Source organism: Saccostrea echinata, unplaced genomic scaffold (assembly GCF_033153115.1).
Source record: "Saccostrea echinata isolate AGI-Se365-2 ecotype Australia unplaced genomic scaffold, CSIRO_AGI_Sech_v1 ptg000030l, whole genome shotgun sequence".
Taxonomy (NCBI): domain Eukaryota; kingdom Metazoa; phylum Mollusca; class Bivalvia; order Ostreida; family Ostreidae; genus Saccostrea; species Saccostrea echinata.
Genome location: NW_026889779.1, coordinates 19,606,080 through 19,660,000, shown reverse-complemented (window position 1 = coordinate 19,660,000; position 53,921 = coordinate 19,606,080). Strand labels below are relative to the sequence as shown.

The following is a 53,921-nucleotide window of genomic DNA, read 5'->3' as shown; positions in this document are numbered from 1 at the left end:
CATGATCGGGAAATAACGGAAAAATCCGTCGACTATTCAGTGTGTTAATAATGGCCTAATAATTAGTATGAAAAACGTCAGTCAGTATTTGACTCAATGATAAACTGTATTTGCTGACAAGGTCATTGTATTGACCATAGAACTTACGAAATGATGACTTTAAACGAGACAGCTGACTAACTAAAATTAAAAAGATATTTCTATTTGTTTTATTACTGTATATGAAGATATGACTTTCCTGTTAGTTACACAATTTAATTAAATCAATCGCATTTCATAGATATTAGAAATTTAAAACAATAACCGATTTATATACCGACTCCGCATTTAAATATCAGACACTGTTTTAAGTCAATTTAGCTATAGAAACGTAATTGGGTTATTCAAGTTCAAAATCGGTGAAAATTTTAATTTGAACGTAAATAACAAATATCATGTTCATCTATTCTCAAATCTCGTATTTTTATTTTTTAGCTCAGATACGCCATATATAGCTTTAACATAACCCAGCATCTAACAGCGTCAAACAGCATAAATCAGCAATTTTTCTAAATCAGTCAAGTCGTTTTCTATATTATTAAGAAGTTGATAAAAACTTACTTCTTTCTTCCTTGATAATTATATTGTGATATCTAATGTGGTTTATTTTTCATCTTTAATGTTTTGTTAAAGGTGTGCTTTGTTTTCCTTATAACTAATGAATATAAAATCTCAAGTGGCCAGGAAGTACGACAGGGTGTCAGCCTGATGACTATATGTCATATTTACCATGAGCACTTAATTTTAGCTGACACAATTATATGATTTGTCATGCATCGTTGCTTAAACAGAGCGGTTCGAAAGAAAGAAAACATACTTACTGGTGCGACTCACTTTTATCATCGTGTAATGATAAACAAAAGCTAAATTAAAACATTTAAGCCCTTTTTACCTTTTCGTGTTCAATGTAATATTTTAGTGTCAAATAGTTATTATTTGCCGTTGAAGTTAAGTTCTGCTTAAAGTTCTAAATCTAAGAAAATTCAGAGTGTTTTATTTCAGTTAAGGTCTTTAAAGGGAATCTGAGCTTCACATTTCGTAAGGACGTTCTTAGAAGGTATTTCACAGGTATACTAAGGTCTTGCAATTTAGATTTGTTTCTGCAATGTACTTAAAACTGAAATGGAAAAAAATGTAACCTATCAATTTTTTTAAACCTGTTTGTTTTTAAAACAAACGAAATCTACAAAGAGAGACAACAAACATTAACCACTTCGAGAAATCTAAAAGCACTAGTAATCTTACTAGATTTGATTAGTCTAAGTTAGATATAATTTATTAGCTGGATTTCTTACCCGAAATAGTGGGTGAAAACAGAGAGAGAAAGAGAGAGAAATTCGTGTGATCTTCCCGGAGTCTTGTTTATACAAAGTGGATACATGTGAACATGATTAAAGCGTGCAAAAAATAGAAATTTTCCTATTTTACCTACATCTAAACATACACATTTTTATATGTTGGTGGCCCCGAAGATAATATTGCCAGGCCCGTAGGAAACTATTTCAGTTGGGAGGGGGGGGGGGGATCATACATTTTCAGTTGAGGGGCACTATCAAGTACCAAAAATTCCTTGGCAAGCAAAAAAAGGTCATCAGACGCTTATGTTGACGGGGCACAAGCATATGGTAGCTATGTTTTCTATAGTAATCTATGTATCGGCAAAATTACTGGGGGGGGGGGGGGGCACGGCCCCCTTCCCGTGCCCCCCTCCTTCCCCGGTTACTACGGCAATGATTGCATTATTTTTAAGCTATAAGGGTTCTATATATTTCATTTTAATTCAATCTTGGCCATGTCAGGATTTTAAGCCTAGCCTGGTCATGATTTTCAATCCAGGACATTCTTGGCATGGCCAGGATTGTAAATATGACCGGCTAGGATTGAAATACATTGAAATATTTAAAACATGAACTGGACCCACTGTGGATTTCTATAATATATATAGCCAAGATAAATCAGAATATCCCATTAATTTTTCAGTCTTCGTGTTTTACGCTTGAAAAATTACGCAGTTACTTTTCACGATAGAAACTATCATTGTTTGTAAAAGCAGCAGTTTATTTTAGCTAAGCTAAGGCCTGAATTGCACAACTAAATCTTAACTGCATATAGAAGTAAAACTTAACAGGAAAACATAGGAAGGTTCTACTGTACATGTTTTGTTACTTCTCTTTATTTTATGATAAAAGACGTGAATTCTCTCAGTCAATATGTGATTTTTCGCCTCTTACATGAAGCTTGCATGACAAAATAAGAGAACTGTGTCAGCTAAACTTGTGCCTTCTTTATAAGTATGCATTATGCAGGAATAAGTAAGCATTAGGAATGCCTATAGGCATTAGACAGACACCCTGTCATACTTCTGTGTCATATTCATTCGTTAAAGACAACATGCCTTTTAACGTAAGTGATCATATGTAAATATTAGATATCACATCGTAATTATTACGGGTTTCAGCAACTTCTTCGAAAACTTTCTGATTTTGATGCTGACTGACGACTGATAGAGATATGTTTGGTATGTTTGTTATCCTGATCCTCTGTGTAGTGAATTATAGTAAACCTACAAGAAGTAACATTGAAGCCGATTTTGTTAGGGGAAGTAGACGTGTTGAAAACATGTATTTTTGCGGTTTGTTATGGTTTTGTCAATTAAATTCTACTTTACATAAACTCTGGGATTGGCAGATTGCTACGAGGGTCATGCAATAAGTAATGCAACATACAGTTTATCATAATAAATGTAGAAGTATTTAATTTTATTTTTTAACAGTTGAAAAGTTCTATTTAAGAACTTCTAATCACAAAAAACCCCATGCATTTTCCTATTGTTGTCGCAAAGGAATTCACTTTTAAAGTAAGCATGGTCACTACACTCAGCCAAAAACTGTTAAAAAAAGATCTCTGCCAAGAAGATGAAAATGAGGGCGTATATGAAAACTGTGCTTCGTTACATAAATAGATGAATAACCTATTTTAAAGATATGACTTTGATATGTGGAAAGACTAGTCTTTCATGCTGTATAGTTTTCAGATGGATTTGGAAATTTAAAAGAAAAAATGTACAATTAAAAGATTGCAGTCAAACTGTTCGATCGAAATCTGTACGGGCACCAAAAATATCGATGCTGTGAGCAACATATCTGAAAATGCCAAATTTCCGTTGATAGACTTTGCTAAAACACGAAGCATTTCATTGTTATAACAGTTAATAGAGTTTTGACAAATAAAATAAATCTAACAATAATTCTATCAGGTGGGTGCCATATTTCTTTACAAATGCTTAAGACAAAACACACGTTAAATGTGCCAATGGTCTATCTAAAAATAAACATTTTTACAAAAAAGATTTGATCAACTTGAGTGATGGATGACGAAATATGGGTGTACTTTTTATAAGGAAGATTAAGAATAAAATGTGGAATAAAAGAGAAAGTTGTCGTCCTATTATTGCAAAGAGAAGCAAGGGTTCCAAATATGTTTTATCAATTTTCTTTTTATTCAAGAGGTCCGGTAAAACATGTAATACAGCCAAATGAAGGACTATCAATGGTAACTTTTACGTAAAAATTTCACTCAGGAAAGTTAAGCAGATTTCCTGCAAAGCAAGCCCAAATATTAGTCCCCGAATATTTTTTTCTGCACCTGAAAACGCTGCGGCAAATAAGCATAGAGAAATAAATAAAATTTTGAAGAAAGGAAAGTTTACAGAGCTTGGGCATCCCCCGTATTAGCTAGATCTCAGCCATTGTGAGATCTTTTTCTTCCAAAAACATATGAAAAAAATCAAAGGAAGATTTTACAATTTCAGGTATATCATAAAAAGTGTTATTCATCAGTGTCTTTAGGTCATCCCTGAAGGTTTTCTGGTCATGGGTACAAAGACTTTAGACATGTGTAAATGTTAACAGGGAATGCTTTTAGGGATTGAAAGTATTAAGAATCTGCTTTACATGCTTTTCCTACTTTTAGATGACCTTTTGCATTATTTATTAAACGACCCTCGTACACTGTAAAATCAATGTCATCCTAAACACAAAGCTGAACATATTTCTTTTTCTATAACTAACTCAAACTCGTCTGAACATACATGTATTTAGTATTTAATTGGTTTGACACCACAGAGTCTGCCACATCTGTTTCATATTTAGATGTTTTACTAACTATAGACGATAAAGGTCAATTAACAACTAAATTGTATGACAAACGAGATGACTTTAGCTTTTCCATCGTCAACGTTCCAAATTTATGTACTAATATTCCACTATCACTTGCTTATGGTGTTTATGTCTCCTAACTTATTCGCTACTCAAGAGCTTGCTCTGAGTACGATCAATTTTTAATGCGAGGCAGGCTACTCACTGATAAGTTGATATTACAGAGATTTCAACAGCCTCGTTTAAAGTCAGCATTTCGTAAATTTTATGGTCGTTATAATGACCTTGTTAGCAAATATAACATATCATTAGGTCGTATTTTGGCTGACTTGTTTCATACCATTTGTTAGGCCTTTGTTTTTGTACTGAATTGATTACGGATAGTTTCGTCTATCTGATAAATACATAGGGCTCAGCGGGTGTGACCGGTCAACAGGGGATGCTTACTTCTCCTACATGTAAGTACCTGATTCCACCTCTGGAATTCCCAGGGGTCCGTGTTTTATGCCCTCTTCACATATTTATATTGTTTTTGGATTTTTTGAGATCGATCACTGTTCGTTATCTTTACCTTTTACATTTGTTGCTGAACATGCTGAGTCCCTAAACATAAAAAAAATGTATTTAGTTCCAAACATTTTTTTTAAGAATCAAAGATAAAAAAAAAAAATTCAAAAGCATTACTATTTACCAATTTTTTAAACCTTGCTTTGTTGTTAAAAATTAAATTCTACAATAAATATGTATCCATACTTGAATACTTTCAGAAATATTCACAATTATTAATAATTGACATTTCCTTCATGTCATATGAGAGATACAAAAATGTCAGCAGTTCCATTAAAGTAAGTTCTCAGCAAGTCCTTTATTAGCACATAAGTAATAATACAATATCTCTTTGTTTATAGCTATACATGTAAAGACCATTAAATTACAGAAGTCATTTTCCATCTCATAACACTGTGAGATAAACTCAGTATTGAAACTTTAATTATCAAAATCAACTTGATTTGGAGTAGTTCTTCACATGATTTGACAACTTTTTTCTTGTGTGCCGGGTTGAGCAGGATTTTGTTGATGCTGTGTCTTCGGTTTTTTGTGTGAATGTCCTCCCATCTTCTCTTTTATAAACGGTTCCCCATTTTTCATTCGACAGATAAACTGATATTTTCTAGTTCCACTTGCTATCTTGTACATGTTGTCGTCCTCGTCATAGATTGTGAAGGAGGCATTTTTCCACACACCGTCTCCCTCTCTCTGTAAGAAGTCGATACAGGCCTGAAGCAATCTTCGAAGTCCTGGTTTTCCCTCAGAACCTTCATGACCGACATATCTTATAATCATCTTTCCTAAACTCCTTTTGTTGATTTCATCAACTTCGAAAATTTCATTTCGATACTTGAAAACAACAAAAAAAATTATTTTAAACAAATGTGCTATTACTTTGCATTCTAAATAGCCTTTGAATGAGATGATTTATTTTTGCCATTAAAGTTGTTGAATTACATTTCTTTAGCATTAGCCCTGTTTTGTATCATTTATCATTTAATTTTCAAATAAGTGAGTAAGAGGGCTGTGATCATAATATAGAATGCAATAGGTAATATTCTGATTTACTATTTAGTATGATTAACTGTTTAGTTGAATTATTAAAAATAATATTAATTTCCTTCCGTAGATATGTCAAGATCTGCTCACATCAAATGTCATCCGATGGGTTCCGAGCTTTTTAAGGATGTCCATTAGAGTTTGATCTCCAGGTCTAGCCTAAATTCAAAAAAGTTGTTGAGTGATAAGAATGCATAAAATTATTAAAGGCTTTCATTTTAACAGCCCAAATTTGAATAACAGCTCCGTAAAATATATGAAAAGTGTTTCAATTATAACTGCTTTATCTTTGAATTCGTAAACTGAATTTTTACACATTTTATGTTCATGATTACTTACCGAAATGACACCTTGAAGTATATTGGTAGCCATGGCAAGAAACTCGGTTTTATCTTCTTTTTCTTTTTCCTATTATATATGAAATAACAGAAGAGATACCGCTTTTGATAACGACTTCATATCAAACTCAAATCTAAACTCTACTTCTAATTTATAAAATTATAAAACTGTAAAAATATTAATTAACACTCTTTCACAAAACATATAGCTCCCACTTTGAAGTACTTGCACTTAATAGTTCAACAAAACGTTATATTGCTTATTTTATTTTTCCTCCATGTTTTTATCTAATGATCTGTTCTTCTCACAATAACTTTTTTTTCTTAATGCATAGGATATCCCTCCTATCAAAAATTGAAAATACGATTTAACCATGCATGGTATTAAAATTTATTTCAAGAATACTTACTGTCATTTTAACATTTATGATTTGTTCTGGGGTAATCTGAAAAAAAAAGACGAATATATTATTATCGTAAGCTCGAAAGAGCCAAAACATAACTCTTTTCATGTAGAATTTTGTACTGTATATATGTAATGCAAATTCTTATGAACTCAGCTGGCTGAATTCGTTGTCTTTCCAAGGTCTTGACTTCTTGTCTAAGTTCAGCAACAAGATATCTTTTGATCAATTTATTTATAGATTTTATGTCCTTACGCTTAATATTGATAGATAAAACTGTACATGACAAAATATCTTTCTGTGCATTGTTCTGTACTATTTATATAATAGTGTTATTATTTGGATGTACTATGCCGAAATAGTAGTCAGGGTTTGACACATGGTGCACGAGCCGGAGGCGAGTGCACTATGTGTCAAACCCTGACTACTATTTCGGCATAGTACATCCAAATAATAAAACTATTATAATTATTATGCTGACTGTTGTTTGTATACGACAATTTAATTAAATTCTCAATCCCAAACCTGTTTGCAGACGTTAAATCTAAATGAAAATTTTCTTGAACATTCTTTGATCAAGCGTTATATCAAAAAGCGTTTTATTGACTCCGAAGAACCAGTTCATGTTACGTTGCAATTTTGGTTACTGAAAAATTCGATTATTTGTTAGAGAATTTTTCTTTAAGATCCTTATCAATAATATCAGTCATAGAAATTATATTCATTTATTTCTTGTTTTGTGACAAATGTATAAAAACTACGTTTATATACTTGAAAATACATTCCCTAAAGTAGCGGTGTTTGTGGCGTAATCGTTAACGCGTTGGACTGACGTTCTCGAGATCGTGAGTTCGATCCCCAGCGTGGGTGCTAAATACATTTTCTCTAGAAAAGACAGCCGTGCACTATTTCGGCATAGCTGCTTACGCTATATAAATCCTTAGAACACTATGCGAAAATAGTTGGGTATTGATTATATAGAGACAAACTGACAGGAAGCATAATAATTGATTATATGTATACCCAATTGGCTGTCTAAGAATACCAATGTGATACAAGTAAAAACGTTACAATACATTGTTTTGGTTTGGACTCACAGTTATTATTGGAATATGTGAGACAATTCAGGAAACACTTAGCCAGTACTAACAAATATTGATAAGTTCGAGTTGTGAAAAAAATACTCTAGTAAGTGTTTGACAGTAATGTAAAAAGTACCTGAGTATTGGACCGAAACATGGCCATCTTTTTGTGAATACCCCCAAGGCGATTTTCTTTCATAGTCTAGGATAAAACAGTACATTTTTATCAAGGTTATGTAAACTAACTGTACTTTTTTATATGGGTGCATTCTAAATATTCGTGAGTGAAATGAATATGTGTAGTTTTATGACGTACCTTTAATTTATCGAAGTATTTTCTTTCGTGTTCTTCCGGGCCCATCTGAATTATGTATACATGAACAATTCGTTAAACATGTTCAGGACACAAAATTTGATGCAGAGTTTCTAACTTTATTCAGGAAATTTTCATTCAATTTTCTAATATACTATGTGAATCAAAATTTATTAGCAAAACCCACTGTAACTGATATCAAAATGCAAACAATGTTTATGCATAGCGGGGGGGGGGGGGGGGGGTTAAAAACATATTCTATTGGAATGCATTCAGTGACGTCATTTGTCATTGATTCGTAAGTGATAAAATATTATTTGGCCATAAAGAGGTACTAAAGTACCAGTATTATATTCTACAAAGTAAACATGAAATAGTACATTGGAAAAAAATCTTTATAATGAAAGAAAAATATCTAAGAAATAAGGTTTCATTTTGAAACTTTTATGGGGATGAAAATACGGGTTGGTCATGTGATCAAATCCTATAAAGCCCGAAGGGCTTTATGGTAGATTTCATGCCAACCCGCATTTACATCCCGAGAAAAGTTTTAAAATGATACCTTATAACTCATATTTACATTTGAGTTTGATTTACAATGTTTATTATGAACTTAAGTTTTTAACCCATAAAATAATTTAATTTTTTTCAAACCTCAACGGTATATATTGAAAACTCGTCAACCCTTTATGACGTCACTGTGAAATTACATCAATCGTTTATGAATGAACAATGAATTTAAGGACACGTGACGAACCTGTTTTTACACAGAATTAAAAACGCCTTGCTTAAACGGTGTTATATAAGAGAAAACATTTGCACATGTAAATATAAATGTATTAAATGTTTGAATGTATTGTTTTGTAATATATATATATATATATATATATATATATATATATATATATATATATATATATATATATATATATATATATATATATATATATATATATATATATATATATATATACTATCCATCTTGTATTGTAATTGCAAAATCTCTTAGAAGTTAATTCTAGATTAGAATCAATGATGACATTCTTTAGAATATAGAATGTTTGTATCTGATACCTTTAGGTGACGAAATAATTCAAGAAAATCACGGTAAAGAAGTTCTTGAACATTTACTGTGTCCGTAGCTCCCACTGATAAGTGCCTCGCTAAAAGTATTTCCTATAAAATATTTGTTTGGTTGAAACACAGTTTGTAAGCTTGTTTGCAGAACTAAACAGAACGAATTCAATTATTTCTATGTCTATTAAATATGTAAATTATAGTACAAGAGAAACAAGGGGAAATATGAATTATCACATACCTCAATAAAAGTGTTCAAACTCTCCATAATCTCAAAGAAAATTTGTTGTTGTTGTCTGTCACACGCCTTTAATGAGTAATGAGACAAGTAATAATAAATGATATTTGCAAGGGTATTGCAGCAATAAAAGAAACACAATTAAAGGATAATAGTTGAAAGAAAGAAAGAAAGAAAGAAAGTAATACCTGTAACGTCTGAACGAAGTTCATCGCATATATTTTGAAATTCTCCATCTGTAGCAAAAGAATTAAATGGAGTACCTAATTCTAAGTATTGATTGTTCATTTTTCGGGGGTGGGGGCGGGGGGAGATTCTTCCTTTCCACTTATACCTCTGATAATGATAATTATCAATATCATGCAAGTTCTATGTCATTAATGTTGTTTAAGATTATTGACTTCACAAATTTTGCACAGTATCACATGTTTTAGCATAATTATCACTGCCTAGTGGCTTTGCCCTTTAAGATGTTACATTGATTCAATATTATGACTAAATTCCGTTATTTTCCTAACAAAGTTTCGGGAGTTAGCATTTAACTTGTTTTCGAATATTTCGAACAAAAGATATCAATATTGGTTTCTTTTTCATAAAAATTTTAATTGATGCTAAAAATTTACTCACCCCTACTTCTTTAAAACCATCTAGCTACAGATCAATGCATCGATTCTTAAAGACAGATTTAATGCTGGAAAAAGGTAAAAAAAAAAAATCATTAAGTAAATTGTTATTCAGCAGGAGAGAGAAAAAAACCGACGCATTTTCCGCAAAATTTAGCAATACATTCAAGAAACCCTTATATACTTTGATTTGGTCAAATCCTTTTTGTTCATTATTCAGTGTCTAGATAGAGTTGTGTGTTTTCTTCCAGAAAATTTCAGGAATGTGGTTTCTGAATATTTTTCTACGAAACTGCCAAACATCGAGGAAGTGTATGCCAGGTATGGCTATCCATAGTCTTTAAATAGCCAAATATGTTAAATAACCACGTGACAACGACAAATCTTTCCACGCCCATCGTAGCTTCTAAAGCTCTATGTCGCAAGTGATCAAGCATTGTACGTATACCAGGTTATGCCACGTAAACAGTAAAGCAACCAAGGGCCGACAGAGAAAAAAAATGGTAATCCTTTTAAAATAATTATCAATGTTACGTTGCAAACATTATTTATTTCTTACAATATTTTTTTAGATATGAATAATTTTTTAATTTTATTTTCAGTATTGCGAAGAAATCGACGATGAGGTCTTTCAACGAGCAATCAGAAGAATCCCTGCAAGTGCAAGACGAAACAGGTGGATAACTTCTGCCTTATATGACATCAGAGATGACTTAAACAGCACTCTAAGAGGGTGTGCTGACAATGTCACCGTGGAGGTTCACATGAATGACTACCTCTTTGAACCCATCACCATTCAAAGTGGTTCTGGAGGAAACAAACTAGCCATTCACATTAGCGAATGGGGAAATGTGCAGTATCGCTGGGTCAGACAAACCTGGGCCAAACACTTCAGGAATGCTTATGAAACTGTAAGGTCGATTGCCAGGAAAATTGTGTCCAGTGTTGGATCGTTTTTTGGCAGGTTGTTCGGGTCAAAGAATAGCATTGAAGGGTCTTCTCGCGGCTATTTGACCTATTACTAAATCTCCTCTATTGTTAAAATTCAATATTTGTATCAATAACGAGGACCTTGTCCGTTTTCTGTATACTTGAAATATTTTGTTTACATGTTTAGTTAGAAAATAAAATAAATCAGTATTCCCTTGTCTTATTTTCTTATATTTCTTGCAAAAAAGAAATAAAACTCATTTTACTTTAACCAAATGAGTCCTTTCTCTGTACCAGGACTATACTAAAAAAGTATCACTTTTTCAGGAGCTGTTGATGATTGGAATGAAATTTATATGGTTTCTTTTTTGTTTCTAGTAATGTTAATTTTAAGTCAAAACAAATTATAAAATTAATTTCATCTACTTATTTTAAAAAATGATAATTGAAAATAAATACAAATCTGTTGAAAAAAGCCAATCTTATTAAACGAAGTATAAAGATTGAAATGCTGAAAATCTTTAACCATATTCGTTTATTTCAATCAAGAGGAAATGATTATCAGCTATATATATGAGAAAAATGTAGCTTCAAAGGTAAAAATAAATAAAGTTGCCCCCGAAGTATGGATTCACTTTCTCTAAATTAAAAAAAAGCGGACACTTTACCTTATAGAAACTAAAAACATACCTATTCGGAGGCACCTTTAAAATGTGATGTAGAAATGAGTTTTTATTGCACTTTTATAGGCACACTTTCTTTTTTTTTAATACCTTGTAACCTCGTGCATTATAAATATCTTAAATTCCCAATATTAACTGCTTCTAATTTTTCATTCTTTTTAGTCATTTTCTTCCAATCGTCACGGTAGCCTAGTGTTAGGGCGTTTGCCTCGTGATCAGACGGACCGAGTTCGATTCTAGTTCGCAGGGCCGAGTCAGACTTAAGACGTAAACATATGTAGTGACATTCCTGAAATCACGGGTCTTTTGCATGAGACTTTAAAATCCGAGGTCCAGTATTACGGTATGCGTTGGCATGATAAAGAACCATCACTGCTCAATAGCCCTGAGTGCCGAGTAAAGGTCTAAATTTGAAGTACATCACGGGTATAGGGTGACCTCTCTATATGAGTGAAAATTCTCGAATGGGACGGAAAACTACATACAATCCATCAATCAATCTAAAGACTTCTAATTTTTGTTCTCTAATCATTGTATATTTTCTATACTTTAATACTCTCTCTTTCCAATATATTATATCCCTTCCTTCACACAATCTCGAGAGAGAAAAAGTCAGGAAAAAATTATATGTGAGGCCAGAAATTATTTTAACGATTTGTTATTTAATGTCTGATTATTCATTACCAAAATCAAATCAAGCTCTACTAGAATAATTTGGAGGCTTTTTTTTCAGAATCTTATTAATACAATGTAGCAAACGGAACGAGTCTTATGTAAAACGGTCTTACCTTGTGTTGTGTTTCCGCCTCCTTTAGTTTATCTGCGCACAAGATTTAATTGTTGAGCATTTTGGAATACTTGTTTGCACATGACGTTATTTTTAAACCAATCGCTTTATTACAATCTGAATATGTGTATTGAGACATTAGTTGTATCTTGAAACATGGGGGTAGGTATTACAATTTTATTTAGAAAGTATACGGTCTTCCTACTGAAAGAGTTATTATGAAATCAATAATAACCTTATATTTCATGTAACAGGAAACTTTTGGCGAGATCACAGATGAAGAACTGAACGAGGCTTTTAATCGGGTAAAAGAAAAGTTTAATGGATATGATATTATGAGAGAAAGTTTCTACGAAATTCGGGATGGTATAGGTGACATAGTCAAAACGTGCTCAAAAAATGTCAAAGTTGTCATCTATGTGAATGATGTTTTGGATAGTCCCATAACAGTGCAATCAGGAAATGCCGAAAACAGACTTAGAATTACAATCAAATCGAGAGGACGAGTGTCCTACAGCTGGACGAAGGAAACATGGGGGAAGGTATTTAGAGATGCTTGGATTGGAATAAAGTCTCTCCTCCAAAGAATACTTACGTTTATTGCATCCAACGCAAGAAGTCTTCTTGGACTTGGGCAAGCGGCCTTGGCGGCAATCGGCTTTTAAAAAAAGTTTCTATGGCAGAAAATGACTTTTTGCATTTCAATCAAAAATATTACAAATAAAAAATATGAATGCAATATTTATGATTCTATATATGATTATACATAGAATTTTTATATATATTTAACTTAGTAATCACTTTTGTTTATCACATTACACTTCAATATTGTTAGTTTAGTAATTAAAAGAATTAAGGGCATCCGCATTGTGTTAGTTATTTTTGGAGAACATTTTTTTAAATCAAAATTTCTGGGATTACTCTGTCAACCTGATCGATGCAGAGGGCTCACAGTGGGTGCAACCGGTCAACAAGGCTGCTTACTCCTCCTAGGCACCTGATCCTACTTCTGGTGTTACTAGGGGTCCCTTTTTTCTCCTGTTTACATTTTGTATTGTTAAAGGCTTTAAAAGATTGACCATTGTTTGTTATCTTTGCCTTTTTCATCGGTATTTATTCTTCTGTTATTATTAAATGAGATAGCACTTCCAGATTACCTTTTTCTAAAATTATTTTCATGACAAATAACTAAAAAATAGTATTGTGATTGTTTTACGATTACAAGAATAAAAAAAATTGAATGTATGTTTGGGACATGTTTTCTTTCACTCTTGAGCACATCTAGCACATCATAAAGAATATACATAAATAATAAAGAAAATATTTTTTTTTAAGTTTCAACAACTTTAAAATGCGACAGTATGACCAGAACTGATAAACTGAAAAAAATTACGTGAGGTAAAAAAAAAATAATTAAAAATGTTTATCAATGGACTTTTGAGCTGGATTACTCTTCGTTTTTTCCATATTTCATTAGATACCGGTAGGTCATTTAAAACTTAGACTACGTTCTAAAATCAATAAAAGGTTAATTTTGATTTTCGTGGAATCAACTCTCTTCCTTGTCAATGACCTGGAACTACCCATTACCTGTAACCATTTTAGCGGCATAAATCATCACTTAAATTGTCTTTTTAGGGTGTGACCATTTAGATAACTTTAAAATGTTTGCTTTGAAAACCATATAGGAGTCCATAGATATGTAAGTAGGTGGAAGGTACATGAAAATTATCATTAGTTCAATCAAACAGGTCAAACTTCGACAGACAATCCTCTCATACTTTTGTTTTTCTTATTCATTGCAGACAAAAATAAGGCATTATGTAAAATAAACAATCATATATATTCTTACTAGTGATGGGACATCAGTTTTTCGGTTGAAATCGGTTGCTGCTTCCAATGTAGTTTTTAACGATTATAATCAGACGTTAGATTTTTACTTTTTATATCTAATTCTTGCAAACTTTGAAATGTTTTCTGCATTTATATATATATATATATATATATATATATATATATATATATATATATATATATATATATATATATATATATATATATATATATATATATATATATATATATGCTTTTGCACTTCTTCCAGTGCACGTAAAGTGAAAACAAAAACAATCTTTTTTTCCCTAAAATCATATTGTGAGACATGCCAATCCGATGATCGTTTATGAAAAAATATCGATAATCAGAATCGGAAGGTTTTTTTTCGTCCTTAATCGATCGTTTCCGATTATCGGTACAACACTCATTTTAACTGTATAATGAAGGCCAAAATTGCCGCTTTATTGAATGTTTGATTCGACTTTTTCATGTTGTTTTATCCTTTCCTGAATATTTTGGTACCGTTTATTTTTTCTTGTTAGAAGATTATGTTCATATGCTGTTTATGCTGTTTTCTAAAACAAAAAAAAATATTTAGAATTAAAGTAATTTTCAAAAAATATGTGTTCTGCTTTCAAATCCAAGTATCATAAACACACATAAAATATGAATCAGACGATAACACTTTGACGTCATATCCAATGAAATGTGAAGAAAACAGTTAATACAATACATGTTGTGAGCAGAGCAAATACGAACCTCTGAAAACAGAGGTGGTATCAGGTGCCATGGAGGAGTGAGCATACCCTATCTACCAGTCACACCTATTAAACAAAATTTCATCAAACTGAAAAAACCCAAGCACTACTACATCAGCTTATAACAAAGTTCCCGTGAAACCGAGAGAAATATAATCAATAAATTATCTTTTGAGGACAAAATGGAATCAAATTATTGATCAGCAAAGACATTTAAAGCGGTAAAAAGTTCTTGGGTCAGTGAGACTTTCGTAGAAAAAATCTGATTTTTCTTCCTGGTTCATGTGTTGCGTTCATTGTCTTTAAAAGCTATTTTATTAAGCTCGTGGAATTGATCCATTTGTATTCTCTAGCGACGTTAAAGAGTTAACAAATGAAACAACGTATGTAAAAATAAATCCAATGTAATATCACCCATTTTATTTTATTTTTAGAAATCAAACATTCTGTAATCTTTTAGTATATTTCAAAATTGATGCATTTATTGAAAATTTAATTTTAGGTGAGTGTGTGCACTTAGACTCTCTCTTTATATACACTCCTATCACATCATAATATTTTACATTTTGAAATCCCATTATACAGTTCACGAACCCTGTGCTTCAATTACCGATCAGGCATGCAATTATCATGAGGCAATTCATTAGACCTTTACAGTATTTAAAAATAGATTTTGTCAAATAAAATAAAGATACATAGAATAAAAAATAAACAAATACCGGTAGTTGAAGTTACTCATCCCAACATAGAAAAAGTTACATAAAATTTCTAAGTTCATCGACATTTTTCTGGAACATACAATTTCTATTGATTGATTAAAACATTTCAGATTCAGATACGTCCAAAATCTGGCAAACATTTCGTTAAACAAGCAATTCGAGTACTTGAAATATAAATGTATTTTGTAATTTTACTTCTAATGCCAAAGTTATGGTGATTTTGATTGCCGAAATTTTAAAATCTTGGCTCTTGTAAGAAAAGTGAATTTTGATTAAGAGAAATTGCTGTCAATTTCGTTATACGAGGGGTGATCAAAAAGTTCGCGAACTATCTCTATATTTTCAAAACCACAACTCAGATCAAAATGAAATTTGGCACACTTATAGTCATACATGTGTTCTATATATAGCAGTTTTATGTAATGATTTGCTCCATGTTTGTGAAGTCACAATGTGACAATGACGTCATTAGGTAGGTTACTTGTGACAAAAAATGATTGACTCAGTCGTACTCGAGCAACGAACAGCTGTAAAGTTTAATGTGTATCTTGGAAATTCCTTTGCAGAAGCATATAATACTTTGTACAAAGTTTATGAAGGCAAAAGACTTGCCAGGAGTTCAATCATTAATTGGATTGATTGTTTTAGGGAAAGAAGGTAGATGGTTAAAAATGATGTTTGTTCTCTTACCCAGTGAAATCAAGCTGGGGAAGATATGTGTCTTCAGTTGAGCAATTTGATATGAAAGACCGCCAAGTTACAGTCAGAAAAATAGTTGAATACAGTTATTAAATCCCCAAAATATTGTTTACTTTAGACTTTAATCATATCAGTTATGATATAAAGAAGGCGCCATGCCTTATAACCACATTGGATAAACGACGTTCCCAAGACAGAGGACTAGGGTTGTGATGGTCACCATGCTCATTCCGGGAAAGGATATCCTTATCCACCCATCCTATTACCGAGATTTGGCCATTTTTGACAAGTTGACCGTTCTTGTTATAAAAAATAATTTGCATGGTAAGAAATATAAGACTCGGAAAAATCTTTTACATCCTGTGAACGGAACGCTTCGGAGCATGTCACGTGACCGCCTGTATCACGTGATTCGCGCATGGGCAGAACGGTGGCAGATGTGCATTTAAATCGAGAGGATTACTTTAAAAAATAATGAACACTAAAACCTAATTTCATTTCTTTTATGGAAGTTATTCAATTAGTTCGCGAACTTTTTGATCACCCCTCGTATGTCAATCTCGGCAGTTTCTGTCGACAAAAAATTATTGCAAACACATCGCCTATCTATTTTCATCTGAAACCACCTTGTGCAAGCGCTCGCTCTGTGATGGAAAAGTCGTGTGTTCGCCGCGACTGACCTAAGTCGATAAAAAATAGGGAGCGACTGTTCCTTCGCCAAGCGCTCGGCACTTTGAAGTGAAAGTTGCAGGTCCTTTGGATGAGACCTTACAAAACGAGGCTCCGTGTCACGGTAGGCGTTGGCACGATAAAGAACCCTCAAGAACTGCTCAATGGCCCTGAGTGCCGAGTAAAGGTCTAAATCTGAAGCCCTTCACCGGTATATGGTGACGTCTCTATATGAGAGAAAAATTTTCGAAAACAACATACAATCATCCTTCAATCAATCAATCATCTTGTGCAATTTCTAATAACAATATTTAAGCTATGCTAGATATGAAAGTATTTTGAGTTAAAAAGAGCTGTTAAATATTTTTACAGTGGTAAAAAAGTACTTCATTTCTACAAGAATCACGTCGTTAAATAATTACGAATACGGATCTTCAGATTAGAACAAAAAGGGTTTTACTGGTAGCTATACATGGTACCGATCAGGAAGTATCTGTCCAAATTTTCCTCTTTCGGTTGTCAATGTCTTCTTAAAATGGGTAGTTTTATAGAAAAACATTCTAGTTTGTAATATCCATCTTAGACTTTCCTGTCTTTATTGAAGAAGATCGGTATTAATTTTTCTGTTATATAGCACTTCCAGACTACAACTTGAAGGTTCATATATACCAAATATTTCAGGAAAGGGTTATTTTCATGAACAATTGTAACTTCAAAATAAAATGATAATTCTTTTACAATTACAGAAATTATTAAAAAAAAATGAGTGTATGCTTAGGACAGTATTTCTTGCACTTTTGAGCACATCTAGCACGATTAATAAAACAAATAGTATATTGATTTTTTTTTTATTTTAAGTATTCAACGGCTTGAAAAAAGTGACAGCATCAACTCCGAGACCAGAACCGATCAACTGAAAAAAAATCTTCATTGAGGTAAAAACTAAATAATTTCCAATGTGTGAATAGGTTATTTAAAACTAAAGCTACGTTCTAAAACCGATAAAAGATTAAATAAAAAAAATTTTGTGGAACCAATTCTCTTCCTTGTCAATAACCTGGAAGTACCCATTACCTGTAACTAATCTTAGGCAATAATCATTATATTGTCTAGGGTGTGACTATTTAGATAGCTAAATGTTTGCTTTGGAAACCATATAAAGGGTCCACAGATATGTAGGTATAGGTGGAAAGTACTTGAAAATTATCATTAGTTCAATGGAAGAGGCAAAACCTTAACAGGCAATCCTCTCATTCGATATTGTTTTTTTATTTATTGCAGACAAAATAAACATCAAGAATATGTTCCTACTGTCTGATGAAGGTCAAAATTCCTCTTTTCTTTGTTTAAGACCTAGAAAATGTTTGGGGGGGGGGGGGTTCCATGTAGATTCACCTTCCCCTGAATATTTTGGTACCGTTTATTTCTTCTATCTTAGTAAGTTATGTTCTTATGATGTTTTCAAAAAAATATTTAGAAAGAAACTAATTTTCCAAAAAAAAAAAAAATGTGTTCTTTCAAATCCAAGTCTCATATACACACCTAAAAAATTAATCAGACGATTACACTTTTGACATCATATCCAATGAAATGTTAAGATAACGAACAGTTCATTGGATGCTCAAAAGTCGAAATAAACAATGCAAGTTGTAAGCAGAGAAAACACGAACCTCTGAAAATAGAGGTGGGATCGGGTGCAATGGAGGAGTGAGCATCTCCTGTAATGTCGACCGGTCACACCTATTGAACAAGATTTCTTCAAGCTAAAAAAAAAATAAAATAAACCAAGCACTACTACATGAGCTTACTAGTATAACAGAGTTCCCATGAAATTAAATGAATATAATCTATAAATTATCTTTTGAGGATAAAATGGGATCAAATTATTGATCAGCAAAGATAATTATATTGTATTTAACATTTAAAGCGTTAAAAGGTTCTTGGGTCAATAAAATTTACGACTTTGTATTTCGTAGAAACAATTTGATTTTTCTTCCTTCTTTAATGCGTTGCATTAAATGTCTTTGAAAGCTATTTCATTTAAGCTCATGGAATTGATCCATTTTTATTCTCTAGCGACGTTAAAGAGTTAACGAATGAAATTTTAGACCACGCATGTATAAATAAATCCAAAGTAATACTACCCATTTTATTTTTAGAAATCAAACATTCTGTAATCTTTTAGTGTCACTTGTGAAAATATTTCAAAATTAATACTTTGTATTGAGATTTAATCCTTTAAATAGTGTTAATCCTTGAGAGTATGGGAAATTCCAAGTTATATTAGAAACAACTAACAATAAAAGACTATTGAAGACTAGAAAATTATAAGGTTTGGAACTCATGACAGTTTTGTTTTAAGTATTTTGATTTATCATGTTCCATCCAAAACGCAGGGGTACGTTTGGCATATTTTAGGTGAGTGTGTGCACTTCAGACTCTACACACCATCATAGCATTCTACATTTTGAAATCCCATTATGCAGTTTACGAACCCTGTGCTTCAATTACCTATCAGGGATGCAGTTATCGTTAGACAATTCATTAGAACTTTACAGTGTATAAAAATAGATTTTGTCAATTTAATATAATTTAATTTTGTTTGTATTCTAGCCCCTGATTGGTTAATATCCAAAAAGGAACACAAATTATTTCTGTATAACCTGGTTTGGTATGGGGACACACCCCCCTGACAACCAGCTGAATCATCTGTATCCATACAATCCTCTCATTTCCAGTCCTCGGGATTCATGGAAAATTCCAGATTTAATAAATGTACCTTAAACTTCAAACAATAATTCGATCTTACCACATGTAAACAAGCTGCTAGGCCTATGTATCAGTTTTTACCTCCCTTCGCTTCCCATCACTTCCGTTACTACGGTTGTATTATTGAGCGGCAAATTTGAACTAATAAAAAGCAACGAAATTTTACACCCATAGTTATTTAATGATTTTAAAATTAAATTATAAGGAATGACTCTAATTCTTGGCCAAATTATTCGAGTATAACCTGGTTTGGGTCAGTTTACGCTGTTTTATAATCCGCTTCGCGGATTATAAAGCGTAAACTGACCCAAACCAGGTTATACTCGATTGATTGATTGATTGTATATTGTTTTACGTCCCATTCGAGAATTTTTCACTCATTTAGAGACGTCACCATATACCGGTGAAGGGCTACAAATTTTGACCTTTACTCGGCACTCAGGGCCATTGAGCAGTGAGGGATCTTTATCGTGCCAACGCCTGCCGTGACACGGGGCCTCGGTTTTTAAGGTCTCATCCGAAAGACCCGCAACTTTCACTCCAAAGTGCCGAGCGCATGGCGAAGGAACAGTTGCTACCTATTTTTTATCGACTTAGGTCTGTCGCGGCCGAGATTCGAACTCACGACCTCCCGATCACGGAGCGAGCGCTCTACCGACTGAGAGGTTATACTCGAATAATTTGGCCAAGAATTAGAGTCATTCCTAAAATACATGTATTAAGATTTATAGAATAAAAATAAACAACATAGTTGAAATACCTATCCCAATATAGAAAAAGTTGCATAAAATTTCTGTAAGTTCAACGATATTTTTTTTTTGGGGGGGGGGGGGGCATACAATACCTACTGATTGCTTAAGGGGATGAAGGACACATGGTCACATGACTCTGTTTAACTACGTCATAGTCTCCGTTTATATAAGCGCAAAACGTGTAAAGCATCAGTTTTTGTATAATTTTTTGACAATTTTTTAACTTTAATTACCATCTTAAATAAAAAAAAAAAATAAAAAAGTTCTAACATTCTTGTAAACATTAACAAATTATGAAAAAGATTGATCCACTCCTCTGTTTCCTTAAACTGCGCGTCCAACAAGTCGGTGACGTCATACATGATTTGTTAGTACAGCAAGATCATACTCGGTGAACAGAGGGGCGGTATTATTATGTAAAAACAGGTCATAATCAGTATATGATGAAACATTTTGAGAAACGGGGAACACAAAAATTATTTTTGCATGGCTTATGACGGAAATCTTATGTAGGTATATCTTATTTCGCTTATTTAGCTTACGTGTGACGTCATGGTTGGTTTTTCCCGTACTCCAGAAATGTAACATAACACGTTTTTGTCCACAGGTACTTGTGGACAGGAACCCCCCCCCCCCTCCAATATGCCCCACAAGTCAAAAAATATTTTTATATTTTTTTTTTTCATAAATTATTCTTCTAGTACACATTTACAATGTATTCCATAAGAAAAATCCAAAAAATAACGCAGAATTAACGTTTTACTAAAAAATCATACCCGCTGTATTATACCGCGGGTATGATTTTTTAGTAAAACGTTAATTCTGCGTTATTTTTTGGATTTTTCTTATGGAATACATTGTAAATGTGTACTAGAAGAATAATTTATGAAAAAAATACATAAAAATATTTTTTGACTTGTGGGGCATATTGGAGGGAGGGGGGGGGGGGGGGTGTCCTGTCCACAAGTACCTGTGGTTTTTGTCATGCTTATATCCTCTTTAACGATGTCCTGTGAAATAATGAGGTCAGCTTCATCATTCGAAACTTTTACAGTTAATCAATAATTTGAAGGATTTGCATTTCAACGTAAATTAAAAAATATTGAATGATAGAATTTTTTGTAAATTACGTTTTTTATCGTTTAAGTCGTCTTAAAAAGTGCGTTATTTTCCCTATCCAGATGCAGTGTGATAGACAAAACTTGCTTTTTCGAATTTTAAATCCTAGTTATACTCTGAGATATTTTAAAAGATACATCTCCACTTTGATATTTTTTATGTATGCTTAAAAAATCCCATTATGGACAGAGTAATGCGCCCGGAAACATGGAGAATTGAAACTCCACTTAGATACTGTAGGGCATAGTATTTGTCAATCAATATCTCCAAAATAAGGTAAGAAACCTAATGATTTAACTGCTTTAAGATATGTGGGACATACTTAATTAGAAATATACAAAATATGAAAAAAAATTGAATGACAAGTATTTTTTCAGCTCAAGGTCCATTTCCTCCTTAAAATGATTCTGAGTTTGAGATACGGTCCATAATCTTGCAAACATTTCGATAAACAAGCAATACGAGTACATGAAATATAAATGTATTTTTATTTCTAATGCCAAAGTTATGGTGATTTTGATTGCCAAAGTTTTCAAACCTTAGCTCTCGTAAGAAAAGTGAATTTTGATTAAGATATAGAGGCATCCTTATATAGTGTTAATTTATTTAAAGTTTGAACAAATCATCCCCCGGGAGTAGGGCGAGGCCACAACAGGGGATCAAAGTTATGCATATAGGAATATATAAGAAATATCAATAAAAATCGTCTTTTCAAGAACAGCACAGCCACGCTTAGTCATATTAACAGAGAAGTATCCTCAGGTAGTTTACAATCAAGTTTGTTCATACACGACCCCCTGGGGTAGGGCGGGGCCACAATAGAAGATCAAACTTTCACATAGAAATATAGATAGGATTTTTTTTTAAAATCTTCTCAAGAACAGCAAAGACATAATTAATCTAAGAATTATGGAAGATTCGAACCCCAAGAATACCACATTATCATTTTAATAATAGAATAATTTTTGCCGAGAAAATTTTTCACAGAAAAGTTTTGTTTGTCGTAAATTTATAAATTTCAATAATAAGAACTCTAAATTCAAAAATCTAATATAATTTTTATATATCTGAAGCTTATGAACGCCATGTTCGCACATCTTCAATTTTGTAAAAGATTCTAAAAGCATCGAATACAAAAGAAAGAGAGAGAGAGAGAGAACTTATGGAATTCCATATACGACCGCCAACTGCTTACTGCCAACTGCTCACTGCTTACTGACAACTGCCAGTGGTTATAGATGATATTGCCTGTTTTGTTATCTTTAATACGCATGCTTGAATAAATCCTATGCAAAAAAGAACGGCGATCGATAGTATTGTTCTGCCAACAGCCTCCAAGTTAAAGGATGACTGCACTTAACGCCTGTTTTTGGGTCCTTTTCGGTTGCTTCTGTTGCTTTTATATCTAAACCTTATCTCACTTTTGTATGTTTATGAAAGAATACTGTCAATTTGGAACCACATTTAAATCTTAAAATGATTTTAGACTGTGATACAATAAAATGATTCAATGTTCTTTGTCCTTACTGCTTTCCAAATATAGTGAATTTACACTTACCTGCCCTTGATTGAACATTAGATATGCATGAGAGGTGGAGCTAATATTGTAAGAATGGCTCTAAAATTAGACTACATAAATAACAATGACATGTTTTGAAAAGCGAACGTGATCACTCTTTCCAATCTCCCTCTCCATTCTGTATAGCACAAATACACTTCTGACAAAGGTTTCAAAACGAAATTAACAATATGAGCACATCAATGTAATTAAAGCAAATTTATATCAATGCCAGATGACTTAACGTGTTCGAACACAATGTCCTAGTTAGCACATCACATGCTTCCTTACAAGTCACGTGACGGAATTTAGTATTCACAAAGTTACCAGAGGTAAGAAATCACGTGGTGAATTATAATATTCAACATGTCACAATCCTTGGTTACAACACAGAGAGCGAATGTAAGAAGAAGCAGTTTTTTCTCTTTTTAACCATGAGCGCATGTTTGTCTATTAATCTCCTTTTGACACATTATTATTTATGCAAATATACAACTACTGTTAAACGTAGAAAAATAGACAAACATGCGCTGACTATGTATAAAGTCAGTAAATAAGTGGGCGTCCTCATTATCGAACGGAGATTCAAGAAATTGTGATGACCCCTGCCTTTGAAAACAGCTTCGAACTTCGTAAATACACACTTTTATTAAACGTAATTACATAAAGTTGTAGATTGGATGTTGACCATTCTTGCAATGAAAAGAAAAATGCTTGTTTTGAAAGTTTATTTTGTCGCAAATTCCGCATTTCCTTAAGTGCAGTCATCCTTTCAAAAGTTAAAACATTTGAATGATTTTTCATATTTATATAGATATTTATGTAAATTTTCATAGAACGTACATAACTTATTTGGGAAAACAAAGAGAGATAAGTCTTTAATTTTGGTAAAACTTGTGTTTTCACTATAGACAACAACGAAAAACGGAAATTTATTTTCAAAATACCCCCTCGGTGAAACAACAATTCCTCTTTACAGGTATTATGAATTGTTATTTCACAAATTATTACAAAAGGTTTTGTTGTTTCACCGGGGATAAGGGGGGGGGGATATGTTTACTAAACACAGGAAAACAGTCATTTTATTACCAATTTCAAATGAGATATCAAATAAAAATAAATGTTCTTTATCAAACTGATATGTTGAATTTTACTAAAGTTAAACACGGAGAGAGGTTTAATTCATTTATCCATTTCCACATGAGTCTTTGAAAATCTGGTGATGTTTTGAATCCTGATTTCAATTGATAAAATTTTTTAACTCTTATGAAAGGAGTTTAAAAAAAAAAGAGCAATTAATTTTTGACACTAGTTATCAAAATTATTAATCCATTATTAATGAACTTTTCTTTGTATTCAAACAAGTTTTAATGGCCAAATTGCCATTTATATTTAAATGGATGTAAAATGTATTCTAGGGTCGAGAGTTGGCGTGCGTAGTTCTTACAATAATAACAAAAACTGACGGATTTAGAAATTTTTGAACTAAGAAGGCGAGAAAGAATTAAATCCGAAGAAGAAAAATTCTCTCTTAAAATGAAATGTATGGAGATAACGAACAGTATTCAAGCTCAGAAGTCCATTAAAAAATACAAAATAGGAGCAGAGCAAACACGGACCTCCAAAACATCAGAGGTGGGATCAGGTGCCATGGAGGAGTGAGCATCCCCTGCCGACCGGTCACACCCGCCGTGTGTTCCTTGTCATGATCGGGAAATAACGGAAAAATCCGTAGACAATTCAGTGTGTAAATAATGGCCTAACAATTAGTATGAAAAACGTCAGTCAGCATTTGACTCAATGATAAATTGTATTTGCTGACAAGGTCATTGTATCGACCACAGAACTTACGAAATGATGACTTTAAACGAGACTGCTGATATTCTTGTTTCATCAACTTGTTTGTCAATGATTTACCTCGTTTTAGAAAATGTACATACGTAGAGCATGCTCTTGCGTATCGAATCAACTGAGATATAAACCCCATATGCAGGTGATGAAGGTATATTGCTGCATAAGTAAGGGAAGTTGACGATTGAAAAGTTAAAGTCATCACGTTTATCATAAAGGTTGGTTGTTAGATTACCATTAACGTCTTTTTCAAGTAAAATATCCCAAATTTTCTTGCAGTCAAATAATTCAAAAGTTTTTTGACCCGGGGGGGCGGGGGGGGGGGGTATCCAGCACTATCTTTTAGTGTTTCTTTTTTCCTATGAAAAGTACCTGTATTTGTGAATTTTGATATGTGTCTTATTTAAATCGTTTTTATGGATAATGTCAGATCTGTAAAAAACATCGGTGGTGGTGGTGGAGGTCAGGGTAGTCCAGAGTAAATTGACAACGTATACTATACAGTAGTGCACCCTCAATAATGACACCTGTGACCTTTTTTTATTACTTGTCAAAGGATTTCTGTTGGGTTGTCCCCCTGGGGGGGGGGGGGGCACTGAAAGATAAGATAAACTGTTTTTGCATAGAGTAAAATGCCTTGTATTATGATTTTTCATTAGTATTTCTAGTATAAATGCATCTATCAACAATGTCACCCAAATAAGATCCTACTAAAAGTTTGCCCCCCCCAACCCCCCAAAAAATGTTTTCTTACCTTATATGAACTTATAATCTCTCCCCCGTCAAAAGAGCTATTGAATAATTTGCCTGCAAGGAAATGTGGGAATGATATATTTTGTATTTAATTAAGGGGAAATACTCTTTCCTCCTACTTATTTCTTCCTCGCCTTCACCGTTTAAAAATTCCTGAATCCGACAATTTTTTGTAATTATTGTAATATCCTTACTATCATAGGGTTTATTCAAGCATGCGTATTAAAGAAATTAAATATAACAAAACACGCAATATCATCTATAACCAGTAGCAGTTGGCAGCTCGCAGTTGACAGTAAGCAGTGAGAAGTTGGCAATCGGCAGTAAGCAGTTGGCTGTCGTATATGGAATTCCATAAGAACTTGAAATAAAGTCAACAGACTTGTATTTTGTGTTTAATATTCTGCTTAACTCCATCTTGTATGTTCCTTGCGCACAAACGTAGTTTTTACCTTATCCACTGCAAATATATACTTACCTTCAATAAAGAAATATTTTGGACCTCTTTACAAGAATATAATGGGACGTTCATATGTTTTATTATTTTTATTTAGTTATGAACAATTAATCTAACGGGGATTTTTGTGTTTTTACATTTAATAAACAAAACTCAGTTTAAAAAAAATCTTGAAGTAAATACAAGATATCTAAAATATATTATTTATCAGAAAGTTTAAAATGTTTTAAAGCCTGGTCATTAAAACCCAATTCTGACTAAAAAAGTATTTTAGATACATGTATGCGAAAATGAAAGTTTATTTTCCATTGTGCAATTGTACCCGATTTTGAGTTAATACCCTATCTGTACATGTAAAATATGCAGATAACCCAATCATTCTCGATCGTAAATCCAGTAAACAAAGCGAATAGTTAACAAGGCAAAAACACGGACCCCTGTAAACACCAGAGGTGAGGTCAGGTACCACAACAAAATATTTATAGTTTAATGTCGACTTATTATCAAAGAACAATACCTTCTACTTTTTTTTATGGTTTATGTAGTTTTCATGAATTACCTATCTTTTACTGTGTTGGCCGATTTCATGTACATTTTCATGTCAATAATGATACATATATGTAATTATACTCAGTGTCGTATATTCCATATAAGTCCGAAATATCTGACGTTTTCCAGGCTTTTTTCACGATTTTGATATTTTACGTGCCAGGAAAACGTCAGAACCGGCGTCTATATTGCCTTTTGGCTAAGCACGGCGAGCAGGATTAAAATTTCTCAAGTGGTCATGACGATCCAATTTTCATGATTGCTAAAAAATATGTATATAATTCTCATTCTATATTCACTGATCCATAATATTAATAGCAAGCACAACCTTTTTTTATTTTCAAAACATAAAATCGGTTAATTTTTTCCCCTGTTTTATTATTTTTTTTTTCAAAGGGGGGGGGGGGGGAGGGGGGCTCAAGAGGGGTGAACCCTTCCAGAACTGGCACTTCGCGCCTGCTATAGTTTTTGACTTCACATTAGCCTACACATCAGCAGAAAGGAATATACGCCACTGATACAGTTGTACTGGCATACCTTCCCTTATAATTACTTAGCGAGACTTTTAAAGGCTATGAAATTAAAACACTGCACCATAACGGTTTTACTTCATGGTGTTCTTGTATAACTTCTTACTTAACAATATTAATATTAAACTTAGTGGTGTTATAGGTATGTAACTTCCAGTGTAAACTTGTAAAAATATTACAAACCTCTATAATATTACATGGGAAAGAATATTATATGTTATTTATGCAATATTATAAAAACATAAATATATTGCAAAAAACAAAAATTTCCAATAGTTTATGGGAACCCTATTTAAATTGACTGTTTTATGTAATGATCTTTCGTTCCAGTGTATTTAAATTTCTGAGCATTGTTTTGTGTAATTAGTTGTCGTAAAGGCAAGGACGTTGCAAGTTTAAAGTAGCTTGTATCCGATCCTCTTGTTTTAAAATCTAAACAATAAAATACGAGGGTTGTTAGAAAAGTTCGCGGACACGTTAATTTACGGGGAAATGTAATGTGTATTTTGAAGAATGACCTATGTCTGATTAAATACTTATATTTTGTTTATTTGTATGTAAAAAATCTGGCGCATTTACTAAAAGTTTGAAAATATACGATGATTTTTACTGTGTGGTCATAGGATTCACGGAGCAATAGCTTAACGTTAGGTGACGTGACAACAGGCAACCTGTTTCCAAACTTGTTAAGCGTTTTCACAGTTCCAAATATCTTTCATTCCTGAAGACTTTTCATGTGTTTTTCCTACTTAAAAATTAAATAACTATTTCAAGACCTGTTATTTTTTTTCTAAAATGTCTTATTGTGGCGTATCGGATATTAGTCATGTCTACGCAAAAAGCAAAATCCATAGGCGCAACGTCCATGCGATAAGCGGGGTATTGGGGTGTCTCAAGAGTTGATCATCAAAAGTCAATTCTTCCATTCTTATTAAGCTACTACCATTTGAACACTTTGTTACTAAATACGTGTAGGCAATTCCCAGCAGCATCTAGAACATTTTAGTCTCTTTCGGGTATTTTCCAGTCTGCACACGTACATATTTTTTTTTAATAGCATGGTGCTCCAAGATGTTCAATGACGTTGCCATTCTTGACTTTGATTTTACGCATTGGTCATCTATAATTAGCGATAAAACAGTCATGACCCCTCCAATTTAATGCAACAATAGAACTTTTCTAATAACCCTCGTATGTTCAAATCAAAATAACACAGTAATTGACACTGAAATACTTATCATGGTCAGATTCCATTTTAATATTAATACATTACAGCTTTATGTCAAATATTTTTATCAAATGGAGATAAAAGATATAAAATAAAAAAAATCGTATTCATTTAGGCCTAACATGAATTTTTTAAGAAAGTATTGAGGAATAAAACAGATGTGTACTGTACATAATATTCTTTAAGGACATACGCAACGTACCTTACCTGCTAATAATTTTTCAAGATATTCTTAATTTAATTTTTTAGTGCCATCAGATGTTCATAGACAAAAAATCAGCATGCATTACCAGGGGTTTTGAAAAGATATCTATTGATGAAAATTCTTGTATAATTCAAAGAAAAATATACAAAAATTACTAAACATATACATGTATACTAGATGTTTTGTTTATCCAAACTTGTTTTAGAAGAAGTGTACAATAGCATATATAGACAAAAAAAATGTAGCACATAGTTCCTTTTAAGTATTGGAACTCTTCAACTCCAAGGAAAAAGACAATAAAGTTCAAACTATGTTACGTATGTCCTTAAACGGCACAGTTATTGAAAAAAGGGGGATAGGCCCATATCTATGAAAGAGGTTTGACCATATCTATGGTCAACTTATACAACTTTTATCTCCAAACTGATACCTTCTGGGTAAATATAATAAATAAAATACCTACATACAATGTGATAAAGGTCACAGGAAGTTCAAGTTTTCAGACAAGGATTCTCCGAAATTTAAATTTAGTTCCCTTATCAACCAATCATATAGTTTGTTTGGTTCTAGTTGTTCAGGTAAATTGCATGTGCTTTATAAATATATACGAGGATCGTTCAATAAATAATGCAAAAGGTCGTCTAAAAATAGGAAAAGCATGTAAAGCAGATTCGTAATACTTTCAATCCCTCAAAGCATTCCCTGTTAAACATTTACACATGTCTAAAGAAACCTCAGCATACTCATCTTTAGGGATACCCTAAAGGCACTGATGAATAGCTTTTTCCATGATATTCCTGAAATTGTAAAATCTTCCTTTGATTTCTTCCATGTGTTTTTGGAAGAAAAAGATCTCACAATGGCTGAGATCTAGCGAATATGAGGGATGCCCAAGCTCTGTAAACCTTCCTTTCTTCAAAATTTTATTTGTTTCTCTAAGCTTATTTGTGGCAGCGTTTTCAGGTGCAGAAAAATACTCTGGGGACCTGTATTTGGGCTTGCTTTGCAGGAAATCTGCTTAACTTTTCTGAGTGAAATTTTAACATAAAAGTTACCATTGATAGTTCTTCCTTTGGCTGTATGTACATGTTTTACTGGACCTCTTGAATAAAAAAAATTCATAAAACATATTTGGAGCCCTTGCTTCTCTTTGCAATGATAGGACGACAGCTTTCTCTTTGATTCCACATTTTATTCTTGATCTTCCTTTTCGGCTATAAAAAGTACACCCATGTTTCGTCATCCATCACTCAAGTTTATCAAATCTTCTTTTTTGTAAAAATTGTTTATTTTTAAATAGACCATTGGCACATTTAACGTGTGTTTTCTCTGAGGCATTTGTAAAGAAATAAGGCACCCATCTGATAAAATTATTGTTAGATTTATTTCATTTGTCAGAACTCTATAAACTGTTATGACGATGAAATGTTTCGTATTTTAGCAAAGTCTATCAATGGACATTTGGCATTTTCAGACATCATGTTGCTCACAGCATCGATATTTTTTTGTGCCCCTACAGATTTCGATTGTCCAGTTTGATTGCGATCAATTCGAATTGTCAATTTCTTCTGAATTTTCGAATCCATCTAAAAACTATACAGCCTGAAACACTAGTCTTTCCACGTATAAAATCATATATTTTTAATATGGATTATTCAGCTATTTATGTAATCACAGGAGTTCTCAATTTTATCAATAAAGTCAATAAAAATCACTCGATTGACCAAGCCATGAACTATGCGTTAGAACAGTTCGCTATATGCTAACGCATAGCTCATGGCTTGGTCAATCGAGTGATTTTTATTGACCTTATTGATAAAATTGCGAACTCCTGTGATGTAATAAAACAGCTGATAAAGCACGGTTTTCACATACATGTACGCACTCATTTTCATCTTCTTGGCAGAGATCATTTTTAAACATTTTTACAGTACAGTGTAGTCATGGTAATGACCATGTTTATACTTTAAAAGTGAATTCCTTTGCGACAACAATAGGAAAAAGCATGGGGTTTTCTGTGATTAAGAGTTCTTTAATACAACTTTTCAACTGTAAAAAAATACAATTAAATACTTCTACATTTATTATGATAAACGGTATGTTGCATTACTTACTGAATGACCCTCGTATACATGTAGTCAGAGACGTATAATTTGTCAGTGGTTTTTATCATGTTTATATGTCTCTGTTCTAGTTCATGAATTCTGCTCACAGGCACTTGTTGGTAAAAATAAGTAGGGGATGCCCCGTATACGAAACAAGTGCCCAAGTGCCTGTGATTCTGCTGTTGAAAAACAATAAACAACTAGAGCAGAGCTCGTTGCAAAGCAACGAGTAGGCCTTCCGTTGGAGCTGCGAACAGGAAGAAGTGACCTTGAGTCAAGGTCATGCCACATTTTAAGGTTATAAGCAATCTTGTAAGGGGTATCAACTTGCAATGTCTCACCAGTAGAAAGACAGTTAAGGAATGTTGTTTCTCCGTTGATGACCTTGAACTCGTTCAAATGACCTTGCATCAAACCATGACACACTCTGGTTATAAGAAAACCCCATCTATATGTTACCGACTCGACAAGTTAACACATGTTCTTTCAGACCATTCATCCAGTCAAAACATTCTTTCCTTAGTGACCCTAAATTTAATCAACATGGCCGTAGGAACCGAGGGGGCCGTGCCCCCAATAATTTTGCCGATATATAGATTACTATAGTAGACATAGATACTATAGCTTGTGCCACCTCAATAAAAAGTCTGATAACCTTCTTCTTTTTTTTTTTTTTTTTTTTTTTTGCTTGTCAAGGAATTTTTGGTATAGTTGGTGACCTTTTTTTTTTTTGCTTGTCAAGAAATTTATGGTAGTAGTGCCCCCTCAACTGTCAACTGAAAATGTATGGCTGTGCCCCCCCCCCAAAAAAAAAAAAACTGAATTTGCTTCCTATGGGCCTGATCAAGGCAATGATACACTCTGTATGATATCAGCGATACCCTTTTGTGTGTTTCGGACTTGACAAGTTCACAGTTTGCATTTTTTGCATGATAGTGAGGGAGACATGAAGATTTCTTCGCCCATAAAAAATCATATTCCGCGAGGGCAACATGAAGATTTCTTCGCCCATGAAAAATCATACTCCCCGAAGGCAACACCCGAGGGAAATATGATTTTTCATTTGCGAAGAAATCTTTATGTCTCTATTATGCAATAAATTGTTTATAATACCGAATTAACCAAAATGCAGGAATTACAAAGGAGATCCAATGAATAAAGCAAACATGCATTTGATGAGAACGATATGAAAGAGATGTAAGTTACAGGTACACCAATAGCCTCGTTTCATTAAAAAAAAAAATCCTACGTGACAAGTTTGTGTGATCACACCAGTAACATTCAAACACCATTACATTTTTACACATTTAAATCGACACAATCAATCAACGATAATATGTTGACGGTGCGACCGTTGGGCGAGTGCATTGTTCACTTAATTTTAAGATCCGCCTCTTCAAACAGCACGAGACATTTGGAACGTCTAGACTGTGACGTCTCATGACGTATGTTAGCTGTACTTCCATAAACGAATTTTGAAAAGTGCAAACATTTTAACAAAGAATGTTTAATCTACTATCTGTATGCAATTCCATTAATGAAGGTGATTTTTTGGGGTGAATTTTTAGTTGTTGTTACCGCGCGAACGAAGTTAGCAGCGTTGCTATAAACAATCTAACTCCTCACTCGTTTAATTGTGACGTCACAATCGTGAAACACGACGTTTTGTTGCAGGGCAAACATGATGGACACGTGACTTTCTCGGCCTATCAAATTCTATTTTACTAGTGATTTTTCACTTGTAAGCTAGTTTTCACAGAGGTATAATAAACGTTTTTTTTAGACCATACATCGAAATAAATTATCATAATTTCTACAGTCGTAATTTATTAGTTTCAACTCACTGCTTTAAAGGATCATTGTAAATGTTTTATGCCCGATTTGGACACTGAACAACGTGTGATTTTTGAAACACTGATGCCCCCATATGGCATCTTATGGCAAAAGTTAAAGTTTCTCAAATGCAAGTCAAACTCCATGGTCAAGATCAAAAGATAAAAAAAAATGTTATTACCCAAATAAAGGTCTTGAACAAAGAATATACTGTGAAATATATACTAGTATGAAAGCCACAGCAGCAACAGTTTAAAAGTTATTTCCAAGGTTAATTTCTTTAAAAGGTCAAACTCCAAGGTCAAGGGATCATAATTGTTTGTACTTGAGGGAAGGTCTTAATTGTTACAAGGAATGCACATATGGTTTTAAAAAAGCCTTAGCACCAACTGTTCAAAAGTTAAAACCAAGGTTAAAGTTTTTCAAAAGTAGGACATACTCAAAGGTCAAGGTAAAATGGTCAAAATTAAAGGTATACAATGACAGGCCTTGTCACAAGAAAATTACCTATGTAGTATAAAAGCCCTAGTACTAGTCATTCAAAAGTTATTGTCAAGGCTAAAGTTGTTTAAAAGTTGGTCAAACTCCAAGATCAAGGTCAAATGGTCAAACATATTTATACCCAAGGAGGAGACTTATCACAAGGGATACAGATGTGAAGTATAAAAGCCATAGCACCAACTGTTCAAAAGTTTTGGCCAAGGTTATAGTTTGGTAAAATTTTACGAAAGAGGATCAAACTCCAAGTTCAAGGTCAAGAGGTCAAATATGTTGGTACCTGAAGGAAGTCCTTGTTACTAGGAATACACATAAGAAATATGAAAGCAGTAGTTCCAACCAATCAAATTTTATGGGCATAGTTTTTTGCGGACAAAGAGGCTAACACAGTCTAACAGACAAATAGACAGGTGGACAGGACAAAAACTGTATGCCCCCCCCCCGGATCTTCGATTACAATAGCATAAAAAAAATGTCGGCGTCTTTGGGTTTTCGCATTGGCCTTAAATCTGAAAATCCAAAGGATTACAAGGTGCATTACGATACGCTTTCACATCATGTTCTATAACCCAGAGCATATTGTCTGCAAAGATAAATATTTAATTCAGTATTTAATTAGCTATGCATAATTATCTATGTTGTTTTAAAAAGAAAATATAAAAAAAATATTTGTTTTATATTTTTCGATGTAGAGATATGCAGAAAATGTTTTCCTATTTTAAGTCCTATCGCAATACATATTTAAAAGAAAGTGTGTGTTGGAGGGGGGCATTACATTTTTGCTGGGATTCGCCTATGTATGACCGTAGAGAAACAAAGAGTGGGGAGGGTGCAAGCAGCAACTAAATCAAAATTTACATATTAAAACTACAGCAAAAGACTATTTTCAGAAGGTCTGCCCCCCCCCCCCGTACAATCCGTACAACGGACCTGTGAAAAAAATACTGATCCTACATTCAGAGTCCCAGGGCACCAGGAAAGAGTGGAAAAAAGAGAATATCGGTTTATTTCAGTCTATAAGTCGAATCAAAATATCTTTTCCTCAAGAGTCTTCTTTCTTTGAGTTCATCCCAGTGATCGTGTGATTTATTTCATTTATTTTACGTTCTGTACTGGACTTGGAAAATGAGGACATCTTTAGGTTCCTGAGCTGGCCTTGAAGCCCGCAGAACAGATTTTCTGCTTTATGATAAATTCAAGTGATATGTAATCCGGTATTAATTTTGTGTTGCTTTTTTTAATGTTAATTTCATCAAGAAATATGAAAAATTAATGTTTTAACTATACACAGTGAGGCATTTTTTGTGTGGAACGATTATCAAATGGGGTTTTTCACGATTTTTTCATATGGTACACATGATGAGTAAGTGCAATAAATATAATTTATGGAAAAAATGTCCAACAAGCCCCGGGGTTGAATATCGGGGGGGGGGGGGGGTCTGTCCACAAGTACCTTTTGTCAAGCCCGTAGAAAGCAATTTCAGTTTTTTTGGAGGGAGGGGGGCAAATAGAAATTTCCACAGGTACTTGTACTCGATTTTTTCCTATGGTACACATGATGAATAAGTGAAATAAATATAATTTGTGGAAAAAAATGTCCAACAAACATCGGGGTTGAATTTGGGGGGGGGGGGGATCCTGTCCACAAGTACCTGTGGAAATTTCTTGATACATAAACAGAATTTAAAAGCATGTGTAAGACATCAATTGAAGGGGAGAGGGCACGGCCGTAATTAAAAGTTACATAGAGACTAGGAAGGAATGAACTGTCATTAAATTTTGGTTAAGAACTATTACCTAAACTCTTCACTTTCACATTTTCAATTACAGATTCTTGTTTTTAAAAAGCTACACATGTACATTGATATGTATCTATTAGATGCATAAATTATGTTATTAATCATTTTATCTTAAAGGAAAAGTAAAAATCTCAATCAAACTTGTTCCGCATATTATGCTCTCTGATTCATTACTCAACAGATGCTTCATATACATAGACTGCAGACTGCAGGTGTGATAAATTCACTGCATGCAGCTCCAGCCTTAATTCCAACTTTGTTCCAAAATATTATTATTCAACGCGAAAAATTAGAATTAGCCGATAGAATATTTTGAATCACTTCGGAAATGCTGCCGTAACACCAGACTGAGTTCACAATATCGAGTGATTTTGATTGACAGGTGTAGCGCCGTTGTGCATGGATTTCGTGTAACTGCAGATTGTGGTTGAAAATAATAAACAAACAGATCTAAAGAAAAGATATTGTATACTGTACATATATTTGTTAAGAACCAGTTCATTCATGAAACGAATTTAGTCGTATTATGTGGGCCCATGTTAGATCATTTAGGGTATTCCGAATCACCCCGCATATCGCGACTCTCGGTAATTTACCTTACCGCTGTACCTCGCACGACACATGCACAGGTGTGACGACCAAACAGTCATTATTAGTAAGGTCTATACTTATTGCATACAACAAATAAAGAGGTAAACATAATGCGTTAACTAAAAGAATTAATTATTTTAATTCATTAACTTCCTACCCTTTTCGAAGAAAATGCCCGTGTAGAAACGTTGCATGGTATTTCTCATCGATGTCGTGGCGTTGTTGGTGGATGAAACATGGCATATAAGGTATCGATAGAACGGCAATTTTATAAGCTTTTGTGAGTATTATTTGTTTTTTATAACACCTCAAAAATATACTAGTTATGGCCGAATTTGTAGCCCCCTATAGTTTCGAACCACGTGTGTACATGCCCCTAGCAAAATAAATTGCACACGCTACATGTATACTTGTTATATGTCAGATTATTAATTTTTTTATAACATTGTTTTTCTTAAATGCAAGGGGTATGAAAGTAATGATTTGACAAAGCAAGAGCTATAATAAGACTATCCCGGGTCCCGGTATACACTTGATCAGTGTTGATCAATGTTGATATGTACGAGTACACGTATGCAGTGATATACGTCATTCTTGATAATCATGAAATCTAAACATTAGTTGGTTTAATTCCTTTTCACAATTTTTTTTATCATCATTATATCATTATTTGGTAGCCTACTCGTAGAATTATGACAGTTTAATGTTAATTATTTGCATTAAAAAAATCACATAGGTAAAAAAAAAATACATAATTATCATGATTATATTTACAGGACAACAATTTACAATCAGGTAATTTCAGAAAGTAAATATTCTGTTGGTATTTGCTTTTCTGCATGATCCGCCTCTGAGAACGCTGTTTTAAAGTGTGTCTACAGAAGGGGGGGGGGGGGCTTTAATAACTTAATAAAAAAAACCAACAACATTCAACAAGAAAATAATTCTTTTTATTTTTTGATACTTTTGGTAAACAATACCAACTAATTCATTAATTATAATGTTGTTATTTGACTGTTTTTAGCCATTTACCTGGTGATTCGAAATACCCGGAAGTGACCTGCAATACACTAAAAAGGTGATGTAAATATAACCCTGTCAAGGCCGCTGTATCGTAGATAGACTCGCCGTGTAATGTACATTTGATTTTTCATTGATTTGGCTTTCCTTTAATACCAACCAACCATTTATAAACTTGTTAATAAAATCGTTTACCGTCAAAATGTAAAAAGTGATTCGGAATACTCTAAATGTACTCGTTATAAAAACAACTCATTTTCAACTCAGTGGACCGATAATTTACTTCAAAATAAGCTATAGATCAATAAAATTGATTTCAGATTAACCAATATTTTGTTGCAAAGATAATGTAAAACAGAGACCGGGGATTTTGTATTTCTCTGTATTTTAAACACTCGATATGCGTACATTTGGGCGCTCTTGCATATACATGTACACTTGTACATTCGAATTCATGATCGTGCTTATAAAAAGAGCATGTTCTGTACTTGCATGCATGTATGTATGTATCCGTAAAACTTTTCGATTTTCCCGAAAATTCATCCTCAAAATGTCAATTAAGGTTCCGAAATCACATTTGAGGATGCCGAGAATTGAAAAAGTCACCTCCACTTACAATTATCATGCATGTGTACATGCAGTTTAAAACACGAGACAGAAAAATAAATTGTTGCAAACCGGTTAAGTCGGCAATTAAAATGCGTAAAACTTGAAATGAATAAATGCACGGGCGGTAAGGATTGATAAAAATAAGCGTGAGATAGAGTAAAATAAAATAATATGTAAGATTCGAAATGATTTCAAACCCAATTTTCCATTAATCGCTATGAGTACACAATGTATTTTAATACCGATATGACCCCGGCTCTCTGCGGCCACGTGTGCACGAAGACTGGGTTACAAAGCGACAGAGCAGAATGTAAACTGTGCTGTAAGAAGGCGTGAATTATTGTATGTTTAAAAGTATTATTTGATGTATATAGTTTAATATTTAATGAAAAATTAAATGAAGAAACAATTAAGAGACTGATAGTAAAAATTATACTTTACACAAGTATTAATACTTAATACTTCCATCACTAATTGCAATTATTTGCCTTAGCACCTTTTCAATTACAATTGAAATAGAATACAATTACACGGGACAGAGAAATAAATTGTTTGTTTGTTTGTTTTTTTTTAATCGTATTTCTGTGTCGACAGTGAACAGGCCGGTAAAAGCGATTAAAATTCGAAATGATTTTATGCACTAGTGTTTGAAATTAAGATTAAATCAAAGATGAGATTAAGTTATCTTAAAGATTCAATATAAATTTAAAAAACACAATGTTTCATTAGCTGTTGTTTCTACACGATGGATTTAAAACGTGATCACAGTTTTCACAGATATTTGTTTTGTTTACATGGTTTATGACCGCAGGTGGCTGGTCGATGGTGACCTCGGCAACGTGGGATCGCGGGTTGTGTTACATAACTAAAAACATTTAGGTGAACATGGAGAAATGCGTACTGTTAATGATCATTAATTATTCGATGCTTAAAGTTTAATATTACTTATATAGTTATATAGATACATTTAATTCCTTCCTTTATTTGAAGACGTGTTCCCTTTAAATCTAAATTAAAAAAGAAAAGAAAGTTGTAAAGAATAATTTATGAGTGAACCACAGAACACGTTTAAAACCTTATTTAGAAGAAAATTAGCATTAAATACAGTAGGGTATATAATTTATTGCAAGTTTGTTAAAGTTATACACATGAAGAGTTCCGATTTACTTGCCGAATGAAAACGCCTACCTTTTTACGGGACCTGCTTTTTACCTACATATTACGACATATTACGCAATACTCGAACAAAACAACATTTGTATGAGATCAATAAGGTGTTAAAGAACAACTTTAATTCCGAAAGCCATATCGAAATATTTACCGTTTTTGAGTTATAAAGCGAAAACTTTCAAGGGCTCTAGATCCCTAATTTTAGGGGCCAGCCCCTTTTAAATGATATCAAATGAAAGCTCTTGCTATTATGCACAACTTTTATTCTACATGTTTTAACAAAATATTTTTATTTTAAAGATATAAAGGAAAATATTTCAAAATTTCTGCTCTTTTCCGCGTTCTAACTTTTGACCCCTCTCTAGCGCCATTTTTAATGCAAAAATCAAAAAACAAAAACCGATGTGCACAACTTCAATGCTTCTTCTTTTCAATTTCAAAGGGTTTTGTGCTCCAATTATTACAGTCTCAGAGCCTTTGTCTGGAAACCAGAGGCATAAAAATTTCAATCAAAGGGGAATAACTCGTGAACAGAAGGTAATTTCCGAATTGTATTACAGTATTCTGAGAGTGTTTTGCAAAGTCTAAAAGCTCTGAAAATTTGAACAAAATCCGTTCAGAAATGAGGAAGATATGAAGCTTCAAAGTTGGCGTCTAGGAAAAAAAAAAAAGAATAATAAGAACTAGAGCAGAGCTCGTTGCAAAGCAACGAGTAGGTCTTCCGTTGGAGCTGCGAACAGGAAGAAGTGACCTTGAGTCAAGGTCATGCCACATTCTAAGGTTATAAGCAATCTTGTAAGGGGTATCAACTTGCAATGTCTCACCAGTAGAAAGACAGTTAAGGAATGTTGTTTCTCCGTTGATGACCTTGAACTCGTTCAAATGACCTTGCATCAAACCATGACACACTCTGGTTATAAGCAAACCCCATCTTTGTGTTACCGACTCGACAAGTTAACACATGTTCTTTCAGACCATTCATCCAGTCAAAACATTCTTTCCTTAGTGACCCTAAATTTAATCAACATGGCCGTAGGAACCGAGGGAGGGGGGGGGGGGTTCCCCCAATAATTTTGCCGATATATAGATTACTATAGTAGACATAGATACTATAGCTTGTGCCACCTCGATAGAAACATCTGATAACCTTCTTTTTTTTGCTTGTCAAGGAATTTTTGGTAGTTGGTGACCTTTTTTTTGCTTGTCAGGAAATTTATGGTAGTAGTGCCCCCTCAACTGTCAACTGAAAATGTATGGCTGTGCCCCCCCCCCCCAAAAAAAAAAAACCTCTGAATTTGCTTCCTATGGGCCTGATCAAGGCAATGATACACTCTGTATGATATCAGCGATACCCTTTTGTGTGTTTCGCAGTTGACAAGTTCACAGTTTGCATTTATTGCATGATAGTGAGGGAGACATGAAGATTTCTTCGCCCATAAAAAATCATATTCCCAGAGGGCAACTTGAAGATTTCTTCGCCCATGAAAAATCATACTCCCCGAAGGCAACGCCCGAGAGAAATATGATTTTTCATTTGCGAAGAAATCTTTATGTCTCCCTCACTATTATGCAATAAATTGTTTATAATACCGAATTAACCAAAATGCAGGAATTACAAAGGAGATCCAATGAATAAAGCAAACATGCATTTGATGAGAACGATATGAAAGAGATGTAAGTTACAGGTACACCAATAGCCTCGTTTCATTAAAAAAAAAAATCCTACGTGACAAGTTTGTGTGATCACACCAGTAACATTCAAACACCATTACATTTTTACACATTTAAATCGACACAATCAATCAACGATAATATGCTGACGGTGCGACCGTTGGGCGAGTGCATTGTTCACTTAATTTTAAGATCCACCTCTTCAAACAGCACGAGACATTTGGAACGTCTAGACTGTGACGTCTCATGACGTATGTTAGCTGTATTTCCATAAACGAATTTTGAAAAGTGCAAACATTTTAATAAAGAACGTTTAATCTAATATCTGTATGCAATTCCATTAATTAAGGTGATTTTTTGGGGTGAATTTTTAGTTGTTGTTACCGCGCGAACGAAGTTAGCAGCGTCGCTATAAACAATCTAACTCCTCACTCGTTTAATTGTGACGTCACAATCGTGAAACACGACGTTTTGTTGCAGGGCAAACATGATGGATACGTGACATTCTCGGCCAATCAAATTCTATTTTACTAGTGATTTTTCACTTGTAAGCTAGTTTTCACAGAGGTATAATAAACGTTTTTTTAGACCATACATCGAAATAAATTATCATAATTTCTATAGTCGTAATTTATTAGGTTCAACTCACTGCTTTAAAGGATCATTGTAAATGTTTTATGCCCAATTTGGATACTGAACAACATGTGATTTTTGAAACACTGATGCCCCCATATGGCATCTTATGGCAAAAGTTAAAAGTTTCTCAAATGCAAGTCAAACTCCATGGTCAAGATCAAAAGATAAAAAAAAAATGTTATTACCCAAATAAAGGTCTTGAACAAAGAATATACTGTGAAATATATACTTGTATGAAAGCCACAGCAGCAACAGTTTAAAAGTTATGGCCAAGGTTAATTTCTTTAAAAGGTCAAACTCCAAGGTCAAGGGAACATAATTGTTTGTACTTGAGGGAAGGTCTTAATTGTTACAAGGAATACACATGTGGTATTAAAAAAGCCTTAGCACCAACTGTTCAAAAGTTAAAACCAAGGTTAAAGTTTTTCAAAAGTAGGACATAATCAAAGGTCAAGGTAAAATGGTCAAAATTAAAGGTATACAATGACAGGCCTTGTCACAAGAAAATTACCTATGTAATATAAAAGCCCTAGTACTAGTCATTCAAAAGTTATTGTCAAGGCTAAAGTTGTTTAAAAGTTGGTCAAACTCCAAGGTCAAGGTCAAATGGTCAAACATATTTATACCCAAGGAGGAGACTTATCACAAGGGATACAGATGTGAAGTATAAAAGCCATAGCACCAACTGTTCAAAAGTTTTGGCCAAGGTTATAGTTTGGTAAAATTTTGCGAAAGAGGATCAAACTCCAAGTTCAAGGTCAAGAGGTCAAATATGTTGGTACCTGAAGGAAGTCCTTGTTACTAGGAATACACATAAGAAATATGAAAGCAGTAGTTCCAACCAATCAAATTTTATGGGCATAGTTAAAGTTTTTGCGGACAAAGAGGCTAACACAGTCTAACAGACAAATAGACAGGTGGACAGGACAAAAACTGTATGCCCCCCGGATCTTCGATTAGAGTAGCATAATAAAATGTCGGCGTCTTTAGGTTTTCGCATTGGCCTTAAATCTGAAAATCCAACGGATTACAAGGTGCATTACGATACGCTTTCACATCATGTTCTATAACCCAGAGCATATTGTCTGCAAAGATAAATATTTAATTCAGTATTTAATTAGCTATGCATAATTATCTATGTTGTTTTAAAAAGGAAATATAAAAAAAAATATTTATTTTATATTTTTCGATGTAGAGATATACAGAAAATGTTTTCCAATTTTAAGTCCTATCGCAATACACATTTAAAAAAAAGTGTGTGTTGGAGGGGGGGGGGTCATTACATTTTTGCTGGGATTCGCCTATGTATGATCGTAGAGAAACAAAGAGTGGGGAGGGTGCAAGCAGCAACTAAATCAAAATTTACATATTAAAACTACAACAAAAGACTATTTTCAGAAGGTCTGCCCCCCCCCCCCCCCGTACAATCCGTACAACGGACCTGTGAGAAAAATACTGATCCTACATTCAGAGTCCCAGGGCACCAGGAAAGAGTGGCAAAAAGAGAATATCGGTTTATTTCAGTCTATAAGTCGAATCAAAATATCTTTTCCTCAAGAGTCTTCTTTCTTTGAGTTCTTCACAGTGATCGTGTGATTTATTTCATTTAATTTACGTTCTGTACTGGACTTGGAAAATGAGGACATCTTTAGGTTCCTGAGCTGGCCTTGAAGCCCGCAGAACAGATTTTCTGCTTTATGATAAATTCAAGTGATATGTAATACGGTATTAATTTTGTGTTGATTTTATTAATGTTAATTTCATCAAGAAATATGAAAAATTAATGTTTTAACTATACATAGTGAGGCATTTTTTGTGTGGAACGATTATTTTGGGGTTTTCACGATTTTTTCATATGGTACACATGATGAGTAAGTGCAATAAATATAATTTGTGGGGTCTGTCCACAAGTACCTGTTGTCAAGCCCGTAGAAAACAATTACAGTTTTTTGGGAAGGGGGGGGGGGGCAAATAGAAATTTCCACAGGTACTTGTACTCGATTTTTTCCTATGGTACACATGATGAATAAGTGTAATAAATATAATTTGTGGAAAAAAATGTCCAACAAACATTGGGGTTGAATTTGGGGGGGGGGATCCTGTCCACAAGTACCTGTGGAAATTTCTTGATAAATAAACAGAATTTAAAAGCATGTATTAGACATCTTTTGAAGGGGAGAGGGCACGGCCGTAATTAAAAGTTATATAGAGACTAGGAAGGAATGAACTGTCATTAAATTTTGGTTAAGAACTATTACCTAAACTCTTCACTTTCACATTTTCAATTACAGATTCTTGTTTTTAAAAAGCTATACATGTACATTTATATGTATCTATAAGATGCATAAATTATGTTATTAATCATTTTATCTTAAAGGAAAAGTAAAAATCTCAATCAAACTTGTTCCGCATATTATGCTCTCTGATTCATTACTCAACAGATGCTTCATATACATGTAAGAAGGGAAGACTGCAGACTGCAGGTGTGATAAATTCACAGCATGCAGCTCCAGCCTTAATTCCAACTTTGTTCCAAAATATTATTATTCAACGCGAAAAATTAGAATTAGCCGATAGAATATTTTGAATCACTTCGGAAATGCTGCCGTAACACCAGACTGAGTTCACAATATCGAGTGATTTTGATTGACAGGTGTAGCGCCGTTGTGCATGGATTTCGTGTAACTATACATGTACTGCAGATTGTGGTTGAAAATAATAAACAAACAGATCTAAAGAAAAGATATTGTATACTATACATATATTTGTTAAGAACCAGTTCATTCATGAAACGAATTTAGTCGTATTATGTGGGCCCATGTTAGATTTGACAGGTTGATTTACTAGTAGAAATTCAATGGACCACCGTCATTTAGGGTATTCCGAATCACCCCGCACATCGCGACTCTCGGTAATTTACCTTACCGCTGTACCTCGCACGACACATGCACAGGTGTGACAACCAAACAGTCATTATTAGTAAGGTCTATACTTATTGCATACAACAAATAAAGAGGTAAACATAATGCGTTAACTAAAAGAATTAATTATTTTAATTCATTAACTTCCTATCCTTTTCGAAGAAAATGCCCGTGTAGAAACGTATTTCTCATCGATGTCGTGGCGTTGTTGGTGGATGAAACATGGCATATAAGGTATCGATAGAACGGCAATTTTATAAGCTTTTGTGAGTATTATTTGTTTTTTATAACACCTCAAAAATATACTAGTTATGGCCGCATTTGTAGCCCCCTACAGTTTCGAACCACGTGTGTACATGCCCCTAGCCAAATAAATTGCACACGCTACATGTATACTTGTTATATGTCAGATTATTATTTTTTTTATAACATTGTTTTTCTTAAATGCAAGGGGTATGAAAGTAATGATTTGACAAAGCAAGAGCTATAATAAGACTATCCCGGGTCCCGGTATACACTTGATCAGTGTTGATCAATGTTCATATGTACGAGTACACGTATGCAAATAATTCGATAGCTTTTGAAGATTTCAACATACATTTTTGTAACACGCATATTTGTAATAACCACTTTATATACAAAACAAAATTTCATTCTCTTATATGGTAATATGGACGTCGTAATAGATCTGACTGAATGCTTGACATGCCTGTTTCAAAAACGTTTCCTAAGTTATCTTAAGATATGCCTAAGTTATAACTTTAGAAGTTTCTAAGATTTATCACAGCTGTATCACGAAACAATCTTATCTAAAAAAAAATTTATAAGTCATTTCTTAAGTTGTGCCTTTAAGGACTAATAAAATAACATTCCCGCTCTATATACAACTCTCAGTATGGTATATATTTTTAGATTCAAAAAGAAAGGGTGCGAGGATTAGGGATTGCCCCCACTTTTAAAGGATTTGGACACAAGTATGCTTAACTTATGCGAAGTGTTTTGCTAGATCTAAGCATTCACAGACACACCCTTTCAAGCCATCTTCCCTTCCGAGCACACGATATTTGTATTTTAATTTTTAAACATTGTTCTAGGCGTTATACATTTACTTTATTTTGTTCTTATAAGGTATTTACATGTAAATAAAATTTTAAAATGAATGCTTCGTAGCGAACACATGCGAGTTTATATTTTTCAAACAATCTTTGCCAATTACTACACTGCATGTACATGCTAGTTGTTTGTGCGGTGCAGAGCAACAATGTATTTCAACATCGAGGTGCCCGCGGCTCTCTGTGGCCACGTGTATGTAAACGAGGACTGGACTACAACACTTAAAGACACAAAGCGGCAGAGACGGATGAAACTGTTTGCTATATTACAAAGACTTGAATTATAGTACATGTATATTTGAAGGAATTTTTATTTATGTTAATGTTTATTTAATTCTATAAATAATAAATGGACATTCACAAGAGTGGTGGTAAAAATAATATGTGCGTAGCATGCGTAGTAATTACAATTATTTACCGAAGCCCCCATTCAATTACAATTGCAGATGAATTAAAATACAACAACACGGGATAGAGCAATACTTTTTTTAAATGTATTGTTGCGTGAACAGACAAAAACAGCGATTAAAATTCAAAATGATTTTTATGCACCAGTGTTTGGAATTAAGATTATAAAAGATCGGTAAAGTAATCTTACTGATTCGATATAATTAAAAACATAACTTTCCATTAATTAATAGCTCTTTGTACAAAATTGACATTATACGCGATCACAAATACTAGCTTTGTTTATGGTCACAGGTGGCTAGTACACTGGTGACCTCGATCAACAGCGTGGGATTCGCGCGTTGGGTTACATAACTAAACATCGAGCTGAACATGGAGACCGTAATATGCATACAGCTAATGATCGTGAATTATTCAATGCATACAGTTTAAAATCACTTACAAAGTTTGTTGTAATAATAAACGTAGAAAGATAGATTTAATATTCTCCGCTTTTGAACACTATTAACCTAATTTAAAAAAGAAGAAAAGAAAGACTAGTTGTAATAAATAATTTAATAGTGAACCATAAACCACGTTTTAAACCTTATTAAAAAGAAAATTAACATTAAATACCGCAGGGTATATTATTGATAGCAAGTCTGTTTAAGTTATACACATGAAGAGGTCTAATTTCCTTGCCGAATGAAAAACGTTACCTGTTTACCTGGCCTGCTTTCTAATACGTATTACGCAATACCCATGGTATACTCGAACAAAAACAACATTTTCATTAGATCAAAAAGGTGTAAAAGAACAATTTTGTTCCCAAGATCCAGATCGAAATATTTACCGTTTTTGAGTTATAAAGCAAAAACTTTTAAGGGCCCAAGATCCCTAATCATAGGGGCCAGCCCCTTTTAAATAGTATAATATGAAAGCCCTTGCAATTATGCGCAACTTTTGTTCTACATGTCTTAACAAAATATTTCTAGTTTTCAAGATATAAAGGAAAATATGTCAAATTTTTTGCTGTTTTCCGCGTTCTAACTTTTGACCCCTCTCTAGCGCCATTTTTAATGCAAAAATCAAAAAACAAAAACCGATGTGCACAACTTCAATGCTTCCTCTTTTCAATTTCAAAGGGTTTTGTGCTCCAATTATAACCATTTCTGAGCCTTTGTCTGGAAATGGGAGGCATGCAAAATTCAATCAAAGGGGAATAACTCGTGAACAGAAGGTAATTTCCGAATTGTATTACGGTATTCTGACAGTGTTTTGTAAAGTCTAAAAGCTCTGAAAATTTGAACAAAATCTGTTTAAAAATGAGGAAGATATGAAGCGTCAAAGTTGGCGTCTAGGAAAAAAAAAAAAAAGAATAATCTTAATCATCACAATCAGTAGAAGGTCTTCCGTTGGAAACGGAAGACCTTAATAATCTTAACCATCAGAATCAGTAGAAGGTCTTCCGTTGGAAACGGAAGACCTTAATAATTTATTCGGAATTTAACGTGTACATGGCAGTAGGAACTGAGGTGGGTGGGGTGCGGATTGTTTGTTGTTCGTCAAGATTTTTACTTGGTTTACCCCCCCCCCCCTTCCACACACACACAACCAAACTGAAAATGTTTAGTTCCCCCCCCCCCCCCCAACCCCCTTTAAACTGAAATTTGCTCACAACATGTTTTTCGGATTCTTTATTTCCATCCGTATCCAATCTGTCCATTTTCATTTTAGCGTGAGAGAATGATTTCCCGTTGCGATTTCAAGCAAGCATGGCTGGCTTGGAGCTGCTCTCAGATCAAGGATTCCGAATAGATGGAAGAAGGGCGCATGAATTACGCAAAATTCAATGTAAGCTAGGAGTTTTTAGTCAAGCCGATGGTTCAGCATACGTAGAACAGGGAAATACTAAAGTTTTAGCTGCTGTTTACGGACCTCATGAGGTGATATTCATTTTAGCCATATATTCTTTACTTTAAACCACAGGCCCTTAGATCGCTTTAAAAAAAAAATAAGGTTTTAAAAAAAATAATGGTATGGAACTCCTTACATAGGGTACACACATTCGCCAATAAAATACTTTTAAATCAAATGTTCTAAAACTTTACTTTCTATTCATAACTATTCACATATAAACATTCTACGTTACTACCAAAGTTCTTCCCAAAATTCCATATACTTCCCGAGATATGCTGAAATCATATTCAAAAATTGACCTTATTTTTTACTCGACATTAGCTTGGGCCTCTGAATAGTAACACTAATTGTAAAGCGGGAACGACGGGACAAATTCTTCCTGGAATTTGTTCTATACTCTCTGAATATTTGTTTATTACAGGGTTGGCCAGGAAATACCAGTGATGGGAATTACCAGTGGTAAATACCGGTATTTCCCGTCCCGGGAAATACTAAAAATTTTCTCTAACTGGGAAATACAAAGTTTAAGTTTTTTTTTATTTCTTTAATTCATTCAATCTTATACAAAATTCAAAAATAAAATAAACATAAAAACAGAAGATGAATAATAAGGAATATATCTTAATTGCAATTTAACATATTCAGTATGTATCACTACTCCAGGTCGCATACCCATAAGCATTCTGAAACATTTCCCTGGCTGTATAAAACTGAAGTTTTCCAATTCAAGTTTCTTTTCATTTTTGTAAAATTATTAAGTTTATTAATTATAAATTCAAGAACCAAAAAAACTTGTTATAATCCTTTTATAAACACTGTAGTTATTACAAACAATCATGTTGTTTTAACAAATTGCTATGGACAGTTTTGTGCTCCTGTTTTGAGAGATAATTACCTTGAGTAGAACTGAAAGGCTTCTTCTTCATGCTCTTAGGTTTGATATTTATGCCATGCTCTACATTTAAGAATTTTCTTAGATCCTTCTTTAGTTACATAAAAAACCTAAATGGGATCTTAATGGGTTCATTTCATGGACCTTTTAATTTAGATTACATCTGACTCAAGTATGAAACAAATGACACTCAATACTGGTATATGAATATACTATGATTATATAAAATGAATTACTTGGAAACCAGAATTTTTTTTTAAATCAGGGACAGTGATACCAGGTGGATGTCTTAGCCAATAAGGTGTACTACATGTCAATATGAATGAAATATGTAGCTATTTCTTATTTCCCAGTATTTCCCGGGAAATACCAGTAATTCCCGGTAATTACCAGTATTTCCCACCGTCCTGGGAAATATGAGTATTTCCCAGTTTTTTGCCAACCCTGGTTTATTAGCACTCAGTCTCTACAAAATTTTATCTGATTTGATCATATGGTCTTACTAAGTAACCACCAACATTTTAGCGGTACAATTTTTAAAAATTAAAAGGTATATTATACATTCCGGGAAAATTTCGTTCAATCATAGTTCTTTTTACATTAATAAACAACATGGCTGTGAAGTTGTTGAAGCAAACATTTTTTAAAAAAAATTTTCGCGAATAGAATTATTACTGACTTGAGTTAACCTTTCGATCTGGAGTACAAAATCAACTTTAAAATGTTGAAAGATTGTGCAAATACTACGCAGCTGTTCGCTGCTGTTCAAATACCGTCTGTATACATGTGAATATCAAAGGCCCAAGCTAATGTCGATTAAAAAAAAAAGTAGGTGAATTTTGGAATTGATTTCACCATATCTAGGGAAGTACACGGAATTTCGGAATGAACTTTGGTTAGTAATGTAGTGTAATGATTATATATGAATACAAATGAATAGTAAGCAAAACTTCAGAGCATTCGATTTAAAAGTATTTTATTAGCGAAAGTGGGTACCCTATGTAAGGAGTTCCATACCTTTATCTTTTTTAAACACCCCAATTTTTAAAGTCGGATTTAAGCGATCCAAATGCCTGTGCTTTAAACATATTTTCTTGTCGAACAAATCAATAAGGATTGGGCAACATGCAGGCAAAGCCTATGCACACTCTCTCCTTGTACAACAGGTCAAGACAAAGACAATAAATAATAATACATGTACTTGCACATGACAATAGACATGCTAATAATAAAAAATAAAGATTCACAATTAGTCATTCTTTATACATATATGTATGATGTAGACTGATTATGACTTATTTATGTCCCCAAAGTTTGCAGTCCACTTTGCTCTAAAAGTTGAAAAATGAACCAGTTCTTAAACACATGTATTTTTTTAAAAAGGAAAACCCTGTAGAATTCTTATAGAACTCTGACCAGAACAGGTCAGGTGAATGTGATATACATGTAATAATAGTGATGGGTATCGCCAAAAATTTCGTATCGCAATATATCATGATTTTTTTCCCAAAATATGATAATATCATGATATTTTTACCAGCAATTTTAACAATAAATTTAAATGAATATTCATCAAATGATTATTTTTTCCTAAAAATATGCTGGAAAAACATAACTTCACTCTTCTCATTTTTTTTTATTTACGAGGGGTTATCGAAAAGTTCGCAAACTATCTCTATATTTAAAAAACCACAATTCACATCAGAATGAAATTTGCCACACATATACTTATACAAATGTTCTATAAATAGCAGATGTTATGTGATGTTTTGCTCCGTGTTTGTGATGTCACAATGTGAAAATGACGTCTATATGTAGATGACTTGTGACAAAAAATGGTTGACTCAGTTGTACTCGAGCAACGAACGGCTGTAAAGTTTTCCATATATCTAGGAAATTCCTTTGCAGTAACATATAATAATTTGTACAAGATTTATGAAGACCAAATACTTGCCAGAAGTTCAATCATCAGTTGGATTGATTGTTTTATTGAAGGAAGGGAGATGTTAAAAAGATGTTTGTTCTGTTGCCCAGTGAATGCAAGCTGGTGGAGAGATGTATCCATAGTTGAGCAATTTGTTATGAAAGATCGCCAAGTTACAGTTAGAAAAATAGTTGAATATCTTAACAAAAATATAGTTATTAAATCCCTAAAATATTGTTTACTTTAAGATTTAAACATATCAGATATGATATAAAGAAGGCGCCTATGCTTTATCCACATTGGATAAACGATGCTCCCAAGACAGAGGACACAGGTTTTGATGGTCACCATGCTCATTCTGGGAAAGGATATCCTTATATCCATCCATCTTATTGTCGAGATTTAGCCATTTCTGACAAATGGACTATTCTTGTTATAAAAAATAACTTTCATGGTAAGAAATATAAGACTCGGAAAAATCTTGAAGTTTCTGTGAACACTGCAGAACGCTATGGAGTATGTCACGTGACCACCTGGATCACGTGATTCGCGCATGGGCAGAATGGTGTCAGATGTACATTAAAATCGGAGAGGACTACTTTAAAAAATAATAAACACTGAAACCTTATTTTATTTCTTTTATGTAAGCAATTCAGTTAGTTCCCCAACTTTTTGATCACCCCTCGTACATAATATCAAGCTATTTTGGATGCTAGGATGCTGTTCTTTTACCATTTTCAACACTTTTTACACTTCCTGTAATTGTAATTTGAAAGATTGAACAAATAAATGAATAATTTCTTGAATTCTTAACTATGTACCTAAATACTGGTATCTTAGTCTCCGTATTACGATATGTATCACGCAATTAAAAATCATGATATACCTGTAAAATCGCACATCCCTATGTAATAACCTGTTTGGGATACATAACACGTTCTGTACTCTTATTTATACTCTTCCAGGATAAAAGTGTATGCAAGTCAGTAATAAGAACACACAAAAAAACTTTCTATGAGTAGAAAATGTTAAGTTTTTCATTAGTTTACTTTAAATTTTAATTTTAATCACCACTCACAAGAGCCCACTTTTCAATAGAACAAGAACACTATGAAATTTACACCAATTCAATTTTCTATGAATGCAGATTTTATTAAAGCTGAATATTGTAGAATTATGTAGGTAAATTAAGGTCCTCAATGTCTGCTTTATTTTGAGGTAGGAATCTTAGACTTAATAACCCTCTATGCACTAAGTAAGTCAGTTTTAATTAAATGTCTCTTTTGCTATCAAATATTTCAGAATAAAACCTTAATGTATCTATCAAAAAATTATTCAAGATTTGTTATTTGTTAGCACTGTTTTTACTCCTTATGTTAGTAGTAATTATGTTTATTTAAAAAATCAGTGCATGCCCCTGATAGGCCATATTTCCAAGAATTTGCCGATTTTCGTGGTTGTTTACTTAATATTTAAATTATTCTATAATTATTGTGTGCTTTAAAATTTATTAAAAGTCCATTCTGATGCACAAAAAGAACTAGGGCTGTGTATTCTGGTACTGAGCAAAAGAATTGATACGATATGATACAATATTTTGCAATGCGATATCCGATATATTGGATTCTTTAACAAGTCTATCAAAAAAGTCTTATAAATCATTTAATGCATGAATTTTATAAAAACTAATTGTTTTATAATCCATTCCGAAGGTCTTCTCTCACTGTCTCTACAAATTTCACTTCAAATTCAAACTTTTCATGACTGTAAAACAACATGTTAAAATAAAGTTGTTTATGTATTTTGTAATACATGTATTTATCTAAGATGTGCTATCTCCTGAATGATTATATAATTATTGATCAAATTTAATTCAAAACAGTGAAAATATAGCCTTTGGTGATTGAAATTCAAAACTTTTTTACAAAATTATGAGAAAATCTGCCTGTCCGATACATATTGGAAGTCATTTTTTCGATATGATACATTCATAAATATCGACACGTATAGATATATTGATACAGCCATAAAAAGAACAGATTATATCAATCAGAAAACAACCTTTTTCTTGAGAAAAAACGTAGTTTGAAAAACTTAAGGTGGTGTATGTGAAGTTTTGGGTAAATACCAGGTAAACATGGAGCTGAAGGAGTTGCCTATTCCGTTAGTATATAGGTCCCTGAAAGATGTAAAATAAAATAAGGTGAAGTCTACAGTGTATTGCTCAATTTGTATTCTATTCAAGCTAATTACCATAACATTTTAATATGCCAAGAAAAATTAATTAAATTCTTTAATTGATTGAATTTTCTCCATTTGAGTTAACAAAAGTGACTTCTGTTCATCTATACTTCATTGTCTTTAAACATTTTTCCTGGGGATAAATGTCAGGTACCTTATATTGAAAATTAAATTGATTAGCTCAATATTTACACCTTTATACAATATAAGCATTTTGCCTAAGTGTAGAGAGGGTCCTTAAAAAAATATTTTGTATTCTTTTGTGGATGGAACTTTTGTATATAGTTACACATGTAGTTTACTTCTTTGATTAACTATTGTTCTGTAAATTTGGCTGTAATTGAAAATCAAATGACCTCTTATACCTTTTCCATAGATTCGAGGAAGTCGAGGTAAACTTCTGCAGGATAAAGTACTTGTCAACTGTCAATTCAGTATGGCAACATTCAGCACAAGTGAACGTAAAAGACGACCAAGAGGGGATCGAAAATCTCAAGAAATGACAATGCATCTACAGCAAACATTCAATGCTGCTATCTTAACCAATCTCCATCCCAGATCTCAAATTGATATCTTTGTTGAGGTAAGAATATTTTCCTGGATAATAAATAGATCTTGTACAATGAAAAACTTTAATAATAAAATGGATATAAAAACTTTTATGATTTTAATATTTCAACTGTACAATACTTAAGGTACTACAGTCTGATGGAGGGAATTATTGTGCCAGTGTGAATGCTGCTACGCTAGCTGTAATTGATGCTGGAATCCCCATGAAAGACTATGTCTGTGCTTGCTCAGCAAGTTATCTAGGTGACAGTCCAATTGTTGACATTAATTATTTAGAGGAATCTTCGGGAAGTCCCGAAATTATAGTGGCTGTTCTTCCTAAGTCGGAACAGATTGTTTTTCTCGAGATGAATGGCCGTCTTCATGAAGATAATTTGAGTAAAGTGGTGGACATGGCCGTGAAAGGCTGTAAAGATGTGTACGGAGTGCTGGACAGGACTGTCAGGGAACACGTCAGTGAAGTTGGTACCTCACTGGAAACTTAACAAGTATCTGCTAGTGGATATATAGACATTTCAGATGAAAGATACATATAGGAGAATCCATAATAAATGCAAGCACACAATGTTCATAAAAAAATTTTCCATGTTACAAGTATGATGGATATACAGTGGAGTCTCATTAATTTGGATGTCAACGTTTCACATTCTGGACGAAATACATGTATGTGGTGAACAGAATTAACATTTATATGTACCAATTAGAAAAGATTTGTTTCAGTAATCCAGATGCTTCGTTTATCCGGTCAGATGATTTTCTTGGGAATACAGGTGTCCAGATTAATAAGGCTTAACTGTACCAGTTAATGTGGACAGTGAGTTTCCATATAATGGAAAGCTGGATTAGGCAAAAATAAATGTACCTGTATAGGATTTCCACCTTTTTTGTACTTTTTCAATTGATTTAAAAATGTATAAAACAGTAGAGCTATGGAGTCAGAAAATATCAAATACTGGGGAAAATTTAACATTTGGAAAAAAAAATGTTGATTGGGAAACCATAAACAGAGATTTTTTGTGGTTGTATCTTCTGTGGAAAAATATTCATGGTGAATAATTAAAATAACAATATTGTGTATGTGTGTTTTTTTTTGTGTACATCATGTACCTGTTACTTTGTACATTTGAATATTGTGATTCATGTCCGTGCTCTTCTGAGCCAAAGTCAACATTTCTTTTTACTTATAAATCTAGAATTCCTATACAGACCATATACATGTAGTGTCCAGTCATTGCCCAGTTATTTCTTCATTATATTCCTGAAGCCAGATATGAATACAATATTTTATTTT

The 53,921-nt window shown here is 33.2% G+C and overlaps 3 protein-coding genes across 4 annotated transcripts; 2 read left to right on the top strand and 1 right to left on the bottom strand.

Annotated features, from left to right (window-relative positions):
* Positions 1-5,042: 5,042 nt before the first annotated feature.
* On the bottom strand, positions 5,043-9,922 carry LOC133196508 (uncharacterized). Of its 2 annotated transcripts, XM_061332386.1 has the most exons (10): positions 9,884-9,922; positions 9,445-9,492; positions 9,260-9,325; positions 9,016-9,117; positions 7,945-7,989; positions 7,765-7,830; positions 6,553-6,588; positions 6,144-6,212; positions 5,895-5,963; positions 5,043-5,594 (listed from the first exon to the last, which is right to left on the bottom strand). In XM_061332386.1, exons 2-10 carry the CDS (start codon positions 9,490-9,492, stop codon positions 5,220-5,222), a joined length of 876 nt encoding a protein of 291 aa, XP_061188370.1. In that variant the 5' UTR covers positions 9,884-9,922; the 3' UTR covers positions 5,043-5,219. The 2 variants fall into 2 exon arrangements, with proteins under 2 accessions (XP_061188370.1, XP_061188371.1); XM_061332387.1 differs by lacking the exon at positions 9,445-9,492 and having other exon boundaries at positions 9,884-9,919.
* A 2,463-nt stretch (positions 9,923-12,385) lies between these two features.
* LOC133196507 (uncharacterized) lies at positions 12,386-12,944 on the top strand. Its single transcript, XM_061332385.1, has 2 exons — positions 12,386-12,441; positions 12,534-12,944. Exons 1-2 carry the CDS (start codon positions 12,436-12,438, stop codon positions 12,942-12,944), a joined length of 417 nt encoding a protein of 138 aa, XP_061188369.1. The 5' UTR covers positions 12,386-12,435.
* A 33,892-nt stretch (positions 12,945-46,836) lies between these two features.
* Positions 46,837-53,705, top strand: LOC133196506 (exosome complex component RRP41-like). The gene is made up of 3 exons (XM_061332384.1): positions 46,837-47,029; positions 52,437-52,643; positions 52,756-53,705. Exons 1-3 carry the CDS (start codon positions 46,859-46,861, stop codon positions 53,113-53,115), a joined length of 738 nt encoding a protein of 245 aa, XP_061188368.1. The 5' UTR covers positions 46,837-46,858; the 3' UTR covers positions 53,116-53,705.
* Positions 53,706-53,921: the final 216 nt, after the last annotated feature.

What these genes read in the sequence shown, in the direction of transcription:
- LOC133196508 (XM_061332386.1), bottom strand. Translation starts at nt 9,492, where the DNA reads ATGGAGAATTTCAAAATATATGCGATGAACTTCGTTCAGACGTTACAG. An exon ending in TACTTCAAGGTGTCATTTCG is followed by an intron (nt 5,964 to 6,143) that starts GTAAGTAATCAT and finishes TTTTGAATTTAG; the next exon opens with GCTAGACCTGGAGATCAAAC. An exon ending in CCCATCGGATGACATTTGAT is followed by an intron (nt 5,595 to 5,894) that starts GTGAGCAGATCT and finishes GTTGTTTTCAAG; the next exon opens with TATCGAAATGAAATTTTCGA.
- LOC133196506 (XM_061332384.1), top strand. Translation starts at nt 46,859, where the DNA reads ATGGCTGGCTTGGAGCTGCTCTCAGATCAAGGATTCCGAATAGATGGA. An exon ending in CTGTTTACGGACCTCATGAG is followed by an intron (nt 47,030 to 52,436) that starts GTGATATTCATT and finishes CCTTTTCCATAG; the next exon opens with ATTCGAGGAAGTCGAGGTAA. An exon ending in AAATTGATATCTTTGTTGAG is followed by an intron (nt 52,644 to 52,755) that starts GTAAGAATATTT and finishes ACAATACTTAAG; the next exon opens with GTACTACAGTCTGATGGAGG.